The sequence below is a fragment of the Mya arenaria genome, chromosome 6 (assembly GCF_026914265.1).
Source record: "Mya arenaria isolate MELC-2E11 chromosome 6, ASM2691426v1".
NCBI classification, from domain to species: domain Eukaryota; kingdom Metazoa; phylum Mollusca; class Bivalvia; order Myida; family Myidae; genus Mya; species Mya arenaria.
Window position 1 is genome coordinate 36539666 of NC_069127.1, and position 60948 is coordinate 36600613.

General features: G+C 35.1%; 2 protein-coding genes across 2 annotated transcripts; one reads left to right on the forward strand and one right to left on the reverse strand.

Annotated features, from left to right (window-relative positions):
• Positions 1-39778: 39778 nt before the first annotated feature.
• On the forward strand, positions 39779-50470 carry LOC128238631 (uncharacterized). Its single transcript, XM_052954745.1, has 5 exons — positions 39779-39906; positions 40073-40201; positions 41683-41766; positions 46583-46687; positions 49152-50470. The coding sequence occupies exons 1-5, from the start codon at positions 39895-39897 to the stop codon at positions 49215-49217; spliced, it is 396 nt and encodes a 131-aa protein (XP_052810705.1). The 5' UTR covers positions 39779-39894; the 3' UTR covers positions 49218-50470.
• Positions 50471-51198: 728 nt separating this feature from the next.
• LOC128236724 (G-protein coupled receptor 157-like) lies at positions 51199-60730 on the reverse strand. Its single transcript, XM_052951794.1, has 5 exons — positions 60083-60730; positions 57841-57949; positions 56616-56809; positions 54740-54947; positions 51199-54353 (listed from the first exon to the last, which is right to left on the reverse strand). The coding sequence occupies exons 1-5, from the start codon at positions 60488-60490 to the stop codon at positions 54130-54132; spliced, it is 1143 nt and encodes a 380-aa protein (XP_052807754.1). The 5' UTR covers positions 60491-60730; the 3' UTR covers positions 51199-54129.
• Positions 60731-60948: the final 218 nt, after the last annotated feature.

Sequence of the window (60948 nt, forward strand, 5' to 3'; positions counted from 1 at the left end):
TTAATATGTTCTGACAATGATGAAACAGAATCAAAATTAACGATGTATCATCTGTTGTAAACATTTAAGTGCTTGTCAAATTTAAATTAATAACATTTTATATGAATTGCATGCATTGCAACTACAAGATTTGTGTAGTTACTGAGAATTTAGGGCCAGTTGTCTTTGTTTATTTTAATAAAATGAGTTTAGTTTAGGGCCTTGTATTAACACATGATTTTGGTGTAATTGTAGATTACTGGATTTGGCCCTGAAGTTTCTTTGAGTTTCAATAACATAGCATAAGGGCATCACTGCATTTCACACTCGTTCATCGTATGCTTTACAATGACATTTTCGTTGATAGTTTTGCATTAACCAATGATTCAGTGAACATTCTCAACCAAACAAAGACTGCGTTTTTATAATGTGGATATATTTTGTAGATTTCCGATAGATTTCAGATAGATCTACATTCAAAAAAGTTATAATTTTATCTTTCACTTATGTTTATCATCTACAGCATTGTAAGTGGTGTGATTGTTCTTCGTGATCAGTGTATATGACAGTGTTTACCCCCCCCCCATGAAATATTGTGTTCATTGATCATTCAAAGGCGGTATCCCAATAGTTAACAACAGTATTCTTGTGTCTTTTGTATATATATATATATATATATATATATATATATATATATATATATATATATATATATATATATATATATATATATATATATATATATATATATGTAGTTTGTGCATCTGTCTACCGTTCTTCGTTTTTTTGAAGTTAACACGTTCTGTAAATACTTTATTTGTTGATAAGTGATGGGAAAAGATTGAGGTTGTTGCCATATCAACTAGTTTAAGCCCCCTTCAGACTTTTTTATGACTTTCATAACGAACTCGTGTTTCACTGACCGTTCCAAGGCGGTAATCCCATTATGTATCCGTAGATCTTGATACGTGTGCGGTATGTATGGTATGTTTATATTTGTAGTGTTTATGCGTTTATACGTTTGTGTCCCCTGCTCAATGTCGTTTAGACCCTTGCCTTGTACCTTTAAATGAGGTTTATTTTTTAATTTTCGACTACTGGGCATTTTCTTGAGGTTTATTGTATGATTGGTTTTATATGACAAGAATATACCACTAAAGCCGTTGTTTTGGTGGTGGTGTTGGGGGTGTTGACAGTTTTGCACTAACCATTGTTGCCAATGTACAACCGAGGCTTCTATTCATCTTCCTGATGGTGTTTGTGCTATAGAGTTATTACTCTTATGTATTATGTATACCGACGTTGACGATGTTTATTTCTACCAGGGACTGAGTGCCGCCCATCCTCAATCAAACCCAGGCTACTCATTTAGTGAAGGCCAGTTTATTTGGCTATTGGATTTTGTATATTTTGATACATGTATGACTCATTTTATTTAAACTTGGTTTTACAGTTTAGGTTTTAGCTTTTCAATGGACAATAAATTGCTCTTGGTTATAGCAATGGTCAGTTGTCTGTGTCTACCTTTTTTTATAAAAAACTGGGGCGTTATATTCGATCGAGCTACTATAGACACTTTTTTCTGATTTATTAAATTATACTTTATAAGTCAGTCGGTCTGGTGTGATCTCTTATAAACCAGTCGACATGGCATGATCTTTATTACCCAGTCGGCCTAGCATGATCTTTTATAACCAAGTTGGCATCGGATGACGTCCTATAAACCAGTCGGCTTAGCATAATCTTTGTTAACCCAGTCGGTCAGCATTTTATTTTATAACCCAGTGCGACTGGCATGATATTTTATAAACCGGTCAGCTTGGCATGAGTTTTTAATAAACCAGTCGATCTGGTATAATCTCTATAAACCAGTTGGCCTGAAATGTTCTCATATAAAACACTCAATGGTAGACAACCAGGAAGATATATATTCCGTGAAGCAGGAAGCTGCTAAAAATTTAGCCGTACCATCTTATTTGTAACAGGCAGCTGTCTAGTAATTCCTCTTCTTCTCTCTTTAGCCTTTCTGCTTTATTGCTTAAGTGAAGTAAGTGTTTTACTGATAGTATTATCAAATGTAGATATATCAGAAAATCGGAGAATTTATCCCGTGTATGAACACGTTAACTACAGGTTGGCTACGATTTCGTTTCAAATATAGTACTTATTTTGGTACCAGGACTTTTTCTCCCGAGTCGGCCTTGTTCACATTTCGAGATCTGGTAGCATTAAAAAAGCATTTCGGTGCATAGACACACCGTAAGAACAATATGTGAACTGTTCTAAGCACAAACACATTTGATCCGAATGAAATTTAAGTTATTGGTAATGGTACGAAACTCCTTAAATAATTATTCAAGTCGCAATTGACGGACTTAAACTGTACAAAGGTATCGGATAACGTTGAGAATCGCACGAAAAAAAGACACATGGGCCACCTTAGTTACATGACGCATATAAACAGTAGACTGTCACCTCTATATTTGCTTTAATAGGAAAGGGATTGCCTCTTTGCACGAATTAGGACAGATATGACCGATAGATAATTTTCGTAAGAGAGGTGCGGCCAAATACAGTCCGCTGTCACCCAAAGTGACTCGATGTTTAAATGAAACGTAACTTTTGCTAATAAATGTGTTACCACCACGATCAAAGAAATTGTTTATCAATCAAACCACAAGTTAATAGTTAAATGCAACATGAAAATGCGTACTTGATACTTGCAGCAGTACACATAATGGAAAAGAGAAATGAAGAAACGAGCAATTCCAAGACCAGTAGATGGCATATTGGTTAAACATTGAAACAGAAAAAAAAAATCCAAACAACATACAGTGTATATTAATCAATAAATGGTTCATCTTCACGATAGCACAAAACTAATTTACTTCCTTCCTTCTAATCCGTAAATATGCGAATAAATGTGTTCACCATGTTCGCCGCGAGAAATGTCACAGGCATGACTCGTTCTCGTTTCGACTGATTTGACCTTTTGATTGTGTCACCCGATGGACCTACGCACTCGCTTGATTATTAAGCAAGCGCCAGGAACCAAATATTCAAGAACCCGAAACAGTTGACAGTCTTGAGCATTGAATTCAATGAAGGCAGAAGGTTTCACATGCGTGTTTCTAATGAGGACAGAAGGGTGCTTCAAAAAAGGACAGAACAGGGTGCTTCATAAAAGGACAGAACAGGGTGCATCATCATTCCTAAAGTCCTAAGCTTAAACCCTACAATTGACGTTACAAAGAGTAATGCAAATTCATAACTACCTAATGTCTATAAAGTTTCGGATAACCCTCGACAATGGTAATTAAAACGACATATTCTATGAAAGGAGTTTCAGAGTAAGTTATCAGGTGAATTTTCTTTAGAAAAACAACAACTAGAAACTCAATCTGATAAGGCATTAGGAATTTTGACGCAGATGTATGGCAAACTATAGGCCAGGAAGTGTTTTTGGTAAAAATGTTGAAATCATTTGCAATGGACGGGCCTCTTATTATGAAGGTTTCGTCTCTGATTGCGATGAGAATTGCACACAAGTACAACACAGGGGCCATATAATTGACCTTTACATGTCAGGACAGGACACATTGAGATAAAATTTGCAGACATTTGAATGTAAACATCCTGAATCGCTTGATAAGGAAAGGAATTGTCTATTTCAAATGCGTAAAATATGACATATATAATACATAGTTAAATGGAACAGACGTAATTCAAAATAAAACAAAAGAAAACAAGAAGAACCACATGGTCAATTGGTATAACAAGTGAACAATTAGCGCCTAGCCGCAGACATTATTGATCATAAAAGACGCTTGTTGATTAAAAATTCGTTTTTTTTAGTTTGTGTTAGATTAAGGGTTTTAAATATCGAACGGACATATTGGACGACTATAACATTTCTAGTCATTATTTAAAGTCAACTTAAAGCCCAGAAACACTAATTGGCTTCATCCCCTTAGATGATTGCTGTGTTGTAAGTTATTTGTTAACCATTTGGTTCTCGATGAAAATCCGAAGTTTCAATATTTATCAGGCCTATGTTTTCCCTTTTTAACCACTGTCATATTCCAAAATTGTATACACATACAGAAGTTTTTAGCAAAACGACCCATACATGGTCAACTGTTTGATAAAATTTGTCAATAGATCAATGTCAAATGACCGCCTTCAGCATCAATAAGACACATTGCTTGTAACTTTCATTTAAGGTATCAAGAGAATTTATAAACAAGAGGGTAAAGATGGCCCTATATCGCTTACCTGATTACATTGACCAACAAGTCAGTGGTTATTAAGGATGCTGCTGCTTGCCTAGGTAGTAATTGTTCCGTCAGTAATTTGATTATTGAGAAGGAGGTTGGTCATTGTAAAGGGAAATCACTTGTATTCCTAGGGAAGTAACAATACTGTCAGCTGGTCGTTCCAAGGGACAACAGATGTGATGGCAAACGAAGCCAAATGTTGAAGATAAAATGTTGCTTAGTTAGAAAGTGGTAAAAAGGAAAGTCATTGGTGACTAAGAAGGTTGCTGGTTACTTAGGATGAAAGTGGCTGGTTAGAAAAACTTCGGTTGCGAAGAAAATCAATGGTTGTTTAGTCAGTAAGTGGTTGATAAGAAACTGATTGGTTTCTAAGGTAGTCATTCGTTGCTAAGGCTGTCATTTGGGTGCTATTTGTATATCTAGCTACTAACAACTACATGGGGCTACATACCAAACATCAAGGGTCTGGGGTTGTGGTTACAGAAAAGATGATTTTACAGATTTAACTAAATAAGTATATAGAAACGTGAGACCCCCGGGGTAGGTCCAGTTATGACCATAGGACCATTATTTGAACAATATTGCTAAAGCTACATATTAAATATATAGGGATAGCGCCTTGCAGTTTCAGAGAACAAAATGTCATAAGATTTTACAATTAAAGTATATAGAAAACCAAGGGCAAACCTCAAACAATTTAGATGAAGAACCACTACATAACGCTTCATTCAAAATATCAGGTAGCCCTTCATTTAATTACTTTAAGCAATCCTGGTTCGTTTAATACTCTGCTGACAGGGGTCGGGATATGACCAAAGAGGGCTACCTAAGGAACATTTCTCTTAAATTGTTTGGCGGTCTATTTTTCCATATGTGATCTTTAAAACCATATATATATAGACATGATCAGAATTCCCAACTACTTACTAGTTAGTAGTTAAATATTCGTGAATACTAGACTGGAAATGGTCGGATATCCGCAAATATACAAATAATAGCAATTAAAACAGTGTTGTAACGAAGATACATATGTATACATAAAAAAACACTGTTTGATTTCTATACATGTGTACCTTTTAACCATATAAAAAGACAAGAATCTGAATCCCCAACTACCAACTGGTTGGTAGTTGAATATTCGCGAATAACCGACTGGAAATGGTCGAATATCCGACTGGCGAATGTACGAATAAGGGTGAATTAAACCAGTGTTTGTCAAGATGTATAGATGGATGAGCATTTTTGTACATGTGTACTTTTTAACCATGAAATAAGAAGAAAACAATCTGAATGTTGTATATTTTGTGGTTGGATATTTGCGAATAATCGACTGGAAATAGTCGAGTATCTTTATATCAACATCAACATCTAACTCTGATTTTTCGAATTCCAAACTGGCAACTAGCAGGTATTGAACATTCGCATCACCAACTGGCAACTAGCAGGTAGTTGAATATACGAATCCCCAACTACCAACTACCTTCCCGCCGTCTTATCACTAATTCATATACAAGATTTATAACGGATCCAAAAATAAATCATTTCACATGGGACGAATATAAATTCAAAAAGGAAAGGCATTTTGCGACTTACTTAAAGCTTCTGATCGAATACTTTGTTAAGCGGTTATGTAGGTTAGCCTCAACTTTCACTCAACTTTCATTATGTAATCCTAGGTATTTTATGGATTAATTATGAACCAAAAATAAGGAGTTCGCTGTTAACTTGGTAAATAACGAAATTCTCATTAATCTTACTTTAAAGATGCACTCTTACTCCCAAATAAGATTCACTACATTTAATAATGTTGTTTTAATATTCCTAAAAGGATGAATAAATGTCGAACAATGGTTTTTATGAAGGATACCGAGTTAATTTGAAAGAAATGAGCATAAAACACGGAGACTATAGTAGATCATTGTTAAATATTTTAGTATTCACCAATCATTTAATATTTTTGCGCTTTATGCTTTTAAATACACGGTTACTATCTTCTTATCAGTAATTCATATCTTCCATAAATACATTATTTAGTAAGTAGTTAAAGGTTTATCACTCTAAATAGACGTTTGTTATACATGTGTGTGTTTTGTTTTTGAATAAGAGTGCCACTTTAATTGTTTGTCATGTAAAGAGAAAGACATGAAATTTATATATAAAAGGACCCTCTTAAAATCTGTAAATATTGACGCCTTAGATACATACATTCTTTGTTGACATTTCAAACTCGAACTAAATGAATTTCTTATTCGTATCAAGTACTATCTATTTAATTTAAACGTTTAATTAGTTTGATGAATAAAGTTGTACCAAAAAGTGCTTATAAGGTTTAAACTTTGACAAACGCTACTAGAGAAAAATGTGACAATATAAATCGCAATATTAATTAAGTTTTCACAGACTACCTAGCCATTTACCAATGCCAGTATTTTGATGATTGTGTAATGTTTTTGTCTTGCTGCGTTATGTGGCCCTTGAAAGGGGTTTGCCTTGCTTTGCATATTTTGGAATATAAGTATATTGCTACTAAAGAATCAGTTTAAACACATATATCGGTTAACTGAACTACGAGCACGTGTTTTGCCATGAGAAAATGAGCTGTCGACACTTCCTTGGTGCCGCTATGCCTTTTAAATATTTGTACACACGTGAGAGTGATTTATATTTCATCTGATATTTTTATTAAATGGAGATATATCTCGAGAATCAGTGAATGTGGTACCGTGTATAAGCATGTTTAAAACAGGTTGGCAATGATTCCGTTTCAAAATAGTTCGAATTGTGATGCTAGGAGCTTGTTGCCGATACGGACTTGTTCATATTTTGATATCAGCTAGCATTTTGAACTACATTTCGGTTCATATACATACCGTAACGAACATTCTTGTGTATGCAATTCAACTTGTCGGCACACATCAACTCTTACAAACTCTTCTTAAAAAGGATATACGCAAATATTGCATAATTGCATAAAAGTAGTGGCGCTATTTTATAGTGGTGCAGCTGTGGAGAAGTGGTAGCGCTGTTGAGTGTGAATTGCGCTAAAAGTTGAAAAGAGAATTAAAGCTTAACGCAACAATTAAATAGGATGCCATGTTAAGATTTGAATAACGGACAATATTATGAACTCTTGTTTTCTGGATTATTTAAATGCATTTAATAATATTCGTAGTTTGTAAAACCCATGGGCAAAATCTTCATTTCAATTCCTAACAATTGAGATTGAATGATTGAATTTCATGAACATTATTAGTATTTGAAATTGTTCAATTCATTGCATTTATTTTTGGAAAAATATGGAAAGAACATCATTCATTGTGATTTGATAAAATGCTTTTCTGAGTCTGAGACTAGAATCAGACTTGATAGTACTCGTCATCATGGCCCAGGTGTATTGGTCATTTTTATTATCAGGCTTTGTCCAAACATCTAATAGTTTAAAGTTGAATGGTATCATGCTGGCGAGCAATAAATGGTACAGAATCAGGAACGTATAAAAGTCAACAATAGGTCGACGTTTGAACCGTGACAGTTCGCGCATAGTGGCGGCGATTGTAGCGTCGGGACAGCTAGCTAGCTACGGAAGTGAGGCGTCCTGGGAAACATTCCGGGGCGACAGTACGGGTCACAGTGACGACTGTCGCTTAGGGTTCTGTGGCGTGCTGCATAGAAAGACAGCGGTTTCTTCTGGAATTGCATCTGTACCCGTCAGTAAACACGCTACCAACGCCTGTCCTGCGGCGGCGAGTCGTTTCCGGGGTTCAGGGCGATCCCGCCCGAGCAGCATAGGGGTCCCGGGCAATGGAAGCCGCCAAACATATGTATATATAAGAAATCAAACTTTTATAACATATGGAAACCATATATTTCGGCATATTTTGCAATGTTTGTGGCATAAACAGATTTGATCCGAAGGAAATCATTGGTTATGGTAAGAAAGGTATGAAATAAGTCGCAATGGACGAACTTTCTACCGATCAACAATCTAGGGAAAACGGTGAGAATCGCACTATTGAACAACACATGGAACACCTTTTTGACCTGACACACTAGACTGTCAACTCTATACATTGCTTTAACAGGAAAGGGATTGTCTTTATGCACACATAAGGACAGATATGGCAGATAGAAAAGATTCGTAAGAGATACAGCCAAATTCAATCAGCTGTGACCACAGTGACTCAATTTTGGTTTCTTTGGAACTCTAAATTACGCAGAAAAAAACAAGTATGCAAACAACATACGGTATATATAAATCAATATATGATATATCGTCACGACAACACAACACTTATTAACCTCCTTTCTTCTATTCCGTCCATATGCGAATAAATGTTTTCACCATGCTCGGGAAATTGGCACAGAAAATTACTCCTTCCCGTTTCGACTATTTAGATTGTGTCACCCGATGGACCCCAGCAATCGCTTTATTATTCAGCACGCGCCGGGAACCAAGTATTCAAGAAACCAATTGTGAATAAATATCATTTTCGTTGGAACCCGGCGCACGCTGAATAAATTATAAAGCTGGTGACAATACATCTTATTTAAAAAAATGTTTCCGACCTTTATTGTCTGAAGAAATTTGTATTTTCTTTGAATATATGTGTTAATATTGAATCTTTGGAAAATCCAAAATAAATAAGTTAACTTCAAGTTTCAATGTTTCTCAGACCTATGTCGTCAAGTTATAATCTTGGCATGATATCCCCATTTCATGAATATAAAGAAACATTTTTCTCCCACCTCAGATAAGTAGATCCAATAATTTAACCATGCTAGATATTCTTATCTTGCCCACGGGCGATAAAATGACCGTATGGAACTTCTTTTTAATGGTCACCACATTGTAATTACCTCCCTTGTTGAGGACTGTCGTCAGTAGCATCTAGGAAATCTTGTCTTATGGTAATATTTAGAACGCTTATTAATTATTTCTCGCTTCAAATGTCACCATAAAACAGTTTTCACGCACCATTCAAGAAATAATGCTTCATTCTCCTTAGAACTATTTAAAAAGACCGATTTGACTATTAACATTAACTCAATCACTGCGCGCATATCCATGACAACCACGTGCTATTGCATTTCCATACGCAGTTATTTTCACTAAGCACAAAAGAGTTCCAGCAAACATTTTTAATTATTTTTGTTTAACCGAGGTGGGAGAAAAAGCATCTACCATAGCCGCTCGTGTAAGATAGGTTCATCCCGACCCTCGCGCAGGGTGTTTTGCGGAAACTTGGTAAACCTCGTTTTCGCAAAACACCCTACGCTCGGGTCGGAATGAACCTATCTTACACTCTCGGCCATGGAAGATACTTTTAATCCCTGTCTTTGTAAGACGGAGTAAGTAAATAACACGTCGTGTCAGGTTCGATCCTTTTACACAACTGTCATATATACAAAACAACTGAAGTGACGTCGACGTTAAGTCTTAACGCTGCGACGTCACGTTACGTAAGTTCACGCGTATATTATACAAATGCAATTCATGACACTCCGGGACGGCGAATGATATTAGTCTATTGCACCAAAATGTCTTTGTAAGACGGAGTAAGTAAAAAACACGTCGTTTCAGGTTCGATCCTTTTACTCAACTATCATATATACAAAACAACGAAACTGACGTCGATGTTAAGTCTTAACGCTGCGACGTCACGTTACGTAAGTTCGCGCGTAATGTTATACAAATACAATTCATGACAATACCTATGTTCGAAGGTACAAAGTTCTGATAATCTAGAAGCTGATTACATTTGAGGATACATACTGGGTCAACCTGGCCGAATAAATAATATCATTTAAACGTTTAATCCGTGGGTTTAAGTCAGGTTTGAAAAAGAGCAGAATGATGCAGGGACATAGTGCTAAGGTTAAACGTGGTACGTTGTATCGGACTGTGAAGAACCTTAACATAATTAATTAGACAAAAAATAATAATGTTTAACTAAAGCAATAATAGGTTTCAACTGCCAATTAATTATAGTTTTAATCAAAACAAAAGAAACATTTGACAGTCTTGAAAGTCTTAAGCATTGTATTGTATGAAGGAATAAGGTTTCACATGCTTGTCTCAACGAGGACGGAATGGTGCTACCAAAAAAGGACAGGACAGGGTGCAACACCCTTCCAAAGTCCTTAGCCAAAAGGCTACATTTGACCTTACGAAGATAAATGCAAGTTTCATAGCCATCTTATGTCATTATATATTGGGATTTTGACCTCGACAATGGTTATTTAAACGACGTATTCTTTGCTAGCAGTTTCAGTGTTAGTTATCAAGATATTTTCCTTTAGCAAGACTAGAAACTCAATATGATAAGGCATTACTGATGACTGTTATGTTGTTGTTGTTTTTCTTGTTCCGTTGCTAGTTTTTGTCAAATCGTCCATATGTTAGGGTCCATTTTCCTGACCCATGCATGTTCAGTCATATACAAGAATATCGGTTGAAACATCTTTGTTCGTATATTTGTACACGTATGAGATGTGTTAGAGACTAGAAGTTTGCACTTGCCAGATCATGTTCCCCAAATACTTCTTCTGAAAAATAAATAAGTACACTGCGTTCGATTAAAATTTCCAAATAGAAAAGGTACTCTCCAACTCTGTCGAAGTTAATGAGGGAATACTTAGTTAACAGTGCTATGTATGATAGTCGCAAATAACTTAGATTATGTCTTCAACAATCTCTCTCGTCTTTTTCAATTAGATGTGCATGGTCTTAAACGCGATAAGCCACTAAATACATTCCTCCTGAATAAAATTAATTTGAAGTTCGCTGTTTACCTTGTAGATTACAAAAAAACTCATCAATATTATTTTCATTGTTTGTCCTGTAACGATGTAATCATGAAGTTTATATTTGTAATAGGAACCCATTACAATCTGTAAATATGGAAGGTTTGGGGCACACAATCCCTGTTGACATATCTAACAAGCGATAAATGATTTTCATGTCAAATCTTCCGTTGTCTCCTTATTTCTTATTCTTATCAAGTGCTGGATGTTATTCAAACTTTTATCTATGATTGTTGATTAAGAAACTATAAGAACAGAGTTTATTGGGTTTAAACTTTGCAAAACTTTAAAGTGACACTCTTATTCAAAGTCAGTACATAAATATATACACATGAATAACAAACCTAAATTTTGAGTGATAAACCTTGAATTACTTCTTAGATAATGCATTTATGGAAAATATTAATTTCTGATAACAAGATTATAACCGTGTATTCTATACCTGAAAACTCAAAAATATTAAATGATTGGTGAATGCTTAAAGATTTACAGTGATTTACTATCGTCGCATAGGGTAGAAATACCGTGTTTTCTGCACCTTTTTTCAAATTAAACTCGGTACACTTCATAAGAACCATAGTAATTGACATTTATTTATCCTTTTTGGTATATTTAAACAATTGTATTAATTTTGGTAAATCTTATTTCGGAGTAAGAGTGCATCTTCAAACGAAGAACATAATCAACAACAGCCTTTATTAAATGTGCAATAGTAAATCGCATCATTTACTAAGTTTTCATTGACTCGCCAGGGCAGTCACCCAACCAGTTTCCAATGTCGATACTTTGACAGTTGTGTAAGGTTTTTGTCTTGTTGCGTAATAAGTCGGATAGTTGGTGCTTGCTTTGCATTGCTCCTTTTAACAAAATATTGATTAAATTTATTTAGGCCAGCTGGCATGTCCTTGTAATTTCCATTGTTTTATTGTGTTTTATCATAGGCGCTAGATACAATGACCAGCGCATTAGGGCATCAACGTTTTAGACATTTTTTTTTCTAATATTATAGTATGTGTTACCTTAAGTTGACTGTTACATAAACCATTGCTGCCAATTGACCATCTGTATCAAACTAAGGCTACTGTGTACATTTTGTTGGATGGACTTTGTGCTTGCACATGATCTATTTTCCCAAATGTACACCGACGTTGACGGTGTTTATATGTGAGAGAGTCTGAATGAGGACAGCCTCAATCAAACCAAAATGACTGTGTACATATTGTGTATGGAAATCCTGCTTGTGAAAGATCTCATCCATAATGTGTCGACGTTTCACGGTGTTCAGGTCTGCGAGAGTCAGCCGAAATTAAACAAATGTTACTGAGTGCACATTGAAGTTTTGATCCATTGTAATTTTTTATCATAATCATCACAAAAGTAAACGCGATGGATTTACAGTGTTCTTGAAACAAAGGAATGGTCCGTTGTTATTAATTATCATGTCGATTTTGGTTTTATAATGGGGATATGTGTTAAAGTGACACTCTTATTCAAAATCAATACATACAAATGAATACATCAATTTTGACTGATAAACCTTTAACTACATACTAAATAATGCATTTATGGAAAATTTATGGAAAATATTAATTACTGATAACAAGATTGTAACCGTGAATATATAATAGCAGAAAGCGCAAAAATATTAAATGATTGGTGTATATTACTTACTGTGGTCTACTTTAGCTTCATAAGGTAGAAATACCGTGTTTTATGCTAATTTCTTCATTTCTCATATTATTAATTGTGGTAAACCTTATCTAGGAGTAAGAGTGCATCTTTAAGCGATCAAACTCTGTGTATTGGAGGCGTTAAACAAATTACCATTTCTACTCAAAATTATAACTTTTTGCAAAATATCATCATCTGCCTCACAGATGCTATGGTAAGTTATCATTAAAAGCTGTTTGAATCTAAATCTTAGCAAAAAAATAAAATATCTTTCTTTTCACGGCAGTTGTGATCATTGGAGTTTCATAACTGTACACACGTTAAAGTTTTAGGTCATTGAGGACACGTTTTGATGTTTATGCATTGCTAGTTCGGACTTATGTTTCAGAGTATATAAAACATGAATTGAGTTTTTCCAAGTGTACCGGCAATGCCCAAAATCGTTCACCTATCCTCAGTTCTCTGTGATTTTAGTCACAGTAATCTATGACGTCATATTTCTCACGTGATATTTTACCCATTTCTGCATCTGCGCTTCAAACAGATGACGTATAGTAAAACACAAGGGTCGTTTTTATATTAGTTTTATTTGAACAGCTTCTTCATACACCTTATTTGATAGTTACACTGTTTTATCTCGACATTCAAATATATCAATACTTGATAAGTGTTATATCACAAAATAGACAAAATTATTTACTTTTAATCCTCTTAATTCCGAGAGTATTGATATTAATAGTTTAAAACATAGATGTACTTGCCCAGTATTCATAAAACATTTTCCTCACTTAACTAATTGTTTATGGTCAGATAGAAAGAAGTTTATAAGATTGTTTCATTAACATAGAAGTGTGTATTGTAAAAAGAGACAATATAAGGTACGGAGTTAGTAGGTTATCCCGATATGGGATATACGGGGCAAATGAAACCATATTCGGGTTCGAGCTTTGCTCCGTATATCCCATATCGGGTCACCTACTAACCCCGTACCGTATATATCACGTCGACAACCTCTTTACATGTTTAAATGTTTCATTTATTCATCGGAATCGAAAAATAGACGCCATTTTGGCACGACATAAATTTGGTGACCCAATATGGGGTCACCGCGCGACTGACCAGTCCTGGATCAATGGCTTTGCGTCATTTATATTGGAGGCTCGATATTGGAAATTAAAGACGCACTCTTTCTCCCAAATAAGATTATCACAATTAATACATTTTTTTTTAATTTACCGAAAAGGATGAATGAATATCACAAATAATAGTTTTTATGAAGGCTACCGTTTTTAATTTGAAGGAAAGGTGCAGAAAACACGGTATTTCTATCTTATAAGACGATAGATGATCACTGTTATCTTTTAGCACTCACCAATTATTTAAAATTTGTTTTCAGCTATTGAATATACGTTAACAATCTTGTTATCAGTAATAAATGTTTTCCATACATGCATAATTAAGTAAGTAGATAAAGGTTTATCACTTAAATTTATGTGTGTTATACATGTGTATGTATTGATTTTAAATAAGAGTGTCACTTAAAGTATTTCAGAAACTATGAAGTATTATGATAATTTTATTATGACGATTGATATAATTAAATTGAGAAAACGGCTTCAGTTTGAAAATCACTTACGATTTTTTAAAAATGCCGGGCTTCCGCAAGAGTATACGGAGCATATATCAAGGATATGATTTTAATCAGGTTGGGCCGTGATCCATATTCCATGGAATTCCATGCAATTGATTAAATGCATTTATAAATTCTTACACGACTGTCAGTAACTTATTCTATTTATGCAATTGCTTTGCATCACTTGAAACAGGGTTGGATGGTGTGTATTCATGAACTTGATGGAATGAATTGATACGCACAATACGTTTTCTTCCATGTATTTCATACACAATATCTGTCAATAATCTGCTGTGATCGAAATGGCTTGTTTCACTGTTTGCACTTGGGAATCTTCTTCGTAAACTATTGAACGTAAATCCGGTGTACAATATTGGTCGAAATGAAGTGATTGTAACTTTAGAACTCTGTCGGGAACAGGATGTCGCTGATGGAACAATGCTTTGTCTTTGTGGAGCAAGATGGTACGAACCGGCATTGGAAATGTTTGATTTGTCCAGGCTAGATTCTGTAATCTGATCGCATTTTGCAGCTGCATACCTGCACATTCTGTTTTTGAGAATAGAATTTTGCGGTTTGGGTCTTGACAGTCTATAAGAGGGTTTCATTCCATTGTCTATAAAAAATTGCACATTTGACCCACTTGTTTCACTAGCTTAATTCTCACTCTCTTGACCAGCGCACCCAGACACACATGAAACATTATTTTCATGTGCATGTGTTCATTGTCATCAGATTCGTAATCAACTTAATTGTAAACATTGTTTCTATAATATAACATCCTTATAAGATGGTCGCGAAATAGTCCCAATCCCGAGAAATGCGGGCCGGCTTAGGGGTATCAGAGAATTTCATACATGTCAAGACTTCATCAGACCTATTTCGGCCCCTACCCCTGTCTGTTAATTTTCGTTTTGGAGTCGCACATGTCGTCGTAGACTTCGATCGAGAAATGAAAAATGGCGAGGCGTACGGACTATGGACAACAATGTCTTTCTTCTTGCAGCTAGATCGGCCGACCTTTAGTAAAAATATTCCAGGGAAATTAAGGTTTATCTGAGTCTTTTTCTGAAACGTTGGCCGCCTGTCGGGTGAGGGTGGTGGCGAAGTGTTAATTCCTGAACATCCGGCTGTCCAGTAGTCATATGCTGCACTTCGCTCATGTCGTTGTATGGTCCTGCTCATTTCATGGGTCTTTTTTGATGTACTTTGTGTGTAATCCTTAAAAGATCCTTGTTTTATTCTGAGGTCATTAGCATGAAGAAGCATATTTATGGTATGTGTATTGATGTACGGTGTTTGTTAGTCACTCAGCATTTAGTTTCGTCTCCATTTTCTGGAAAGGTTTTGATGTGTTTGTTTGCTCAAACGTTTTGTTTATTTTTTTATTGTTTTTAAATGTACAGTTTACTTTAGATTAATTCGTCCATTGGATAGCAATGTGTTTTAATAATTATAGCATTAGTATTTCATCGATCGTAAAGGTCCAAAGCTGATTTATCAAATCTAAGATATATATTTGCCAAATATGAACAAAAGATTTTGTTTGAACATTTTTCAATTACTTTCATTTATTCAAAACGTAGTTTTACAAAATTAACGGGTTTGAATGATTAAACTGGTAATCTGACCCAATCTTATCTTAAACACCTGAGTTTTGTTTGTTTTCACCAACAAGTTGTCAGTAGCTTTAATTCTACTTTAAGTGATATTTCATTCCCTCTTAATATCTCTCCAAATGTTTAATAAAGTCTACATTCTCAGCTATTTGTCCTTTCACTGCATTTATAAATGTGCTGTTTTGATTTATCGTGTGTATTTAAACTACGAAAAGAAATTGTAAATCACAGAGGTTTTAGCGGTATATTGTAGTGAAACGCAATGTACACACATGTTAAATAATCGCTGTACGTCTATAAAATCTGTTTGTCTCACTTTCTAATGAGTGTTTAATTTCTCACAACTGTTGTATTAAGAGGGAATTTCAATACCAACGCAGTATCAAATTGGCTGTGTGCATATATACACAATTGTGTGGTTGTATTACCTATTAGATCTGACAGTTGACAAATGATGGAGTTTGTAGGCAATGAACTTGAACTGAAATAAAAAAAAATATGTCTAGAACAACTTTATGCTATTAAACAATTCAAGTATGGTTTAGGGTTATTCATAAAGTCTGCAATAGCTGTATTATCTTGTTTTAATACGCATTATTTACTTGTAAAATAAAACATAATGTGCAATGTTTATATCGCTATACAATGGCATATTATTAACCACGATGGTCTACAATTGCATTGTTTCAAGATATTTCACTCAATATGTGTACAGTGCTTTTAAATTTATACATTTACATATTCGATCCATACCTTTTAGTTGCCTTTAACGTTGTGTCTTTAAAAAAAAACTTGGTTAAACCTTATGCTAAGTAGTATTATGCTTGTCCTTGTAGTTTTCAGTATTTATTGAAAATTTATGTGCTTAAAAACCTAATCTCAATCTATAAAATAAGTCTATACGTTGACTTAAAGTACGTGGCAATATTAGTGTTCAAATAAAAGAGTTTGATACCTTTCGACTTCTCTTTGTATAAGGTTGTTTCTTATTGACCCGTTTAAGAAAGTTACGCTGCTAACAGAGCAATATGTATTATATACTCCGCCAACGACACCATGGATACGACAGCACCAGCTCTCAGTGGCGTCGGACTCTCATCTTTATGGATTTGTCCACCCAGATATGTTGTTGTTGTTTTTCGGGAATTTATAAAGCACATTTTATTATTTTATTCAACGATATTTCATAAAACCATTTTATGGTATTTTTCAATCGAAGCTATGTGTTTGTTTTCCCTCCACGTGTTCGACATGGCCTATGACTTTGCAACTTTGACGGTGGAAAAAACAAAGATATTATTTCATTTGAACATAAAATAATTTATAATGTGTACAAATAAATGAAACTATAACAATTTTATAAGTGTAGTGTGACATTTACATTGACCAGCAGTGTGTACGTGAATTAGCGATATTTATACATTATTGGGTCAGCGAATGGTTTTACATAATTTGTCACGTAACGCTTCACAGCCACGTATATCGTTGATCGTCTGTGTGTCTTGAATTTTTTGTCGAATCACACAAATGTCTTTAAAACAAGGTCAGACGTTAAGAAGAAATAATACCCTTTCTCTTTTATTATATCTATTCTGAAACGCAAATTTCCTTAAATTAGTCAGCCAACTTAGGTTAAGGAAAATAATACGAATGTGATAACAAAATTCACCGAATCTTTTCCAAAGAAATATGCACATGCATTATATCTTATCATATGTAGAGAATTTATAATACAAATCACGTTGACAAGCTACACTAAACGTTTTGCATATTGCTCTTAAGTGACCCACCCCCACCGACTTCAAATGAAGCTGTTTTTCGGGAGCTTGGTAGATGTCCATTATCTCTTATATGTACACAAAAAAGGACAGAGCTTTTGAGCCACAATAAAGAAAAAGCCAGATTTAGTTATGTACAGCATTTATTTCAAACAATGCAATTTGTATAATGACATGAAAGACAATGAAAAAGTCAATATGAATGATGTGTTAAAGCTTGTTAGAGAATATTGGCTTTGTGATTATTTTCAATGATTTTATTGTAAATCTTAATTATATACCTGAAACCATTTTCATTGATTCGGAGATCAGAGTGTACAGCAGCAATGTAATAATATATTGTCTTATCAGCCGAAAAGGGAGCATGACAGAATGTTCAAAGGTGAATTTGAGTACGTGAAATATTTAGATTTCATTGAAAATATAAAATTAAGACACTAATTGTTCCGGTTCTCACATTATTTGAGAATTAACAGGGATAGACTCCATAGTATTTTCAGAGAAGGACGAGGATGTAACTTATGCACCCAGAATATTGTTGAATCCGAATATCTAATTCTTCGTTGCTTTTCTGCGTATAATGATGTATTGAGGAAACATTGTGTAACATCAAACAGACAATGCTTAATTAATAAAACACTGAGTGTCTAACAATGACCTATCTTGTGAACATGTCAAGCACATTTATAATACTGCAACCTTTGTTTCGATGCTATAAAAACTCCGAACATTACATATTTACCTACATTTTATAATCTGTTTAGATGTATTATGAAAATAGTGTACTACTAATTATCGTGTTTCAGCTGTATATCTTAACTTAATGGTATTGTGTATAACATTGATATTATTGTGTATACACGTTTGTGTACTGGCCGTGTAACTAATTATACCATTTATAAATGGCCAAAAGCAAGATGCCGATTTTTTAGTAAAACTAGAAACTTGAAAACTGGTGAATTGTTTAAGCAAATAATTCAAAACGCACAATGTATTTCTTGAGTTTGAAATTGAGTTATTTTTATATATAGAGAGAAAAATGTGGTTTTGTACATTTTTTGTCATTTACCAAAACAGCAATAAAAGCAAATAAATAATTCACTAATATGTTGACATATTAAAAATAGTCAACAGGATATGACAATACTCCAAGGTCAGACATTGTCGATTCAGGTACGACTTAATACTTGTGAGTTCAGTGCAATAGATGCTGCTTAGTGTCAACATCCATATCGACACAGCTACAAACAGAAATGGATCTTATAGGTGTTGTTGTTGTTGTCAAAGATATTATTCATCACAAAGAATAATAGACTACATTAAAAATCATGGACCTTTAAACACTTTCACCCCAAGGGAAGCCATTCTTACCTGTGATGTCATATTTCCTACTGGTGTAATAGGTTTATTTAAACAGACTCAACTTATTTGAGACAAATTTTAATATATATCAATAACAATAGGTTTTAAATCACATAACAGACAAAACAAATGTATGCTCTTAATTTCTAAAAAAGTTAAATTAATCGTTTAAAGCATATATGTACGTGGTCGGTATTCATAAAACATATTCCCAACTAAAGTTATAGCTGAACGAAGTGAAAATATAAGATTGTTGGCTTTAAAATGTGTATTATATATAAAGCCAATAACAATGAGGTTTTTCAGAATGAATCAAGTTAGTATATCAAAATTGTATCATGATCATTAAGATACTTAAATGCGCACAATATAGATTGCTGCAAAAAATGAAAATATATAAATGCGTTATTATGATTAACTCATTTAACTTCAAAAGAAAAAAGGCATATGATTTGTATACAGATAAAAACGATATTAGCGATATTTTGGCGTTTTTTTAAACAAAGTAATTTTCGGCGACGTAGGTATGAATTTAAAACTAAACATTTATAAAGGCTAATACGCTTTTTAATTAAATTCAGTTGAGTTTATGACAATGCATAAAAACATCCATCAACCCAAAGTTATTTAAGTTTGGAAATTGCTTAAGATGTTTTATGGATATCAACAAATTATAAGGTGTCTATCTGATGATTCACCTTATTTTCTTTCGAGTTCCATTGTATCAGTGTGAATCAGGATTGCATGGTGAGTATTCAAGAACTTGATGCGATGTTTTGAAACGTACTATGCGTTTTCGTTCATGTATTTCATCCACAATATTTGTCAATCTACTGTGATCGAAATTGCTTTTACATGTACTACTAGTCGCACTTGGGTATCTTCTCCGTAAACTATTGAATGTATATCCGCTATACAGTCTTGGTCGAACTGAATCGATTGTAACTTTATAACTTTGTCTAAAATATGTTGTCGCTGACGGAACAATGCTTTCTCTTTGTGGAGCAAAATGGTACGAACCGGAAACGTTTGAATTATCTAGGCTAGATTTTGTACTTTGATCTCTTTTTGCAGCTGCATACCTGCACGTTTTGATTTTGAGAATAGACTTTTGCGGTTTGGGACTTGGAAGTCTATACGAGGGTTTAATTTCATTGGCTGTAGAATATTGAACGTTTGTCACACTAGTTACACTAGCTTCACTCCCACTGTCTTGACCACCGCTACCAGACACGCATGGAACTTTATTCTCGCTGTTCATGTGTTCATTATCATCAGGCTCGTCATCGTCTAAAGTGTCAACATTATATCGATTATATCGAAGATGTGACATCCTAAGAGGGTTGCGAAATATTCCCAGTCCCGAAAAATGCGGGCCGGTATATGCCATAAGAGTATCAGAGAATTGCATGCACGTTAAGTCCTGATCGGCTTCATCCCTCCCCCTCCCCCTGTCTGTTGGTTTTCGTTTTGGAGTCGTAGATGTCATCGTAGACTTAGATCGAGAAAGGGAAAATGGTGAGGCGTACAGCCTAGTGGTGGCATTACCCTTTTCCTTGCAACTAGATCTTTCAACCTTCGGTAAAAATATTCCAGGGAAATTAAGGTTTATCTGAGTCATTTTCTGGAACGTTGGCCGCCTGTCGGGCGAAGGTGTTGGCGAAGTGTTAATCCCTGAAAATCCGGCTTTCCAGTAGTCATATGCTGCATTTCGTTCATGGCGCTGTATGGCCCTGTTCATTTCTGGAGTCATTTTAAGTGTCCCTTGTGTAAAACCCTTAACATATCCTCGTTTGTCTGAGCTCATAATCACAAAGTAGCAAATCCATAGTATATATATATGTTTTGTGTTACGGTGTTTGTTATTCACACAAAAGAAGCTTTGTATTCATTCTTTTATTGTGTTACATGTGTTTTTTGTTCAAACTCTTCATTTATTCCTTTGATATTAATTTTCTGTCTGCACAACTTGCTTCAGATTAAAATTTCCAATGCGAGAGCATTGGGTTTTGATAATAGTATTAATATTTCATCGTTTAGATTTATTCGCATTGATCAAAATGTCCGCAGCTCACTTATCACAATCGCAAATAGCTTTGCCAAATATGAACAAAAGGTGTGTTTAAACAGTTTTCAATTACTTTCACTCATTCAAAACGAACAAAATTAACTGGTATTTAAATGCATCTTGCACGAAGAAATGATTACACTGGTAATCTGACGCGATCTTATCTTAAATCCAGGAGTTTTGTTTGATTTCATCAACAAAGTTGTCAGTGGCTTTAATTCTACTTTAAGTGATATTTTATTCCCTCTCAAGATCTCTCTAAAAGTTTAATAAAGTCTACATCCTCGGTTATTTGTCCTTTCACTGTATTTTTAAATGCGTTGGTTTGATTTATTGTGTTAATCTAAACTACAATAATCTTTGGTAAATCAAAGAGGTTTTGGCAGTGCATGCTAGTGAAACGCAATGTACTCAAATGTAAAAATATCGCTGTTCATCTATGAAAATTGTTTATCTCACTTTCTAAAGATTGCAGTAATGCTCACAAATGTCGTATAGAGAGGAAACTTCAATACCATTACTGCATCAAATAGATTGTGTACATATAAAAATTGTATTGATTGTTTTTACCTTTTAGTTCTGACAGTTGACAAATTATTTAGGCAAAATGTTAATACCTCATTTAAGAAATGCATAAAATTCCCAAGCCATAAAAAAGATATTTACATGTTACGCTCTTGCCTATGTTAGTTTTTATTGTGGGTTAAGTCTTCGTTTTCTTATAAGTAGTGCTAATAGGATGGCTTATAATTAATTGCACTTATTTGAAAAACCGAAATGGGGTCTCAAAACTTATCATTGTTAAAGTTCAATCTTAAAGTTTGAAATAAATAAACGTCGAGCTAATAAAAAAATATGTTTAGAGTTTTATTCTATTGAACAATTCAATAATGGTTAAGAGTGACTAAAATGTTTGAGAAAGCTGCATTTTCTTGGACAAGCATTATTTGTTTTTATGAAAGCGAGTGTGATGGGCCTAGCATAACATTAACTGTCACTGGCAATATATTTAGAATTATTTTAATAGCTTTAAAACGGTTTTGAGCCTCGGTTATGATAAAGGTTTTTGCACGACTAAGACAACAACGGCATCAGATGGTGTTAGTAGTTTATACTCCGGGTCCCGGCGTGAGCACATTGAAGGGTCCCAGAGTGACAGTTCAACCACCGCACACCTATCCTGGGTGGAACCAGTACTAGGTGCCTTCACCTCTGCAAGGAACTGACAACTTCTGTACATGCCAGGGGCAGTGGTACAGTGCTAACGGTCGTAGAAAGGTTTTCATAACCAATCACAACATAGGTGACCTGGTCCGCCCGGGAATCGAACCCGGGTTGTCCAATTAAGAGTCCAACGCTCTACCGATTGAACTAACCGGGCGGACGTGACAACGGCATCAATGATATTAAAGAAGATTTGTACTAAAATGCGAGCTAAACCTGATATAGAAACAAAGTTAAAATAGCGCAACTGATCAATTCTTAACTTCATGAAATGAATTCTATCAGTCATGATACGGTTTTCGGAGGCAAAATAGCGAAAATGAGAGCTTGCATACCCTTTGCTACTGTACTCGCCCTGCAGTTTTGTCTCTATTCCTTTTATGCATTAACAGCAATATAGTAAATGTTTTTGTAAACAAATACAATTAGTGCTCACAAAAAATACTAGAACACTCACTGCATCAACATTCAATGACACGCTTTTAAAGTAGCTCGGGAATAAAGCTGTCGTTTTGATTGCTTTGTATCTATTATCATTATTTATATAATCATATCTTATGGTGCAGTATTGTTTGTGTTCTTCAAAACACAAGACAAAAACTAGTGTATTAAAATTAATGGTATTAGCAAAAAGATGATTATTAATCGGAAACACACACAGATCAAATACTTTGTTTTAAGTAAATATAGAAGCATTCCAGATTATTTACCTGAGGTGATTAATATCATCGAACGTGGAAAAATCATGTTTTTAATATAAAAAAATAATGTGTTTTATTTACACAAACTTATGTTTAAACAAGAAGTTAGACCTACGCCGCTTCGAGTAGGTTTGAACGTAAATAGTGCAAAATCCCGAGAATACAACTTGTGAATGAGCATTCGACAGACATGAGTACTTTACTGTATTTAATATTGTTAATGGCGAAAAACAAAAGCCAGGTCATAACGAACGTTGCACAAAACGCTTTCTTTGTGATCAGCTGCACATATCCTGGTTCAGGAATGCCTGTTCATTTGTGATCACCTGCACATATCCTGGTTCCAGGAATGCCTGATCATTTGTGATCACCTGCACATATCCTGGTTCCAGGAATGCATGATCATTTATGATCACCTGCACATATTCCGGTTGCAGGAATGCCTGATCATTTATGATCACCTGCACATATCCTGGTTCCAGGAATGCCTGATCATTTGTGATCACCTGCACATATCCTGTTTCCAGAAATGCCTGATCATATGTGATCACCTGCACATATCCTGGTTCCAGGAATGCCTGATCATTTGTGATCAGCTGCACATATCCTGGTTCCAGGAATGCCTGATCATTCATGATCACCTGCACATATTCCGGTTGCAGGAATGCCTGATCATTTGTGATCACCTGCACATATCCCGGTTCCAGAAATGCCTGATCATTTGTGATCACCTGCACATATCCTGGTTCCAGGAATGCATGATCATTTGTGATCCTCTTAAATGTGTAAAAAGAGTTAAAATTACAATATGTTTTCAGTATACTAGAATCCTTCAAAGATAAAAACATCCTAAAAATATTTTAGCACAAGAATTGCTTCCTTCATGAGTGTCTGCAGATGTTGCCAGGCCATATGAATAAGTTTAAATCAAACCTTTCAAAATTGTGTGAGGAATTTGACACACTAGTTTACTATAAACAGAGAGATAGAGAAATAGTTCTGGTGAAAATGGATACAGCATATAATCATTCTCCATTCAAAGTCATCCAGAGGAGTTTGAAGCAAATCATCTAAATAGTCTTTGTTCACTTAATTATATACACAGTTTTAAACATCAAATGGCCACAACCCTTTACGGTCATTTATACATGATACATGTTCGTAACCGGCTGTAAAAATTTGAAGTGAATACCCCAAAAAGGTATCTTAGGAATTTGGCACATAACCTTTGTACTCTTTATAGATATAAAAAAACACAAAAGGGTCATAATTATTTTTAATTGGATGCACTACAAAAATCCTTCGTTATTTATATTATGATAGGTCCCTACGTGCCAATATAATTTACTATACTCCATAAAAAGATAAATATAACATGGTTCATAATTCAGAACAAACTGAACGCTGCTCAAATGCAAACATTGGGCTACAATATATCATTGTATTTCAAGCAAGATATTAAAAATTGAATTTTCAAATGCACATTTCTGTGCTTGAAATATAGCATACTTGTAATACTCGCATTCGGGCCAGGAATTAATGTTTTTTTCTCAAAAGGTGTTATTTGTCAATATGGTCCCATTAACATTCCCAGCCCCTTTCATCCTTTTCAATCATGACAGTTCATAAACCACATACCTGCACAATCAGTTTTTCGGTGTAATATATAGATCTAAAAAACTACACACACCTGTTCAAATGTAAATAATACTTGATATTTAACTGAGAGTTGATATAAAACAAGTTGTCTGTACTAAAAAACGCTTGAACGGTTTGAACATCTGTTTACGTATAGTTGTAATTCATTCCTTTTTGGAAGAGAGGAGTTTGCACTTGCCAAGACAGGTCCCTTCTTGTCAACATCATCTGGAAGAAAGTTCCTTCACAAGCACAAAATACACCCAAAGTATCAAACCAGTAGTCTCGATTTATTTTTAGACTTATTATTGACAACTGAATGTCAGCTGACATTATTATAACCGGCCAGTCAGCTCTCGAAGGTGAATATGGACCGATGCGTAAGCCGAGTTACATTCAGCTTCGGGGGCTGACTAGCCGGTCCTTAAAATGCAATATGACCCAAAATGGTTTGTGGTATTTCTTATATTCTACCAAATATCTTATATTACCATTCACTATTTTAAAGCGTTTTTGATGTGTTGTATTTAGCAAATCAAATAATGCACAAACATTTCACACCGTTTAAGAACATGGGAAAATCTCACAGCCACACTCAACATTTTTTGACGTCAGTGATCCATAAAATATTTTTTGACAGGTCCGGACCGGTGTTATTTTTTTGGGTTAAAATACAGTGATATATGGACTCATTGACTTTATATATACAGAGAAGGGAAACATTTATGTCGGGTATTATATTGATAAGTTAATGGTATGTGCTACGCGTTTGTTGATTAAGCAAGTTTAAGAACCGTATTTAATGGTTTTACTCGAAATTATAGGAATGGCAACGAGTAGTAAAATTAATACTCGAGTACTCGGACGATCGTTCGATCGAGTACTCGGGTACTCGATTACTCGGAAAAAAATGAATATGTGTTCGCGAAGATAAGGTTGTGTATACATTTATCGTTAATGGCGTATATTGTGCGTTGGTCGTATTATTGGTCATTTTCACCTTAAAAGTAAACTTTCATTACATATTTTAACAAAATATGATATAAAAAGAAAACAAATGTTGTTTCAGGCTTTTAATTTGTTTAATTCGTTTCAAGTATGCACTGCAGAAATGAACAACAATCAGAACTTCAATGAACGAAAATTAATAGCATACATAAAAAAGTGAACGAAATTCAATACGAAGTTCAGTTTTTAAGTTGTTTACTCTACAATTTTTTTTTTACTGTGTTATTGTTGTTTACTATAATTCTTGATTTAAAATATCAACCAATCAATTGTGATAATCATTGCAAAAATAGTTAAAATACGCCCATTAAGAAATCAATTCTCGTTACGGTCGATACTCTACAATTAGAGACCTTTCACCAAACAATGGCCGCTAACGAGCGAAAGCTCGTTAGTGTCCATTGTTTGGTGAAAGGTCTCTAATTGGTATACAATAGAATTGTGTAGGTGAAAGTACCGCTATCAAAACTTCGCTAATTGACATCAGTGCTAATTTGAAATAGGGGTCCTTTGTTGACAGTTTGCAACTATCACAACAACTGTCAACTAATTGATTGAGGTCAATTGTATACACAGTGGGGATTAGAGGGACCGTTTATTGTCCTATTGCCAACTAACCAGATCTGATATTTTGTCTGTAAATCGTGTATTTGGTGATTTTTATAGATTTTTTTTTCGAGTACTCGAGAAGTGATTTGGTACTCGAGTACTCGGACGTTCGATCGAGTACTCGAGTACTCGGATACTCGTTGCCATCCCTAGTATATATTGTATATGTAGTTTGGGCTTGCGATAGATTTCCGTACAATAATGTAAACCAACGTTTACAGTGGATATGTCTGCAAGGGTCTGAGTGACGGCCAGCCGCAATCAGTTCGAGGATACTGTGTACATATCTGAATGCCTCTCGCAGATCTGTTTTCAATAAATGTATACCGACGTTCACAGTGTTCATGTGTGCAAGTGTCTGAGTGTCAACCAGCCTCAATCAAACCGATGCTACTTGTATAAATTTTATATTGAGTTTGTATCTGCGAAGGAGCTCCTTTCTACAATATATGCCAGCGTTAACTGTGTTTTTGTGTGCCAGAGTCCGAGTGACGGCCAGCCTCCATCAAACCGAGGCTACTGTGCACAAATTTGGTATGAAGTTTTTGTTTGCGAAGGTTCTCTTTTTCACAATGTTTACTAACGTAAACGGTATTTACGTCTGCCACAATCAGAGTGACGATCAGCCTCAATCAAACCGATGCTACTCTGTACACTTGTTGAATGGAGTTTGTGTTTGCAAAAAATCTCTTTTCGATTATGGATACCATCGTTAACGGTGATTATGTCTGAGAGAGTCTGAGTGACGGCCAGCTTAATGATACCGATGCCACTGTGCACATGTTTTGCATGATGTTCATGTTTGCGAATATGGTATCAACGTTAAAGGTGATAATAAATGCGAGAGTTTGTGTGACGGCCAGCCTATTATTTGGTTTTTGTATGTTTGGTCCGTTGTATATTTTGATCATAATCATCACGAAAGTAAACTTAGTGTTACATTTCAAGTAATTATCTTTAATCAGAATGTAAACAATTATTGTTGCCATGGGAATGAACTGTTGTTAGTGAGTATAAATCCCAATAAAATACACTTAAACAAATGAACCACGGCAAGCAAAGATGAGTGTTTTGTTGTTGTTTTCTAATAACCGAAATGTAAATAATTTTATTATCAGTGATTTGGGGCCTAAATAGAACTCTTTGACAAGCCTTCATAAATCATATTGAATAAACCTTTGGAAAAAGCATTGACAAAGCATGCATTTTGATCCAGTATCTGATAAATGTGTCAGAGAATATAAAGTATGACATTAGAACGAGCAAGGTCCTAAACCGCTTACCTATCCTCAAACCGTTGTGATTAAGTCACAGTAACCTATGATGTCATATTCCCCACTTATTTCATATTTACTGTAAGACATACATCCGCGGTTCAAAAATACGTTGTATATATGAACAAAAATGACGTTTTTTTATTAGTTTTATTTGAACAGACTCTACAAACAATTTACTTGCTACTAACTTTGTTCTCGACATTCAAATGTAGCAATAATAATAGGTGCTATTTAATACAATGGATAAAACAAAAGAATTTTCAGAATATTTACAAAATAAGCAGTTTAGAACACATACATAATTGACCGGTTCATTATTATTCATAAAGAATGATCCTAGCTTAAGTAGTTGTTTATTTTTAGATTGAAAGAAGTCCTTTGATAACTTAAAATTTTGTGTTGCTTTAAACGCTCCAATGAAGATTAAGCATTTAAGAAATAATCAAATAATGCTATCAGTATTTAACCATAATCATTTAGATACTGAATATGGCAAACGTCTTACGTTTGGATGAATATTTCATGAATATCAGCCTAATCCATTAACATGGGATTCGATGCAATCGAAGAATGGCTATTCCTTAGTTCTAAGGCGCCTATATGATGATTCGCAATATAGTCTAACCCATTTCATTGTATAACTGTGAAACAGGATTGCATGGTATGTATTCACGAACTTGATGGGATGAATTAAACCGTACTATGCGTTTTCTTCCATGTATATATTCCACACTATCTGTCAATAATCTGCTATGATCGGAATGGCTTGAATCACTGTTTGCACTAGGGAATCTTCTTCGTAATCTATTCAACGTATATCCGTTATACAATATTGGTCGAACTGAATTGATTGTAACTCTAGATCTCTGTCTGGAATAGGCTGTCGCTGATGGAACAATGCTTTCTCTTTGTGGAGCAAGATGGTACGAGCCAACATTGGAAATGTTTGATGTATCTAGGCCAGTTGCTGTTTTCGGATCTCCGTCAGCAGCTGTATGCTTACACGATTTGTTTTTAAGTATAGATTTTTGCGGTTTGGGACTTAAAAGTCTATAAGAAGATTTAATTACATTGCCTTTATAATTTTGCACATTTGTCCCACTTGTTACACTAGCTTCACTCTCACTGTCTTGACCACCGCAGCCAGATACGCTTGGCACCTTATCCACGTTTTCCATGTGTCCATTGCCATCATATTCGTCCTCAACTAAACTGTCAACATAGTATCTAAGATCTGACATCCTAAGAGGGTTGCGTACAATTCCCAAACCCGAAAAATGTGGACCGGTATATGCAATTAGGGAATCAGAGAACTGCATGCATGTCAAGTCCAGGACGGACCCATTCAGACCCCTACCCCTGTCTGTTGGTTTTCGTTTTGGAGTCGCAGATGTCATCGTAGACTTTGATCGAGAAAGGGAAAAAGGTGAGGCGTACGGACTTTGGACGGCATTGTCTTTATTCTTGCAGCTAGATCTTTCAACCTTCGGTAAAAATATTCCAGGGAAATTAAGGTTTATCTGAGTCATTTTCTGAAACGTTGGCCGCCTGTCGGGCGAGGGTGTTGGCGAAGTGTTCATCCCTGAAAATCCGGCATATGCTATATTCCGCTCATGGCGCTGTATGGCCTTGTTCATTTCTGTAGTCATTCTAAGTGTCCCTTGTGAGTACTCCTTATAACATATCCTTGTTGGCATTATTCACTAAACATTCATTTTCGACTTCATTTGATTAGAGTTTGATGTGATTGATGAGATTGTTTGTTTAAACGTTCTGTTTATTGTGTTTCTATTGTTATCTTTACACTTTGCTTCAGATTAATATTTCCATTGGGGACAATGTGTTTAGCATTAAATTTCATCGTTATGATTCAATCTCGTCGATCGAAAATTTTCACAGGTTACTTATCACAATATCAAATATGAACAAAAGATTTTGTTTAAACAGTTTTCAATTACTTTCACTCACTCAAAACTTTGTTCTACATATTTATTTAAATGCATCGTGTATGGAGAAATGATTAAACCAGTAATCTGATGCGGTCTTATCTTGAATCCCGGAGTTTTGTTTGTTTTCATCAACAGTGGCTTTAATTCTACTTTAACTTATTTTTATTCCCTTTCAAGATCTATCCAAATGTTTAATAATGTCTACATCCTCGGTTTTTTGTTATTTCACTGTATTTTAAATGCGTTCGTTTGATTTGTTTGTGTTTATTTAAACTACGAAAATCTTTTTTATAAATCACAAAGGTTTTAGTGGTAGATGGTAGTGAAACGCTAAGTACACAAATGTAAAATAATCGCTGTTCATCTATGAAATTTGTTTATCTCACTTTCTAAAGATTGCTTTAATGCTCACAAATGCACAATTATTATCGTATAAAGAGGGAAGTTCAATAGCACTACAGTATCAAATGGATTGTGTACATATACAGTAGTATACAGTTTGTATTACCTGTTAGTTCATAAAGTTGGCCAATGATTGAGGTTAAGGCAAATATGTATACATCATTGAAAAAAATGTAGAATATTCCCAAAGAAAAATCTTGCGCCAAAGGCAAATATATTTACCTGTTACGCCCTTGCTTAATGTTTATTTTATTGTTGGCTAAGCCTTCGTTCTTTTATAAATAATGCTAATGGGATGGCTTATAATTAATTGCACTTAATTGAAAACCAAAATTAGGTCTCATAACTTACCATTGTCAAAGTTAACCCTTGAGTTTGTAAAGGATGAATGTCGATTTGAAAAGCTAGATCTCTTTCCAACTTTATGTTATTTAACAATTTAATCATGGTTAAGAGTTACACAGTCGTTAGCTGTATTTTCTTGGACACGCATTATTTGTATTTATAATAAAAAAGTGCATGTTTAAAAAGCTGTATAATGGCATATGTCTAAATGTCTTTCTAGTGTTTTACCGATTTTTCTTAATCCCTCAAGCAATAAGCGTAAGTTGCACTTAGAAAAGTACATATACTTCGACATAATAATAAATAAATACATTTACCAATGACATTGATCCAAGTTTGTTGTAGCGTCGTTGTTCTGTCTTTTCTTTAGTGTTGGTTTGGCATCGCTATTTTTGTCTTTGGGTTAAATCTTAAAATAATTGGCTTGTCCCTGTAATTTCCGATTTTACTTAGCAAAACATATATTAACAGAACATAATCTCAAATTATTATGTTTATTTTTGAATTTTCGACTACTGGGCATGTCCCTGCATTTTTCATTATATTTTTGTAGAGACAAATTAGAAGAAAATGAGATTGTGCAGAGCCTATGTTAGAACAAGGTTCAAGGTCACTGTACTGGCATTGCATTATTTCTGCTTCTTATACATGCATAAACATAACATATTTCATATTTCTCACTTTTAATGACTCATCCTTTATGGGTGTTGTGAGAATAAACGGTCTTGTTTATATTATCATTCCTAATAACATGTTTATTATTTATAAAATGTTTCTGAACACTTAATAATTACACTAAGTGATTCGGTTGAATGTTTCAATAAAAATGGTTGTATTAATGGTATTTGCAAATTGATGATGCTTCAAAAGAAACAAATGCCAAAATTTTCATTTTCAATAATTCCAGTAATTTAATCTAAGGATATCTTTATAACGATTAATATCATTGTATAGTCTTTCAGAAATATGCTCCTTCACAGGCTTGAATGTTCAAGTTTGATATACGCATTGTGAATTAGCACACACATGCTTTGTTCACCATATTCTTATGTTATAAATAGAAAAAAAACTAAGAGCCATACTTACGTAAAAGCGCACATCACCATTTTGCTTAACAAACAAACGAGCCATGCGTAACTTAGAAACGTGCTATTTAATTATCCTAACTTACAGGAGCATTTGTATAAATGATAGGGTTGTGAAGCTCTTACGATCAACAATAATGAACAATATATCTTACCTTTTCAACTTTCTTTTTTATATGAAAGGCCAAGGTAGTATCCTATATTTGATGATAGGCATTAAGATAAAGATGAAGTAGCACTTTTGATTAAGCTCGAACAGAACGAAATTAAGTTACTTTGTGGCCGAATAAGACAGGTGAGGAAAAACAACAAGTATAAGTTTATATTAAAATGAAGATAGGCTTCTTTATTAAAGACGTAAAAAAATGCCAAGACACACCCTGTTTGAAAGGATATTCAGCAGTCGTATAACATTGACAAAACAAAGCAGCCTATTTTTTCATGACATGCAAGTCTGTGAAGCTTTTGTTTAAAGCCCCAACTAAAACATCGCTTCCCTGACATGCCATAATATTCTGTTCTTTGTAAACACGAACACCAAATCGACCCAAAACCAAGACCAGGAAAGTTTTGGGGTTTTTTTAACTACCAGTTATACATATGGCAAGGAAGTTGGTCATGGACAGAAGCACGATCACAAAGGCTTCATTTCAATGTTGAGAGGATTCGGGGAAATGATTTTGAAATTATTCATATCATTTGAGGAATAAAAGAGCACACACAACCAATTTGGCAGAGAAGGCAAAAGATAATTATTAAAATGAACAAAAGGCTATAACTGTTAAAATACTAAAACAGAATTATTGATATTGTGCTCTGCACTCCACCTTAAAACACCTATCAGTGTAAGAAGTCGAAGTCCTTACTTTAACAACTTCTGGAGTGATACTCCGAACAGAAATTTAGTATGAAAATGAACAAAGGGAAATATTACGAAACACACAAATGACATGGCTCTTATGCATATACTTCAGCTCAGTAAGGTATATCTGCAAGTTTTAAGTCAAATCTCCAAGGAGTTATGCTCCGGACAATCCCATCAGTAGTTTTGTACCGCGCGGGCTGAAGGACGGACCGACGAAATTAATGATCTTCCTTCGAAGAGCATAAAAGGTTCAGAACCAGTTTCTTTCCTCTCTCGCAGAGCGCAAATGTCTATAAAACAAGATCAACCAATAAGAACCGCCGGTTTATAATACGCTTCCCTTTTATTATTTTCTGTAACGCAACGATCTTTAACTTAGTCAGTCCACATAGGTTGGCTATGGGGGTAAATTTGCATGTAATAAAAAAATCACACCCTCGAATCATTCACAAAATGATAAATTGGAATGTAATAATAAGTGGGACTATTACTTAAAAACTATCATAGGGCATTATCAATGTGACTGGGAATTAAACTCACTTAAAATTTATGGCCCTTTTTGGTATTTAGATATCAGGCGTAATGCAGCTAGGTGGCGCGGGTAGACCACATATAACTCTTTAACAACAATCAGGGTCGGTCAGCTGGTCAAAATGGACGCGGCACAAAACGATATCCTTGTGATCACCTACACATAATGCATGATTAACTTTGGTCTCCGAATGGAGGAAGAAAAGTTCAACACACTAAAGACTTACTTTTAAAGAGAAATACATCAATTTGAACGCTAATTCCTCTCCTCAAATGTACACATCACATGAGGCTTCATTCATGATCATCTTGTGAATGATGCCTGCCAATCTTTGAAAGGTTGAAGCAAATCTTTTAAAAAGAGGTGTGAAGAATTTGACACACTCTAGTTTACTATATGCATAGAACAATAACAAAGGTCCATAACTCTGCTCAAAATGGACACAGAAAAAATATCACTCTACATATACTTAGTCAAATATTAAAGTTTGAAGCAAATCCTCTATAGAATGTAAAATTCGACACGCAATATTGTTTCAATAACTTCTTTACAGAATAAAGATAACAAAAGGCCATAATCCTTGTTGAAATGGACACGTTTACGGTCATCAGCACATGATTCCTTATCATTTGTGGAGGATTTACAACACAAACGGCGCTGACAAGCTGCACTTAACGTTTTGTAAATTGCTCTTATGATTTCGCCACCTGGACTTTTAAAAGAAGCTTTTTCTGCGAGCTTGGTAGGTTTCCATTATCTGTTAGATGTTACCAAAGAGCATTGGCCTTTTGGGCTAAGATAATACAAAAGCCAGACTCACGTATGTACAGCGTATATTGAACAATGCAATATTTATAACGACAAAAATGGCAATAGAAGTTTAATATTTGTAGTAGTGAACTTTTTTGGTGTTTATCTGTTTAAGACGTCTATGATAATATTAGCTGTTGAAATTGTTTCTATGATTTTAATATTAATCTTAATAATATACCTAGCCTATTGAAACGATTGGGGTATCGGTATTTTCAACAATGGGATAAAATAATGCCTAATAAGCCACAAAAGGAGTATAACAGTGACAGTAACAATGTGAATGTCAGTACGCGAAATATCAAGATTGTATTGCTATTATTATATTTAATCACAAATTGTCCCGATTTAGATTATCCTCCCATAATTTGGAAATTGAGAGAGGTAGATGCTTTACTATTATCAGAGAAGAGCTTTAATGTTAATTATATACACAGAACATTGTTGAATCCTGATATAATATTCCTATTTTCTGTTCTGTATATATTGAGATGTGCATAGGAAACATTGTATAAAATCAAACTTGCCTAGTCAAGTTAACAAAGTAAAGTTTAAGAATATCTTGTGAACATATTAACGTTATTTACAATATTGCAGATTCATTTCTGTTGTTATATGGTATACCGAGAGGAAAGACTCCGAACGTTGAAAACTTCTCCTTATCTTGGTTTACTTTTATTTTTTATAACTTTATACATAACAATTTTTGCTAATTCAAATATTATGTTTCATTTATACGAAACATCGAAAAATAGTGTTATTCTGTATAATATAGATATTTTGTATCTACGTCTGTGTCTTGGCCGTATAACTATTTATTCCATTTGCTTTTCTCGTTTCAAATATACGAGGAGATATGTACACAAATGCTGTTTTTCATATTAGTTTTATTTGAACATACTCCACAAATAATTTATTTAACACTAATATTAAATATAGCAATAACAATAGGGTTTTTTCACACAAAAAAGACCAAAAAATATATCCTCTTTATTCCTAGAGTATTCAAATCAATAGGATGTTCTTGGTCGGTATTCATTGAACATGTTCATAACTTAAGTTAAACTTAAAAACGTATACTTAGACCTAAAAAGGGCATATTATACAGAGCCAATATCAATCCGGTCTTTAAGAAACTTGCGATTTATTATATCAGAATTTTATCATGACTATTGAGATACTTAAAGCGACACTCTTATTCAAAATCAATACAAACACATGTATATTAAACATAAATTTTGACTGATAAACCTTAAACTACTTACTAAATAATGCATTTATGGAAAATAAAAACTACTGATAACAAGATTGTAACCGTGGATTTAACAGCAGAAAGCGTCAAAATATTGATGATTGGTGAATGCTAAAATATTTACTGTGGCCTACTATAGTCTCATAAGGTAGAAACACCGTGTTTTATGCTCATTCCTTTCAAATTTAACTTGATATCCCTCATAAGAACCATTGTTTTTGACATTTATTCATCCTTTTTGGAATATTTAAACAATATTATTATTTGTTGTAAACCTTATTTGGGAGTTAGAGTGCATCTTTAAGTTAGAAAAAAGAGTAATGTTTTGGATAGACATGAGATGTATAATGAATACGACCAAATTCTAAAGCGTCTATCTGATGATTCACACTATTGTCTATCAAATTCCATTGTATTACTGTGAAACAGGACTGCATGGTGTGTATTCAAGAACTTGATGTGATGCTTTGAAACGTACTATGCGTTTTCGTTCATTTATTTCATTCGCAATATCTGTCAATAATCTGCTGTGATCGGAATTGTTCGTATTACTGTGCGCACTTGGGTATCTCCTTCGTAAACTATTGAATGTATATCCGTTATTCAGTCTTGGTCGAATTAAATCTAGTGTAACTTTAGAACTTTGTCTGGAATACGCTGTAGCTGACGGAACAATGCCTTCTCTTTGTGGAGCAAGATGGTAGGGACTAGCATTGGATATGTTTGATTTATCCAGGCTAGATTCTGCATTCAGACCCTTTTTTGCAGCTGCATACCTGCACGTTTTGTTTTTTAGAATAGATTTGTGCGGTTTGGGACTTGAAAGTCTATAAGAAGATTTAATTCCATTGTCAATAGAGTATTGCACATTTGTTCCACTTGTTTCACTAGCTTCACTCTCACTGTCTTGAACACCACAGCCAGATACGCTTTGAAATTTATTATCCTTGTTTATGTGTTCATTGTCATCAGGGTCGTCATCACTTAAATTGTCAACACTGTACTTAAGATGTGACATCCGAAGAGGGTTGCGAAATATTCCCAATCCCGAGAAATGCGGGCCGGTATATGCCATTAGGGTATCAGAAAATTGCATACATGTCAAGTCCTGATCCGCCCGATTTCGCCCTCCATCGTTGTCAGTTTGTTTTCGTTTTGGAGTCGCAGATGTCATCGTAGACTTTGATCGAGAAAAGGTAAATGGTGAGGGGTAAGAAATATTGATAGAATTATCCTTTTCCTTGCAGCTAGATCTGCCGACCTTCGGTAAAAATATTCCAGGGAAATTAAGGTTTATTTGAGTCATTTTCTGAAACGTTGGCCGCCTGTCGGGCGAAGGTGTTGGCGAAGTGTTTATTCCTGAAAATCCGGCTTTCCAGTAATCATATGCTTCATTTCGCTCATGGCGCTGTATGGCCCTGTTCATTTCTGGAGTCATTTTAAGTGTCCCTTGTGTGAAACCCTTAACATATCCCCGTTTGTCTGAGCTCATTATCACAAGATAGCAAATGCATAGTATATAATTATGTATTGTTGTACGTTTTTTTACTCCTCAAAATTTATTTTCGTCTTCATTTTTGTATTGTGTTTCACATGTTTCTTTATTCAAACGTTTATTTTGATTATATTACTATATCTGTACAACTTGCTTCAAATTGATATTTCCATTGGAGAGCAATTCGCTTTGAAAATGGTATTAATATTTCATCGTTGGGATTTATTCTCATCGATCGACAATGTCCACAGCTTACTTATCACAATCTCAAGTATCCGTGCCAAGTATGAACAAAAGATGTGTATAAACAACTTTCAATTACTTTCACTCATTCAAAACGAAGTTTTACAAAATAAACTGGTATTTAAATGCATCTTGCATGCAGAAATGATAACACTGGTAATTTGACGCGGTCTTATCTTAAATCCCGGAGTTTTGTTTGTTTTCACCAACAAACTTGTCAGTGGCTTTAATTCTACTTTAAGTGATATTTTATTCGCTCTCAAGATATAACCAAATGTTTAATAAAGTCTTCATCCTCGGTTATTTGTCCTTTCACTGTATTTATAATGCGTTCTTTTGATTTATTGTGTTTATTTAAACTTCGGAAATCTTTTGTACATCACAGAGGTTTAAGCAGTACATGGTAATGGAACACAATGTACACAAATGTTAAATAATCGCTGTTCATCTATGAAATTTGTTTATCGCACTTTCTTAACACTTGCAATAATGCTCACAAATGCACAATTATTTTTGTATAAAGGGCGAATTTCAATACCATTTCTATATCAAAGAGATTGTGTACATATACAAATGGTAAAGTTTGTTTTTACCTATTAGTACTGACAGTTGACAAATTATGGAGGATTAAGGCAAATGTGTATACCTCAATGAAGAACCCAAAGGCTTGAAAGGTATTGCGCCAAAGGCAAAGATGTTAACCTGTTACGAACTTGTTTTATGTTTATTTTATTGTGGGTTAGGTCGTTCTCTTATAAGTTACGCTAATGGGATCGCTTGTAATTAATTGCACTTAATTGAAAACCGAAATTAGGTCTCAAAACTAACCATTGTTAAAGCTTCATTCTTAAAATGTGTAAATGGTGAACGTCGAATTGAATGAAAGATGTGTTTAGAACTTTATGCTATTTAAGTATTCAATTAGGTTAAGAGTCACTCAAACAGTCTTAGTTATATGTGAGTCATGGACATGAATTATTTAATTTATTATAATGAAGTTTTACAATGGCATATTATTAAACGTGATGGCCTACAGTTGTATTGTTTCAATACATCAAACTCAATGTCTATTTAGTGTTTTGTTATCAAATGTTCTTAATGCTTTCATCAATACGCTTTAGTTGGAGGTCAAATATCATATTTCTCACCATAATAATTGACAGGAATTAATTACTATTTTGTCATTTACCAATGACAATCATTACATGTTTGAATAATTAAGGGATTAATTGCGTGAATGATGTTATTATCAGGTTATGAACGCAGTTGGGCTGGTTAAAGAGTTTGGAGTCCGCGATATAACATGTTGTGTTTTTTATTGCATCATAAACTGTAGTGATCAAACTTTAATGTGTAGTTCTTTGATACATACAGAAAAATATATATCTTTATTTTTTATCAATCAATATTATTTTTATATTCTTTGCCTCAAAACTGTATGTAACATTCAGCATGAACCTTAAGGCTGTATTAATAAACGGTGAATAAGTGTATACATGTATATTGAAATACATATCTATATATGACCAACTCATTTAAAACCTTTACATATAATACCGACATATTGACAACATTATTGATATTTTTATACACATTATCACAATATTTATGTTAAAAATTTGAATAATTTTGCAAAGTGCAACGCCAATGACGTAACAGATCCCTTCAGAGAAAAGCATGCTCAACTAAGAAAAATAATAAAGGCCCATACTTATGATGAACATGGACGCAGTGAAGCAAATAATCTGAATAATGTTCGTTCCCTAATTTCTATACGGATAAATAAATAACAAAGGGCCATAATCCTGATTGAAATAGAAATCCTTTACGGTAATCTACACAGTCAAGCAAGATCTCCCTAATCATAAATTTATGAAAGTTTCAAGCAAATACTCCAAAAGGCATATGAGGAATTTGACACACACACATTTTACACTATGCAGAGAAAAAAGGGCCTTAATTCTTGTGAAAAAGGAACCACAAAATCCTTTGTCATGGCTTTAAAGCAAAACCCTCCAAACGATGTTAGAGGACCGTATAGTATGCGGGGTTTTTAAACTTTGTGTTTGACTTTAAGAACGTAACAAATTATAACGCCCCTACTTAAAAGCGTGGGATGCATATAGTGTTGCTTTACCCCAAACTGTCACAGTAATGCATGTAAAGTGTTGACCATAACCTGTGGGCATTAGCTGAACAGCGTCAACGCCTATGTTTAGTTGTGATATATAGGGCATATGACAATGTTTGAACAGTTTTTGTTTTAAACGGCTTCCATTGATCGATAAAATCTATTTGTGTCATCGTGAAAAGTATATCTTATATTATTATTATTATTATTATATCCATTGCCTCTCTGAGCCACGTATTTTGATGGTATTTTACAAAAATAGTTATTATTGGTCCTCTGTTCCTAACCTCAATTACAGATTTTTAACCATTTACACACAGTACATATGTTCATGTTTATTTTAAAATTTAAAACTTATTTTTTTTTACATCGAGTGTGAAAGAAATCATTGCAAAATTAATAATAATAATCAATATTGTTGACTTAGAGTTAAGATGGAGTCTTGTATTATTGGGGAAGTCAGAGCGGGAATTAAAGCCGGAGTGCCATGGTGATAAGCGAGCGCTGATGCTACTGCGTTAACACGACAACCTAAAATCGAACAACAGTTTCAGATGATTAAGGACCCAATCAAATCGAATGTTTTGTAAATGATAACTTGATGCACTTCTAGTAAATATTTATGTGTAACGGTAAATAAAATATTCTTTTAAACTCATTGCAAGAGTACAAAAAGCTCTTAACATCTCGTCTAACCACAAGCCACTGTAGTTTGGTGTATTCGTTGTCTTGATTTCTTAAGAACAATTAAACTGTTGTTACACTGTTGTTACACCAGATCAGTTAAAAATGTAGTGTGTATATCACTTAGGGCATTTTTTTGTAATATTTCAGGTCTTGGCTCCTAATGCAATGTGATGAACCGAAATACTTTTTTTCATCTTGGCGGGATCATGTTTGTTATGACGATTATCTTCAAAGAAATCGAGATTGATCCGAATCTGGTATTGAAGATTATTTAGAACCTATTCCCGGATGCGTATATGACGATATGACTTAATATTTGCGAAATCTACGAATTAACAAAATTTCAAATTTGACAGTTGATTTTTTTTAATTTTCCACACAAAATAAATTCAGTTAAATCGTTATTTTGAAAGGTCAATATATGTTTGTTCTTCAATATGCCGTATTAAAATGGATTTGAAGGTAAATGCCAATCTTTTGTGCTCATTATATCTCAAGAGAAGGGTTTAGTTGGCATTTCTACAAAATGTTGTTGTTTTGTCAAAAAACCTGTTTTAATTTATAATTGATGTCATAAAGTGATCAGATATTAAATAAATGTATGTGATTTATTAATCTTTTATTGAAGCCCATTGGAGATGGTTGGTCCTTTAACACTCTAGAGCGGGCTACAGCGGTTGGTCAGAGCACATATTCCAGGGCTTTGAACAGGAAAGTTGAATGGCCGAAACCTCTGCCAGTGCAAAATGCAGAAAAGGTATAAAACAGTAACTGTGCAAAATGTGTAAGAATGTAATCTGAAATTCCAATGATTCAATATCCCTCTAAAAAAGGTTTTGGCGATGGCCAAGTGGTTCGCGATCAAAGGCTCCAGGGTATGATCCCCATAGGGAGCTTTGTAGATGAGTAGAAGTTGTCAAGCAATAATGATAAATAATGGTCTTAATTTCATGAACATGAATCTAGCAGATTTAAAAAAATGTATATAATTATATTTGCCACAATAACATGTGTTGAGGGAACATTTTTAACATTTGGACATTCATAATGTCATCCCTTAACAGCGTAGAGTCGCCCAAACAAAAATTGTCAAACTCAAAGACTCTGAAGTGGCTGTTTATATCGACTACCACTATAAAAACTCTTCAGGGCTTATGTTGCTTTTGATATTGCTAAAAAATATCTTAGCTTTTTTATCTTACCTTGTGGTAACCATGCAGGTTTTTTTCTGCAAAAGGGGTAAGGGCCTGGGGCCTTTGAAAAGGGGGAAAAATCACTGAGTTTGAGTGAAAAGGGAGATTTTATTTCATATATCATATGCATGGTTAACGATTTGATATTAAATATAAGTTATGGAGAAATCCTTTTCGTAAGGGAAAAAGCCTTTTTCTTTGTTATGGGGAAATATTCTCAGAGTCTACCAGTACTTTTTCAAACATTTTGGGGACAAATGGAGTAAAATATCTTAAAGCAGTAAATTTATCGCTCAGAAATGTCTTAAATACTGGACGCAAATTTATATTTTTAGGGCAAAAACTAAGCTTATTTTCCAAGGGGAAGGGGCTATTAAACAACCTGTTAAAAACAAGGTTGCCTTTATAAAACCTGCCTTGGGGACCCAGAATCAAGGGGATTCCCTTTCTATGTTTCCCAATCGGGAAACATTTGTCAATTTGTGGAACGATTATTTCTCATATACGGAAACAAAATTATCCTGTGAAATTTTCATCATTAAAATCTTTGAACTGAGTCATAGAATAAAATTTCAGGAGTTTTGTAAATTTGTCAAAATGGGAAATACTGCTGATTTCAATGTTATATTTTGATGCTTGTCTATCCCATTTTATTTTGGTATCATTTAAAAGGTACATGTATTTGCTTTCTGATGATATGTAAAATAACTGACAGAAAGTTCATCATAGATAAAGTTATAACATTTTGTATATTTCAGGATTTGCTCTGTATATTCAACTAAAATTGGACGTAAATGACCTTTTTTGGCAATCTTTGAAGGCCAAACAAAATTAATGTTCATATTTTTTTAAATAGCTTTAAACAAATCCCTTTAAATGAATATCGAATCACAAGGCATCCAAAATTAAATATTTGAGTCTAGGGTACTTAAGTTTTAAAGGACAACCTCTTGAAACAACATTCACTGCTATACATGTATATTTCAGATTACTATCATGTAAAAATGTTTGATCAGCTCTGCTCAATTTTCTGTTTTCAATTTAGGATGAACGCCATATGCATACCAGCTTGGATGAGGCATTTGGAAATATGTTACACTACATGGCCATGGCATCAGAACAGTGCAAGGTAGTATAATATGATTTTTTGCTGTTGTTTTTTTAGCACACAAGTCTTTTAATAGAAGAAAATGAAATACTGTCATAGTCTCGGTGTCATTGGCGTCTTTGTGTATTAACTTTTGGCCTTGAGTATGAATAGAAAAACATTCATTCATCTTTGTGTAATAACTTTTAACCTTGGTTATACATATAAATAAAAATATGTCCAAGATATTCAAATGAAACTTGGTAAAGATGTTGCTGGAAACAATACATATATATACATAAACAAGGCCCTTAACTTTGGCTTTCATAATTGTTGAGTTATGCCCCCCTTTGGAAACAAGCATTGGTGTTCGCTATGTGGAGCTCTTGTCTCTATTTGTACTGTTTTTATTTTGTCTGCTGTATTTTGTGTTTTAAATGTAAAGGAAATAAAAGTTGTTGTGACACAAAGCTAATATTGGACTCAAATATTTTATTGGCAGCATTTTTTTTTTCTTTTTGAATTATTTATTTTTTACACTGAACATCAGTTATTTAAACATAACTTGTTAATGCAAATAAGCTACCATGATACGAATGCTTTTCGGCAAAAAGAGCATTTTTTTAGGGATGGCAACGAGTAGTAAAATTAATACTCGAGTACTCGGACGATCGTTCGATCGAGTACTCGGGTACTCGATTACTCGGAAAAATTTAATATGTGTTCGCAAAGACAAGATTGTGTATACATGTATCGTTAATGACGTATATTGTGCGTTGGTCGTATTATTGGTCATTTTCACCTTTAAAGTAAACTTTCATTACGTATTTTAACAAAAAATGATATAAAAAGAAAACAAATGTTGTTTCAGGCTTTTAATTTGTCTTATTCGTTTCATTTTATACAAGTATGCACTGCAGAAATGAACAACAATCAGAATTGCAATGAACGAAAATTAAAAGCATGCATAAAAATAGTGAACGAAATTCAATACGAAGTTCAGTTGTTCACTCTATAATTTAATTTTTAAATGATAGTTTTTCGTACTGTGTAATTGTTGTTGACCTCATTAATATTCATAAATCTTGATTTAAAATATCAACCAATCAATTGTGATAATCATTGCAAAAATAGTTAAAATACGCCCGTTAAGAAATCAATAAATTTTCGTAACGGTCGATACTTGCTCGTTAGCGTCCATTGTTTGATGAAAGGTCTCTAATTGGTATACAATAGAATTGTGTAGGTGAAAGTACCACTATCATAACTTCGCTACTTGACATCAGTGCTAATTTGAAATAGGGTTCCTTTGTTGACAGTTTGCAACTATCACAACAACTCTCAACTAATTGATTGAGGTCAATTGTGTACACAGCGGGGATTAGAGGGACCGTTTATTGTCCTCTTGGCAACTAACCAGATCTGATATTTTTTCTGTAAAACGTGTATTTGGTGATTTTTATAGATTTTTTTTTCCGAGTACTCGAGTAGTGATTTGGTACTCGAGTACTCGGACGTTCGATCGAGTACTCGAGTACTCGGGTACTCGTTGCCATCCCTAAAAATGATTTTTTGTCCCATTTATTGATAGAAATCTAAATTGATCTTTTGGCATAATGTTTTATCATTTAAAAAAGCATTTTGTTTAAATTTTCACACATTTTGGTGATGTCTACATGTGTAACTCTTTTAAATGTCATGGAGTCACTTTAAAAACATTTAAATCAATAACATTAAACTTGGTACATACAAAATTGGCATACATGTTGCATGTCACATTAGGTGCCATTTCTCAAACTAAAACTATAGAGTTTTGTGTCTTGATCGTCTTAGAAATATGGAAGAGCTTACAGTACATTTATTTTTACAATATTTCAAATTTTATATACAACAATGCACCATTGCAATACACTTCTGTTGAAGAACTGTAGACTCTTATCTAATGAATGTGATACATTGTATGTTTTTTAGATTTAAATGTAGATTCATTTAATTGATGCATGTATGTCATCAATACAATTTCAGGAAGTCAATCTCAAACATGTAGTTACAGGCATGACGTTTGTTTGGGGGGAGGGAGAGGAAAAATTATTTTCATAAAATGGTGTCAGCAGCATCAACATTATACTCGAGCAAATACTTAAAACTCATGTTGCCAGAAACAAAAAGGATGTGTAAATCAAGTCCCAAAACTCTGGCTTAAATAAAGGTGAAGTTATGCCCCTTGTTTAACTGAAAGAAATGCCGATGAGGGTTTGTGCTTTCTCTGCTGCACTTCTGATATAATATCATAACTCTTGTTCAAAATTTTCACTTGCTTGTCAGAATTATCCTTGTTTCAGTTATGTACTAAATTTCATAACTGTCTTATTCAAAATATTAAATTGATTGTCAGAGTTTCCCTGTTTTAAGTTGTTTATTATGTTCCATAACTCTTATTGAAATTATTGCCTTGGTTGTAAGCATTTTTCTTGTTATGCCCCCCTTCGAAGAAGAGGGGTATATTGCTTTGCACAGGCATGTCGGTATGTCGGTCGGTCGGTCGGTCGGTCCGTCGGTAGACCAAAGCTTGTCCGAGTGATAACTCAACAATTCCTGGACGTATGGTCATCAAACTTCACATGAAGGCTGGGCCTGACCAGTAGATGACCCCTATTGATTTTGGGGGTCATCGGGTCAAAGGTCAAGGTCACAGTGACCTTTAATGGTAAAATAATTTTAAAGCTTGTCCGAGTGATAACTCAACAATGCCTGCACCCATGGCCCTCAAACTTGACATGGAGGTTGGGCCTGACCAGTAGATGACCCCTATTGTTTTTGGGGGTCATCAGGCCAAAGGTCAAGGTCACAGTGACCTTGAATGGTAAAAGGTTGTCCGAGTGATAACAAGACAATGCCTGCACCCATGGCCCTCAAACTTGACTTGGAGGTTGGGCCTGACCAGTAGCTGACCCCTATTGTTTTTGGCGCTCAATGGGTCAAAGGTCAAGGTCACAGTGACCTTGAATGGTAAAAGGTTGTTCGAGTGATAACTCGACAATGCCTGCACCCATGGCCCTGAAACTTGACTTGGAGGTTAGGCCTGACCAGTAGATGACCCCTATTGTTTTTGGGGGTCATTGGGCCAAAGGTCAAGGTCACAGTGACCTTTAATGGTAAAAGGTTGTCCGATTGATAACTCAACAATGCCTGCACCCATGGCCCTCCAACTTGACTTGGAGAATTGGCCTGACCAGGAGATGACCCCTATGGTTTTTGGGGTTCATTGGGCCAAAGGTCAAGGTCACAGTGATCTGGAATGGTGAAAGGTTGTCCGATTGATAACTCAACAATGCCTGCACCCATGGCCCTCAAACTTGACTTGGAGAATTGGCATGACCAGGAGATGACCCCTATGGTTTTTGGGGGTCATTGGGCCAACGGTCAAGGTCACAGTGACCTTTAATGGTGAAAGGTTGTCCGATTGATAACTCAACAATGCCTGCACCCATGGCCCTCAAACTTGACTTGGAGAATTGGCCTGACCAGGAGATGACCCCTATGGTTTTTGGGGGTCATCTGGCCAAAGGTCAAGGTCACAGTGACCTGGAATGGTAAAAGGTTGTCCGAGTGATAACTCGACAATGCCTGCACCCATGGCCCTCAAACTTGACTTTGCGGTTGGGCCTGGCCAGAAGGTGGTCCCTATTGATTTAAGGAGTCATTGGGCCAAAGGTCAAGGTCACAGTGACCTGGAATGGTAAAAGGTTATCCGAGTGATAACTTGACAATGGCTGCACCCATGGCCCTCAAACTTGATTTGGAGGTTGAGCCTGGCCAGAAGATTGTCCCTATTAATTTTAGGGGTCATTGGGCCAAAGGTCAAAGTCACAGTGACCTTGAATGATAAAAGGTTGTCCAAGTGATAACTCAACAATGCCTGCACCCATGGCCCTCAAACTTGACATGGAGGTTGGGCCTGACCATTAGATGACCCCTATTGATTTTAGGGGTCAAAGGTCAAGGTCACAGTGACTTTGAAAGCAAACTCGACAATTCTTGGACCTATGATTAACAAACTTGACATGAAGGTTGGGCCTGCCCAGTAGATGACCCCTATCAGCTTTGGGGGTCATCAGGCCATGGTCAATGTCACAGTAACCTTTAACACAAAAAAGTTAACAAATCTTCCCCCACTGATATCTCAACAATGCCAGAACCTATGATCATTGAACTTGACATGGATGTTAAGCCTGACCAGTAGATCACCCTTATTGATTTTAGGATTCATAGAGCCAAAGGTCAAGGTGACAGTGATCTTGAATGGTAAAAGGTTGTCCGAGTGATAACTCAACAATGCCTGAACCCATGGCCTTCAAACTTGACTTGGGAGTTGCATCTGACTTGTAGATGACCCCTTATGATTTAGGGGTCATCGGGTCAAAGGTCAAGGTCACAGTGACCTTGAACGAAAAAAACTTGTCTTGTGATAACTTGACAATGCCTGCACCCATGGCCCTCAAGCTTGACATTTAGGTTTCTGGTGACCAGCTGATGACTCTGGATTTTGAGTTCATAGAGTCAAAGGTCATGACAGTCATAACACACTTTATCCTCACACTTTAATGGTCATAATCTTAAAACAGCAACAAATCAGCTGTCATTTCGGTCCATGCATATTTCATTCAATTGTCCATATAATCCTGACAACATGGCGCTCAGGGGGGGCATAATGTTTGACAAACATCTCTTGTTTAAGTTATGTGTTAAGTTTCATAACTTCTTATTTAAAACATACACTTGATTGTCAAAATTTCCTTTGTTTAAGTTATGTATTAAGTTCCATAACTCTAATTTAAGATATTTCCTTGATTGTCAGAATTTTCACAAGTGCAACCCACCCCGAGAACAGCAAGAGACCGCCCAGATACACTGTAACAGATTCCACACCGGCCGCTACCCCATAACATATAAGGCACATAGGGTAAGTAAGACAGATTCCATATCGGCCGCTACCCCATAACTTATAAGGCACATAGGGTAAGTAAGACAGATTCCACACCGGCTGCTACCCCATAACTTATAAGGCACATAGGGTAAGTAAAACAGTTTTCACATCGGCCGTTTCCCCATAACTTATGGGGCACATTGGGTAAGAAACATAGATTCTATACTAGCCACTACCCCATAACTTGTGGGGCACATTGGGTAAGTAACACAGATTCCACACTGGCCACTACCCCATAACATGTGGGGCACATAGGGTAAGAAATACAGATTCGACACCGGCTACTGCCCCATTACTTATGGGGCACATAGGGTGAGAAACAGAATTCACACCAGCAGCTACTCAATCATTTATGGGGCACATAGGGTTAGTAACATAGATTTCACACCGGCCGCTTATCCATAACTTATTAGCTTGACTGTTCGAAGAATAGGTGGGCTATACTACTCGCCCCAGCGTCGGCGTCGGCGTCCGGTTAAAGTTTTAGGGCAAGTTGGGATTTTCACTTATAAGTCCAATACCCTACATTCAATTGACTTAATACTTCACGCAGTTGTTCAGGGCCATCACATGATGAGGTTAGATAACTCCATATTATTCTTTACACAGATTATGGCCCCTGATTGACTGTGGAACTTGGGTTAAAGTTTTAGGGCAAGTTGGAATATTTATTAATAACTTATATATCCTTTGTTCAATTGACTTAATACTTCACACAGTTGTTCAGGACCATCACACAATGAGGTTACATAACTCCATATTATCCTAAATACAAGTTATGGCCCTTGATTGACTTAGGTTAAAGTTTTAGGGCAGGTTAAAGTTTTAGGGCAAGTTGGGATTCTCACTTAAAACTCCAATACCATTTATTCAATTGACTTAATACTTCACACAGATGTTCAGAGCCATCACATAATGAGGTTAGATAACTCCATATTACCTTTAATACAAATTATGGCTCCTGATTGACTATGGAACTTAGGTTAAAGTTTTAGGGCAGGTTGGGATATTGTTTAATAACTTCTATACCCTTCATTCAATTGACTTAATACTTCACACAGTTGTTCAGGACTATCACCCAATGAGGTTACATATCCTTAATACAAGTTATGGCCCCTGATTGACTTAGGTTAAAGTTTTAGGCAAGTAATAGTTAATGGATTTTAATAAAAAAACTTCTATATCGTTCATTAAATGCACTCAATAAATTCAAAATTATTTACGACCATCTTAAAACAAGAAACATAACTCCGTTTAAGCCTAAATACAAATTATGGCCCTTGATTTTTTTTTTTTTAAATTTCCTTTGAAAGGCATATTGGTATATTCTTAACCACATTTTCATAATGGGAAATCAAGTTGTTTGAACGACTTGCGTCATTGTTTGGGCGGGCTGGTGGGAGGGCAGCATCAAAGTCACCTTATGTATCGAATAATTTTAGTTAGGTTTGACATACATAGACCAAACTTGGTATTTTTACATCGTTATTGTATTTTAAGTCAAAGCGGCGTAGTCGAGTGCGCTGTCTTACAACGGGTCTTGTTAGGCACATAGGGTCAGAAACATATATTTGACACCAGCGCTACTCCACAACTTGTTGGGCACATAGGGTAAGAAATATGAATCCACAACGGCCACTACCCAATATCTTATGGGGCACATAGGGTCAGAAACATAGATTCCACACCAGCGCTACTCCATAACTTGTTGGTCATATGAATAAGTAACATGTTTAGATTCCATACCAGCTGCTACTTTTAAGCTGCACTCACAGATTTACCGCTTTTTTTTTTATTTTTGTCTTGGAACGAGCCAATTTATGCAGAAATGCATGTAAACCAGTCATATAAGACTGCTGACAAAAAATAAGAACGCATATTTTAGATTTTTATTTTTAAGTTCAAAAATTGATGTTTTATGCATTTTTCTTAAACCGTTAGTAATTAATGGTTTTTAGCAATAAAACATTAATATTGGAATGGAAATATGAAAATCTGCGATTCGATCTTTTGTCAGCAGTCTTTTATCACTGGTTAGCAGATATTTATGCAAAAATTTGCTCATTCCAAGACAAAAAATAAAAAAAAGTTGTAAAAACGGTAAATCTGTGAGTGCAGCTTTAAAATATGTATTTCGTTGTTTGATATCATCTAGTCTCATTGCTCGGGGCTATTATTCATTAAAACAAACTGTGGTTTTTACCTATGCTAGTTTTGTGTGTGGACATACCAGAAAACCTGTACCAGAATCAGTGAATATATTTTGTGAACTTTTTTACTTTTATTCTTTATTCTCGGTACCTGTTTTAAATTTTAGCAATACGTTTTTGAAATTTCTTTTGTAAGACTGTTAATACATTTATTTTATCGTTGTTTGAAGTTTGTTGCTGGTTTCTTTTTCCCTGAACATTGCGTCAATTGATTATTTTCTCCATTTCAGATCCAAGGGAGGGAACCTAATAAGAGGAGTTTCCAAACATCTATGTGTAAAAGTTTTCTCCCTTAGACCATTACCAAAGATATTTGTTCATTAAAAGTGCAATATATAAATCGCTAGACATTGACACAATATATATTAAAATGTGTGATAAGGTGGTGACTAAGCAGTAAGCTAGGCTGGGATGTCTATTCTCAAATAATATTGATTATAACTGATAAAGAGCTTTTCTCTGTCTGATTAAAACCACAGTGTGTTCATTTATTATTTACAATTCTTTTAATTCTTATTCATTCATATTTTCATCCTAACATAGGTTTTTAGCTCAAGAGGAATGGAAAGGTGTTGCACCCTGTCCTTTTTTGGTAACATCCTTCTGCCCTTATGGAGACCATGATGTGCACCCTCCTGCCTTCTTTCTTTTGATTACAACTTAATATATTATTCATACAAATTTCACATATATTGCAGTTGAAACCTATTATTTCTTCATTTAAGCACAATTCCAGAACAAATTGTGATATTTAATAATTTCCTAATTATTCTTTGCCCAACTCAATGTCCTGTTTTATCCCTAAACACCCTGTCCTTATTCTTTAGCACTCTGCCTTTTTGACAACCTGGCTAAAACCCTTCTTCACATATGTGTGATTATTTTTCCCTGCAATTCTTTTGATTCTTATTGATTCATAACTTACTCTATAAAAATCTGTCCGATTATTTAACCTCAATTTTTGCAATTATTTTGTGTGTCTCTTCTATGATTGTATGGAATACATTGTAAATATTTCTGTTCTTTTAAAGTATCTCAGGCGATCTTAATGGGGGAATCGGCCATACTGTTATTTTTTTTATGAATGGCGACCTTGGTATCATTTGATGAATTGAGATGGTATATATATGTTATGTTGTAGCTTGTTGATTATTAATATGTAAAACAAGTATCTGGAAATACATTATTTATTTGATAAATTATCACAGTTTTTATTTTATTTTTTTAAACAGACCTGAATTTGGCTTATTTTTTAGGCCCTTAAAAAGTAAATTTTAACACTATTTTCATTGTGTTACCTTTACCAACTATTTATTTAGTAATATCTACATTTTTTTCAAATGATACCAACTTTAAATTTGGTCACCTACTGTGAAATTAAATAATTGATGGCTGAATTAAGTTCCTATCCATGATGATTACTTCCTTATCATCTCTGAATGATTTGTAGCCTACATGTGTTCATATATATCCTGGTGCTTTTTTAAACATTGTTTTTTTTATATATTTTCAATACAACATTTAACAAGAAATAAAGAAATTAAATGTTGGTTTGTCTTTTTTTAATAGATGATGCATTAATATTTATGGACCAAAAATAAGTTTTCATGGTAATGCATCTGAAAACACTTTCCTTTATGATATTGAAATTGCAAAAAAAAACAAAAAAACAATTATATTATGAAAAATACTTTGGTGTTAGTGAGGTGCAAGCCCACGCTGGTAAAGTCAAGAAAAAAAATAGAAAATCAGCGCTATAACCACTTGGCCACAAGGACTTATACAAAAGTCATGGATATTTTGACCTCTTAACAATACATTGATGACATCACATGATAATGTCAAACAACCAATCACGCAACAGCAAAGCCATTAATGGCGTTATTAATGCCAATGAAAATCGCTGTCTTCAAAGACGTTATTTGAGCAAATATCAACATTCGCTGAAGGGTTCCAGCCTTTGGTATCTTAGTTTTAACACATGATTTGCCTCACTTAATTTCGTCATATAAAAAGGGCATTTTACAAAAACATGAGCGAGTCCCTTTACAACACATACACACCCTAATGCTTGCTACAATAATTAGCGTTCAGGGATATATTGTTTTGTTTATTTTGTCATGTTTTATGTATCCGTTTCTCGAGTCTGCCATTATAGTCATTAAATCTTAAAAAGACTTCCTGGAGGTCGTTTAGGTGGACTAACCCTAATGTATGCCTCTTATTGAATAATGAATATTCAATTGCAATTTAATGTACATTTCATCACACAAAAAGTAACATTTCTGTTTTATTATCATAAAATTAGCAGATCATAGCTATCTGGATCAACAATGCAGGACTTCAAACCAACCGAGTCAGTATAAACCTAGTCATAAGAACACCTTTCGAGAGCAACGCAGTAATTCTTATCCACTTATGACACGATCAGGCCTCAATATCACAAAAATACTCATGTCAAATTTAAGTATCAATCCCAACTCATTTGACCACATACCATCAAGAGTTATTTAAAATCATGTTATGTTAAGACATGCACATTCTCTCATAGAGAATGATTAGTTAAAACATTGCTCAAGATTTCGAAGATTACGTTAATTTACAGCAAAAAATGTAATTGATTATTGCTCATTTTTTAACAATTACTGAAGTACTTTTTTTGCTCTAGAATTATTTTTTTTTTTTTGAAATATTGACCAAAACTAATATTAAAGAACTCTAAGACAAAATATGGACTTAAAAATCATTAAAAACATACAAGATTCATATTACCCTTTAATGTGATTAAAGATTAAGATTTGACTGGAGTAGTTTTGTGACATCGGTACTCGCAAAAGTCTTGAGTTTGAGAACAGTTGTTGTAAGAAAATCAAATTTAGTTTAAACATATTTATTTTACAACGATTGTGAAACAAAATATTACAACATTATATTAATCACTCTCGTTGGCACGATTTTACGCGAGAGTGTGGTCTTGTGTTGTGGGGGAAACCGGAGAAGCCGGAGAAAACCCACTTGTCCGGCTTGGTGACCACAAACCAAACTCACATGCGCCCAAGCCGGGAATCGAACCCGGGTCGCCTAGGTGAGAAGCGAGTGCGCTAACCACTGCGCTAACCGGACAACCATGCTATATGTAAACGGAAAAAAAAAAAAATTCCGTTGAAAATATTTGTAAGCAGATACAAATGAAGCTCAAACAAATGACATTGATGGTAAAAAATGATGTAGTTTTACAAACGCTATATGAAGAGATTTCTTGTACCCATGAGAACATTAATATACAATTGACGAAGTTAAACACTAGCTTTACATTTGCGACAAGGATTATAATGTCTTCAATATGATACCAGCATCAATATGATACCAGCATCATTTGTCAAGTTGATTTGGCGCTAGAATATATAAAGCAGGTGTCACCTCTTCGCATCATTTCCCGAACAGTTTAAGACGCCATCTTAAGCATTGGTTTCAGAAACAATGTTTTTAGTTGGCTAGGTTCCTCGTTTCCAACTACTACGATGGATGACCGACCCGTTTTCTCGTCATCCATTCGGAGCTCCTCGGCCAATTTTATTGAAAACAACCTCGGATGTATGCCGGTACATCAGTTGAAGTAGTTCGTAAAATTTTGAATGATATCATTAATTAAATGTAGTGTTTTTTAAGTTGTATGTATTGCTCTAAGTTTAAATTGATTGCCAGTGAAGAGAATTATTGCAAACATAATTAAGATTTCCAAGAGTTAAGTCTTTCAGTTAAACTGCTAAATAAAATTACTACGCGATCTACTTGCAGCGGACTTAAACGTACCGCTTTTTGAGTAAGTAAACCGTCTAAATACATTCGAGGTTGTTTTCGATTAAAATGGCCGAGGAGTTCCGAATGCTCGTCATCGTCGATTGGTGTAAGGCCGATTCTAAATGTTTTATCACAGACAAACATCCTCCCTCACACGTTACGAGTACCAGCTTTCTTATTAAACCATATAGAACATCGGCTGAAGAATGTTTTTTTCAGATCCAACTAAAACCTTACAATGCCGCCTAATTCAATGCTGTCTGTTGATGAACAAAAAAGCAATGATGATTGCTTAAAATAACATTTTTAAATGTTAATGAAGTTAGTCATGACTAAATTGAAAGTTTGTCGCCTATTGTATGTCAGAAGCTAAATGAATAAATCAGAGACCGTTTTTTGCGTTTTCTGCTATTTATAAGAAATGTAATATTCTTTTTTGATCAACAATAAAAAAATAGAAACCCCTTGTCGTATTAGCCTAGTACAATGGCTTTACATCATAAAGTCATCAGTAAATACTAAAAGATTTTATCACAAGTTCTGAAATGAACTGGTAGAGGAAAAGATCTTATCAGTGATATTAAATCAATATAGTAAGGCCAATCTCAGTGGACCAGAAAAATCAATACTGGCTTATCTAATAAACTACAGACTACATTAGTTTATCAATAGTGCACAAATTGTTCACTAGTAGTTCACTCCTAGTGCACAAGGGTGTAAAGTTTGGTCTTAACAGTACTGTATGTCAGAAGCTAAATGAATAAATCAGAGACCGTCCGGCTATCCCATTTGTAGAGACATGAGAGTAAACACTAAATATATATCAATGCACAAATGCCTATTTTCTTGCATCAAGCATCGGGGAAGCAATACAACACAAGCGTACACAACCAGGGTGAGGAATCATGTGACTTCAACGGGGTTTTCACATGGGTCACCACGGGTCAAAACCGATGTAAACAAACAATTTAGTGACGTTAATTTCTAAGTAACTTTTTTAGAAAAAATATGAAAACATTGCTTAGCCTATACAAGGCTATATATGTACTATGTTTTGCTTCTACATGTGTGAAATATTTTAAGATTTGCTTATATTTTAACGACGCAATCCTTGTCCAAAATTCCAACATGACGGAATTTTGTAGAACGATGCGACGCTGTGTGCGTGTAGAAATCACATACGCGATTCCTCACCCTAGAAAGGTTATTATTTGAAATCCTTGATTTTTCTCTCAGTGCAGTGTTTAAACTCGGAACACCACACACATAGACAAGGCTTATCACTGTGTTAACGCCTTCTTTTGATGTTGTTTTGCAACCATCTTGCACCAAGACCGTGGAGACCAATTTTACTGTACGCCGTCAATGAGAGATCACATCAATGCAAACAATTTATCATAGGGATCCCTACACAGGCTCAGCATGGTTATCAGTAGATTGAATAAGACTCGACCTTTCATCGCGCGCATTATTAGGTCTGACACAGTTCCGTTTACAGGAAAGCCACGCCCGCACCTCCTTGTTGAAGATTACCAAGAATTCCAGGTTACCAAACGCTTGCGCATCGTCACCAAACGCCTCCATGCCCATCAGCACATTTTCGATGTAATTAAGTTGCTCTTTGTGCGAACCTTTAACAAAACAATAAATATTTTAAAACAAAAGGCTCAACTGTATGTGGCTCTCTGTCAAAAATATATGGTAGCCTGCGTTTAGATAGTGAAGTTTGCTGTGACGTTGACCTTTGACCTACTGAAGGGTCATATATTGAAGGGTCAAGTTTCATGGCGCTAAGTCAAGCGGTTTCACAAAAACATTGGATTTGAACTTAGACCTACTGATCCTTAGGTGAAAAAAGTCGGTATGGCGGAGAATACGATGTAAAAAAGGATTCATATTTGGATTGACATGCTTTGGGGTTATAAAAATATGATTGGGGGAGCTATGGCATGGAAACACGCTTTAATATCTTTAATAAAACATTAATAAATCCGTTATTCAAATAACTGCATCTTACCAGGATAGGCGATCTCAAGAATGAAGTTAATGGTCCCGGGCACCCGGAACACGTAGAAGATTATCCAAACGACACAAAAGAAGGTTCTGTCCGCATCCTGGAGTGTGTCGGCTTCCTGGGGCGCCTCTGGCGCGACTCCGGCAACACTGCTGCCACTGTGCCCTGATAAAGTGAGCCCTCGAACTCGTCTGAGCCAACGGTCCAAAACCTTAAAATGATAATCAGTCCACACAAATATATTGTTTTTGTTCCTCGGATTTCAGCCGAAAAAAATAGCGAAAAACTTTTTTCTTCTCTCTTTTAGTTTAGAAAACAGGAGCAGACGAAAAAATGTATCTTTGATAATAGGTACTCTAAATAAAATTTGAACAATAATCCCCTCTGAGTGAAATTACGAAGCAATTTTGGTGCATAATGTACTCATCCAAAAACGGCTTACAGCAATGCATGATTGCGTTTGCGCGGCATTACGTTTGTCAAAATATGCGTTTCATTCACACAGATTGAGAGAATTTCAGACAGATTGTTCTGATTTTTCGTGAAAATATGAAAGGTTGAAAACAAGTTTGAAAATATATTTTTTACATAACCAAAATATATTGTAGTGCTAAATCTCAATCCCCAATTCCTAGAAACATCTCAAGTCCCTTATAACAGGATTAAGCTAAGCTTACAATTTTTTTTTTTTTTTTTTTTTTTGGGGGGGGGGGGGTTAACTTGCGTAATGTTTACATTCTTAAGAGTGTTTGCGAAAATGTAATTCTCTTGATGCATTTGGAACTCCTCGGTCATTTTTTTAAAAAACAACCTCGGATGAGTGCAGGTACATCAGTTGAAGTAGTTCGTAAGATTTTGAATTATATGATTAATTAAATGTAGTGTTTTAGAGTTGTATTTATTGATCTAAGTTTAAATTGATTGCCATTGAATTGTATTATTGCAAACATAATTAAGAATCCCAAGACTTATGTCACAAAGTTTAACTGCTAAATAAAATTACTACGCGATCTACTTGCAGCGGACTTAAACGTACCACCTTTTGAGTATGTAAACCGTCCAATTACATCCGAGGTTGTTTTCGATAAAATGGCCGAGGAGCTCCGAATCTCTCTTGATGATGATCACGATGGACTAATTTTTATTTAGAAAAATCAAGATTAAGCACGAAATTTTACTTTATAAAAGAAGCTACTTATACTTGTTTACTTTACAGCTGTACTCTCACTAATTGAACGTTTTGACAACTTTTGTATTTTTTTTGTCTTGGAACGAGCCATTTTTTCGCGAGAATCCATGGAAACCAGTTATATAAAACTGCTGACAAAAAACAGATAGCAGATTTTTATATTTAAGTTCAAAAATGGATGTGTTATGCATGGTTAAACTGTGAGAGTGCAGCTTTAAGAGTTTTCGAAAAATTATAGCCCACCGAACGAAACATTGTCGTTTTGGACTGTCAGTATATTTTGTATATATTCTCAACTACATGTTCGGGTGAGGTTTAAAAATACTCGGAAAGTGCTCTAATTTATTCAAACATGGCGGAACAGGCTAATGCCTCGGTCGATATTGGTTCGACTGGTAAATACCACATCATAATTGATAAATATCAAGTCCATAGTAGTATAATAAAATTAGGTCACCACGACCGTGACCTTTTATGACCTACTGACCTCAAAGATCAAAAGGGGTCATCTGCTGGTCATGATCAACATACTGCCAAGTTTAAGGACCTTAGGCCCAAATCGCACTCTAGTTTCCAATCAGACAAGTTTTGGTTTGGTCTGCCGACCGTCCGACCGACCGACATGGGCAAATCAATAAACTCTCACTTCTTCGAATTGGGGCTTTATAAGAGAACAATTGAACGGCTCACCTGCGCGAGCTTGAGTGTGAGGCACATGGCGGAAGAGAAATAGGCTAGGAGCTCCCATGCTTTCATGGTCATGAACATCCAGAAGATCTTCCACCCCTGGGGGAGACCCTTTTTGATCCAGCACCAGGGGCCGCTGTACAGGTGACCTGTCTCCCCAAACACACGGAACCCTAAGCCGACCACGCACACTACCGCTTCAAGCATTAAAGAAAAATAAGTTTATGTTCTTAAGTGAAAACACAATTCGTTCCAACTGACTTACATTGTGTTTTTAGTGTATCGTAACTGTCTGTGATCTGTTTCAAACGGAGGTTGGTAATGTCAAGCAGTAGTGTTGTCTTCTTAAGATTTGATATTAACCTGTCAAAATAGGGTACTATTATGTCAACCAAAGGGTGGAACTCCTGGGCAGTTCTGGGCACTTTTTACCCTGTTTTTCGTCCTATGATATTTATCTTACCGAATATTAACTAGATAGCTAGATAACTATAGCGAAAATAAAATGGTTAACAAGAAACAATTCGTGAACGTTAACTGATCATTTCATTTGTATGGTGGCATATACTAGTAACTGCCGTAAGATTATATAAGTATCTACCATGGCCGCTCGTGTAAGATAGGTTCATCCCGACCCGAGCGTTGGGCTTTTGCGGAAAGGAGGTTTATCGAGTTTCCGCAAAACACCCTACGCGAGGGTTGGGATAAATCTATCTTACACGAGCGGCTATGGTAGAAGTTTGTTTCTCCCACCCCAGTTAAACAAAATTAAGTAAAAATGTTGTTGTTTTTGCTGGAACTCTTTTGTGCGTAGTGAAATAAATGCGTATGGATATGTGATAATTCGTGGTTGTCATGTATATGCGCGCAGTGATTCAGACGTTCAGCCCAGCCAAGCCCGTGTAAAATCCCTGCCCTGTAGGGACGAACTGCTATTAATATATCCGCAAAATGCCCCCGCACCCCTAGTGACCCTAGGTAAGGCCCATCCCCGCTATATTTGGCGCGAAAACCACCGCATTCACCCGGCACCGCGGCGCCACCTTGAAGGTAAAAACACGACCCATTTCCCCGGCTATCCCCCCGGACCTGGGGGGGGGGGCGTGGTTACATTTGACTAGTGCATTATAGTCCGTCTTTTTTCGCTGGAAGTGGAGGTGATAATCTTATAAATGTAATTTAGTAACAAATTTAGTAACAAGTTAAAGCCAAAAAATATTGTACACACCTGGCAAACCCCAACAAATAAGCGGGAATTTGTTGTCGCAACAAAAGTTCACCCACCGACGGCGGTTGCTTCTTTCGTTCTCCGTGTCGGACTGTCCACAACCTAGAATCTGCAGTGGCAAGTATACAGTGGTGTAGCTACCTATAGGCCTTGTAAGCCGTGGGCCGTATTCAATAGGCATCTTAGTAACAATTATCAACTAAGTGAAAAATTGCCATTTTTCTAATTTGAATTTTAAGAAAACGAACAATGTTTGTAGACCAAAAATATGAAAATAAGCAAGAAAATAGTCTAAACAATAAATACATATGAGTAAATCTGATAACAGGTAGCGGGTATTTAAAATAGCCGATGTCAAAAATAGCGATATTCTCACTAAGTTGAAAATATTTACTAAGATGCTTATTGAATACGGCCCCTGGAAAAAAATAATGAAAAAACAACAACCCAGAAATGCAATAAAAACTTAAAATAGCTACTCAAACACTTTGAACAACTCACAAGTTTTTTGTTTTATTTTAACCATAGCAAGTTTGGTGTTTATTTAAACTGCATGAAGCGTTCATTGCTTGATTTTTTTTGTTTTCATTTCAAATATAATTAAGTGTGTGTAATGTGCATAATTATAAAAGTCCCCAAATTCACATGGAATCATCAGGCCTACAAGTTTTTAAGACCCTAGCTACGCCCCTAGTATATATATTTATTGTTTTGTTTTAGGTACAGTGGTTTAGGTGAAGCGTTTAATGACATATGACAACGTAGACTAATACTGACGGGAGACAATTTCATCAATAACAACAACAACAACAAGAGCAACAGCAACATCAACATAATTTTGAAAGTTACCAAAACGAAATATGGGTGAAAACATGCCTTTGCATTACTGATACTCTTTTATAAATTATGATTTTGCACATCATAAGTGTCATAACGAAAATGATTTGTTTTCAATAGCAGTCATTTTTACCTATAAGTATCTATTATGCGTTTCCGGTACGGATAGAAAAATCCGACCCGAGGGCCCGCGCGCAGATAGATAGATTTATTTCAGTAAGGAATGCACATACATGGACATTTAAAATAAACAACATGTATAGTAAATAACATTATACATACATGATATTATCAATAGCCATGACAGGCACACCGAACCAAGGATGACACAAAAAAGATAAACTCTTATTTCCATTGTGGTCCTTTTTCGAGGCTTGCCGAGTTACCGGTCACGCAGCGTGCCCGAGGGTCGGATTTTTCGATCCGGACCGGAAAAACATGATTGATATTTTTTCTTGCATACCTATAATTATGAATTTGTGGAAGAATTGACGTAGAAAACGCACTTGTGTACATTTCACCAAAAAGCGCGCGCGACGTTGGGTACTGACGTCATAAAGCGCAGTAATTTTAAATAACTAAAAATCGCGTATTTTACGATTATTTATTTCAATTTTAGTTTAAAGTCTTGCATACATATATATTTTATTGCGCTTTATGGAAATGGCATACTATTCTTTTCATAAACCATGCAATAAAAGAAATAAGAAGTGTCGCGTTGTTACGCGTGACTCATCATACGGGGGGGGGTAAGACGGGTTTTTCCAGCACTGGTCACATGACCGGAATTATAATATCTGTCATGCGTTTTCGTTCCGGATCGAAAAATCCGACCCGAGGGCACCTGCGTTGCCAGGTAACGAGGCTTGGCGAGTTACCGGCTACGCAGCGTGCCCGAGGGTCGGATTTTTCGATCCGGAACGGACACACATGATAGATATTTTTTCTAGCATACCTTGAATTACACTTTTTTTGTGAAAAATGCATAGAAAAGCGCAGTTTTGTAAATTTCACCAAAAAGCACGTGCGATTATGTTAGCTGACGACATGACGCGCATTAATATTTATTCACTGCATACGTCAAGAAGTTCCTTTAGTATCACGTCTTTTAAGGGTTATTTTGTTTTGTTTTGAAGGTGTGTTTTTGTAAAGTTAAAAGTTATGGAACTCATCTATTGATATCTCATAATTATGGTTACATTAAATGTAAAATAAAAGAAATGAAAAGTATTACGTCACAGCGCGTGACTCATCTGGCATGGGGGGGATGCCAGATGGAGTTTTCCAGTACGGCTGAATTCACCGGAAATGCCTATCCGGTGTGCTAGAAACACACGTCCGGTATGCAAGAAAATGACTTTCTAATATGTGTTCACATTTCTTAAATAACAAGTATATATCTTACCAGAAAAGTTATTTGCAGGCTGATGACTGTTGTCCACAAAAACTCTGCGAATGGTGCAAATGATGATAATACACCCTGGGCTAAGCACAGCCCATGCAAATGGTGTTGTGGGTTAGCCTTTTCTTGCACCACCCTATAATACCATAACGCCCCCACAAAGTCCGCTGTACAGTGAATACTGTTCGCAATACTCAGCCACACTAAAAGACATCGCATGTGTTTCGTGATCCCATCCGCCGGAATACGGCACGGCGATTTTGGCCAAAACATCATGATGATGATAGCTGAACTGATTAATGATAAACCACAACTTGATGTGTCTAAAAAAATAATGTAATTCGGAACTACCTCGTCTGGTGATGTTGAGTTGGAATAATTTCTTGAAACTCGAATATAATCAACCAACATTTTGCCGTTGAATTTGAAATAAATTTCACTTAATCCTCACAAAAATCTGATATAATTCATAGGTATGTACACACTTTAAAACAAAAATAGAATCAGGTAGTTTCGGTCACATGAGTCGTCTGTTAAGTTAACTTTTTACAAATACATTCATCTTTAAATAACTTCCGTGTAAGCTTATGACAGCAATGTTAATATAGCTTGTATATATGGAGATTATATATAAGCGAAATTCAAAATGAAAGTAGAAATAATGCCATGTTATAACATGTCATACCAAATTGTTGGCTAAATATGGTGGCATATTACTGCCGTAAAATAACTGTTTCAAGTTAATCACTTTATTTTCGCGATAATTATCTGGCTATCTAGTTAATATTCGCGTTACTTTTTTGGTAAGATAAATATCATAAGACTAAAAACAGGCTTGAAAGTGCCCAGAACTGCCACCTATTACACGG

What these genes read in the sequence shown, in the direction of transcription:
- LOC128238631 (XM_052954745.1), top strand. An exon ending in CAGTGCAAAATGCAGAAAAG is followed by an intron (nt 40,202 to 41,682) that starts GTATAAAACAGT and finishes TTTTCAATTTAG; the next exon opens with GATGAACGCCATATGCATAC. An exon ending in TGGCATCAGAACAGTGCAAG is followed by an intron (nt 41,767 to 46,582) that starts GTAGTATAATAT and finishes CTTGATTGTCAG; the next exon opens with AATTTTCACAAGTGCAACCC.
- LOC128236724 (XM_052951794.1), bottom strand. Translation starts at nt 60,490, where the DNA reads ATGTTGGTTGATTATATTCGAGTTTCAAGAAATTATTCCAACTCAACA. An exon ending in GCCTGCAAATAACTTTTCTG is followed by an intron (nt 57,950 to 60,082) that starts GTAAGATATATA and finishes TTGCCACTGCAG; the next exon opens with ATTCTAGGTTGTGGACAGTC. An exon ending in TCTTGAGATCGCCTATCCTG is followed by an intron (nt 54,354 to 54,739) that starts GTAAGATGCAGT and finishes GTTTTGTTAAAG; the next exon opens with GTTCGCACAAAGAGCAACTT.